This window comes from Gouania willdenowi, chromosome 21 (genome assembly GCF_900634775.1).
Source record: "Gouania willdenowi chromosome 21, fGouWil2.1, whole genome shotgun sequence".
NCBI lineage: Eukaryota > Metazoa > Chordata > Actinopteri > Blenniiformes > Gobiesocidae > Gouania > Gouania willdenowi.
The window spans coordinates 34,653,791-34,725,879 of NC_041064.1; the positions used below are offsets into that span (position 1 = coordinate 34,653,791).

Consider the following 72,089-nt stretch of genomic DNA (forward strand, 5'->3'; position numbering starts at 1 on the left):
ATTGTCATATACTGTATGTAAAGCTACATACACAAAATGTGTTCTGTATTTAACCCCTCCCCGAGGAGCAGTGGGCAGCCACACAGTAGCACCTCGAGAGCAGTTCCATTTTTAGTAGCCGTTATGCCGCCTCGTATCGCCTCTGACGTGTTTCTGACCCAATGTGACGCAGCAGTTTGACAAAACAAATGATTATCACCTTAAACGCACTAGTCCTGTAGTTAGAAGAGGAGAGGAGGAGCAGAAAGGGACTTAGCAGCTTAACACTCCGGTGAGTGTTTGAAACAGCTGACTGACTCCGCTGCTGCCGCACAAACACACACTGAGGCAGTGTTTGACTCAATAACTGCTTAAATATCCATGTGTTTTATTGTAATGTGCAGTTTTTTGGCTGAAAACAAAAACAAGAGTGTGTGGATAGCAAAAGAAAATCACGATGGTAATAAAGCTGTGGCGTGAAGTCAGCGTCTACAGACACGCCCACTCATGCATATACATGAAGGCCCCAAAACAGCCTGTTTTTAGAAGCGTCATTAAAATGACTTTTCAGAGGCTAAAACTCTGGAAAACAGGGAAAATAAACCTTAAATATATGTTGTTGGGGTTCTTAAAACAAATGGAGATGTGTGAAAAATATACTGAACATTTAAAAAACGTGTTGTTTGTCTAATAAAAAAAAAGGTGCAGAAACCGTTAGAGAGAAAAATTCCTTTAATCAGTGAGAAATGAAACATGAACAGCTCATGAAACAAATGTGTCTGAAATCTCTTTTTTACGCTACATCCAGCACTTTGAAATCCTTTCAGAATAAAATCAAACGCAGAGCCTCAAAGGTTCGTCTTTTTTCTGCGATGTGAGGAAAACAATGTGACGCTTTAAAGTTCAACATTTGGACGAAAGGATAGATTTTTATCCTTTTCTACTTTTATTTTTTATCGCCTAAACATTTACGGCAGCAGGTGAAGCAAAAACAAGTAAAGAAAGGAATGTTTGCACAGTTTAAATTAAAGTGAAAGCGTCAAACTAACTTTTTAAAAAAAAAAAAAAACGACGTGGTGATTCAGCATTTTTATAAGGTGAGAACAACTCGTCATTTTTGGTTTGTGGATCCTTTGAAACAAAAAACAAAGAAACTGAGAAAGCAAACCCTCCCCCTCACCTTTAACTCTTCAACCTAAACCACAATAAAAAAAATTGACTTTGTGATGAAAAACACACTAAATGTTTCTTTAGAAAAAACAAACCGTTGGAACGACTGAGTTGCTGAAAACAAAGTTGAACGGAACCAAAAGGAACAAATATTTGTGATGGATGAGTTTCAGATGAGTGATAAAAACCAGTGACATTAATATAAAGCAGTGAAGCTGCTTCATAAATAAACTTCACATGGTGGGATGTCACAGCTCCACGTATTTTTAGCTCCAGCGTCTTCAGATGGAAGCTGATTGTTTTCCTGCGTTGGGAATGAAAGGCTGCACATGTCCAGGAATCATCAGCTTCTCCAGTTCACAGTTTGGAAATCCAAAGTTCAAAACCAGTTCAGACGGGTTCTGGTGAGGCCGCTTTGACGGTTTTTGGTCTTTGGACAGAGTTTAAACTCCAGCTCAGTCCGTTCAGAGTTCACAGAGTCACGGGAACGTTCCGTCACAGACCGGAAGCTTCAGCAGGAGAGAAACGTCCGTTCACCTGAGGGAGAAAAATCACAGGAAACAGAAAAAGCCTTTAAACAATGATAAACAGTTTAATATGTTTGTTCCTGTACCAAAAAATAATAACATGAAAAACACAGAGAAAAGTAGGTGAAAATGTTCAATCTTTTTAAATTTAATGATAATTTAATGAATTCTAAATCAATTAATTAAATGATTTTAAATGGAATTTCAAACTCCAGATGCTACATTAGTTTTATTTCAATCATATTTATTATCTTAATGCAAAAGCCATAAACTGAACACAACAGTTGCAAACTATGTATAATTATATCATCCCTATCCATCCATCCATCTTCATACCGGCTTATTCCCGTTTAACAGGGTCGCGGGGGTCTGCCGGTGCCAACCTCCGGCTCTCATGGGGCGCTGGGCGGGGGTACACCCTGGACAGGGCGCCAGTTATATCATCCCTATTTAAACTAAATTCTAAAATACATTACAATTCATATGATGTGTTGTTGTACGACAGCGTATTAGGGCCACATTAAAATAAAAAAAATAATCTGGGCACTACGAGATTAAAGTCATAATATTTTGTGAATAAAGTCGTAATATTTTGTGAATAAAGTCATAATATTTCGTAAATAAAGTTGTAATATTTTGAGAATAAAGTTGTATTTTTAGGAGAATAAAGTCATATTTTAATAAAGTTGTAATTCTATGAGAATAACATTTTTATAAAATATGGCTTTATTCTCATAAAATTAAGAGTTTATTCTCAAAATAGTCTTATTTTTTCTCGTAGTGTCAGATTTCTTTTTATTTTAAGGTTTCCGTCGTATTGTTGCAATAGTAATCCCGTATACAGTATATATATATATATATAACAATTATTTACATTATACTACCTTATTACCACAATGCGTTATACAATATCTTTTAATTATTATTTTTTTTAATAATAACAGCTTGAATAACGGCTTTCAATTATTTACAAAAAATGTATAGAATTACAGAATATCATAAATATGATAATTAAATCATTGGTGCTTCATCATAACGGAAAATCTTTGACTTTTAGACTGTGTGTATGTATGTGTGTGTGTGTGTGTGTGTGTGTGTGTGTGTGTGTGTGTGTGTGTTTCATGTCACATTTCCACTCGTTTCCACTCGATCTAATCTCTCAGCTGTGAGTTTCTCACGCTGCTTATTTAAACTTGAGCTGATTGGATCTTTTTCCACTGAAATTATTCCTTTCAGCAGTGATACCACGTGTGTGTGTGTGCGTGTGTGTCAGTGATCGCATGGAACTCACACACAATAAATCCTTATGTACCAACACTTTGACGCCTCATTACGTAATGACCTAATATTCAACAGAATATATTCACTGATGTTTGTATGAATTCAAGGCACAAAGGCATTAATTACATTGTTTAACTAGTAATTAATGGTTGGATCTATGAAGGTCATTGATATTTAGTTCAGACTGCTTGGTTGTATTCTCCTGTTAGGTCTTCAACATAATCAATGATTCAAATCAGCAAAAGTCGTGAATATATTGAAGAATAAATTAAGATAAGTTCAGGAAAATCAGTAAACGTGGATCCACCGTGTGCAGCGGTCCATGTTGTGCCTGGCTCTAACCCATAGTCAGGATCACTGAAGTATGTTGGCTGTTTCACAGGAAACACAATCTGCTTAATCGGCTGCCATCAAAAAAATGCAAGATGTGTGTTTACACCGTGTTTGTGGTAGTGAGACACACACCAGACAAACACGTTCATGTTTGATTGAACAAAGTGAAAACATCATCACATCATTCACAACTTTTTCTAACGGTCCAGATAAGAGAAACATTTTCCTCGTCTGGAAGTCTTTGAGTTCCATGTAATGTATTATATTACACATGGGAAATGTGCTGAATTCCTCCAAGAATGTGGCACCAAACCAGGTCTTAAACAATCCCACAGTGCCTGAAACCTTTGTGAACCCAAAGCACCAAACCCAAGTACCTGAACTCAATCTGAACACAGATGGGTTCAACAGCCAAAAGGAAGTGTGGCCAGTATGACAAAGATGAGAGCAAAGTCTTGACCAAATGACCAGCTTTGGTGCAGAAAGACTTGAAAACATGTTCTACATGATAAACCGTACGCAGCAAAGACCAGAAAACTCTACAAGGACCTAAAGTCCCTGGCCTGTCGGTTCAAACCAGCTGACAGGGAAAAGAAATACTGCCCTAAAGCACCCAAGGGCACCACACAGTATGTTCCAGAAAAGATCAGCAACCTCAGTCTGGATTACTACAGCAACTTCAGTGGACATGGATGTAGACATGGTGGCCAAGTCACCAGAGGCCGAGGTCCCCAGGCTACTACCAATCCGGACAATTATGGATGACCTGACAATAACCACCAGATTAGTACGATGATACTGATGGCTGTTGAAAGGCCTGGAGAAGCTTATCTAACGGGAACAATGAGTTTTAGGGTGTGTTCACACCGATGAATCCTTGAGCTGTTAAAACACAGAGAGGCTAGTTTGTTCGGAAAGTTTGAACAAACAAACATATTCTAGATCGATTGTTTCTGCCGGTCTCAAGGCGTTTCCAATCAAAGTCTAGAACAATTAAATGCGCTGTGAACACAAAAACAGGAAGTATCAGAGATGATGTAGAGCGCACTGTAATGTGAATGGTCAAGAAGAAGTGGCGATGGCGCAAAACAGTTCACTAAAACCACCAAAAAGGATGGCAACTTGTTGTTCCACTGCTGAATGCTGTGAAAGAACAAAGGGAGAAGGCAGAAGTTTGTGTACACTCTTTGCACTTGCTTTGACCCATAGATAACAGCCTCCTCTTGTGGTCATCTGGAAGTCTTTGAGTTCCATGTATTACACATGGAGAATGTGCTGAATTCCTCCAAGATTCTGGCACTAAACTGGGCCTTAAACAATCCCAAACCTCCGTGACCACACAGAACCAAACCAAGGACCTGACATTATCTAAACACAGACGGGTTCAACAGCCAGACAGAAGTGTGGCCAGTATGACAAAGACGAGAGCAAAGTCTTGACCAAATGATCCAAAGGAGACGCCAGTAGACGACTAAAGTGTATAACGACAACAACAATCATGGTCATTGGTGCAGAAGGACTTGAAAACATGCTCTACATGAACAACTGTATGCAGCAAAGACCAGACAACTCTGCAAGTACCTAAAGTCTCTGGCCCGTCGGTTCAAACCAACTGACGGGGAAAAGAAAGGCCGCCCTAAAGCACCAGTATGTTCTAGAGAAGATGAAGAACCTTAATCTGGACTACTATGACTTCAGACTGAGAATCACATCTAGGACAGTCACCTCAGACTGGAAAATGGAAAAAATAATGTACTGTTGGTGAGTTTGTTTGCCCTGGTAGGGGACGTGGGGGGAGTGGCCAAGTCACCAAAGGACGAGTCCCCCCGGCTACCACCAATCGGAACAATTATGGATGACCTGATGGTAACCACCAGATCAGTCCCAGGATGCTGATGGTTGATGAAAGGCCTGGAGAAGCTCATCTAATGGACACAGATGAGTTTAAGGGTGTGTTCACACCAACGGATCCTAGAGCTGTAAAATGCTGAGGGATTTCCAATCCATTTCAATTCAATCCAACTTTATTTATAAAGCACTTTAAAAACCCAGGAAGAGGGGGACAAAGGGCTGTACAAAAGTGCATACACCATAAGACAAAACAATACAAAATATAAAATAACAGTGTACATAAAATCAATGCAATTAAAAACCATACGCCAAAGTAAAAAGATGTGTTTTTGAAAAAGATTTAAAAAGTGATGAAGCCTCTCTGATATAAAGTGGCAGTGCATTCCATAGCTTCTGCTACGCCTCTGACCTTTTTTCTGCTGTCTGGCACACTTAGCAGTCACTGGTCAGCTAATTTAAGTGCCAGACCAGGGACATAGGGGTGAAGAAGGTCTGCCAGGTACTTAGGTGTGAGGCCATTCAATGATTTAAAAACAAATAAAAGGAGTTTAAAATCAAAGAAAAGTACAGTGCTCAGGACAGGGAAATGTGCTCAAATTCCCTTGTGCCAGGGATGAGATGATACTAATCCCCACATACAGCGAGTTACGGTAGTCCAGTCGAGAGGTGATAAAAGCGTGGATCACTGTCTAAAAATGTTGCTGAGTAAGCATGGGTTTGATTTTGGCCAGTTGCCGTAAATAAAAAAAGCTTGATTTGACAACAGCTAAACTTTAGAATATAATACAATCAGAACCTTTAATCATAAATGTGACTCTTCTCAAAATAACCACTTTTGATATCTTTGTCACACAATATCTCAATGTCACCATCAGTGAACTTTTTTTAAATCTGTAAAATATTCACTGGATGCTTCTCTGGTGACGTGTGCAATGGTTGTTGTTGTTGTTGTTATTATTATTATTTTTGTATGAAGCCAACATTACTGTAGCCCTGCACATCATTGTTCTTCCTTAAGTCTCTAAATAAGTGAAACAATGAAAAACATCGTCTAGAAAATACAATTACAGAATATTAAATAATCATTTAATATACATTTCAATAAATAAGTGCATCCCATGTTCCCATGTTGACTCTGAGCTTTATTCTGTCTGTTGTCTGTGGAAGTGATGGGTCTAGACCAGATGATGGAAACTCATGGTTTTAATGTCCAGGGAGGGGCGTGTCCACTCTGCATGGACTTAAAGAAGAAGAAATAAAAGAAGAGTTAGATATTGTCATTACATTTGATGTTCATCAAAAGAAAAACTGAAAGTGATTGAGATAAATATACTCTATCTCTCTCTCTCTCTCTCTCTCACACACACAAAGTTTAAACAAACACAAATAATCTGTCCTAAACTGTTTCACGCATTAAAAGCATCTATTTAATCTTATATTAATGTACACAAAGACTAGCTCCACAAAAGCATTTATTGATCCAGAAATTAAACTGATCTTACCTTTATAGGCTCAGTTTCCTTCTTTGTTTTCAAATCCCTTTGAACCTCCATTCATGGTGGTTTTTATTGTCAGAGAGAGTCTTCATTTTCAATAAATCCACCGTTATTTGGTCTGTTTTTAATCTCTCTCTTTCTTTCTCACTCACTTGGTTCTCTCTCTGTTCCTCGTGTCGATTTCAAAAAAACAAAATCTTTAATGTTTCTATCACGTGTGAGTAAAATCAAATTTACCGACACTGGCTGTAAAGTGCAACTTCTTATCTTCCATAAACTGATGGTATTTCTCTGATAGAGCAAATATGAGCAGAGTTACGGTCATTTCAATTACCGTGTTGTGTTCAGGGGCCCTGGGAAACCCAGTCCGTTCACATAATCCAGCAGTGAAAAGAGCACGTGTCTGGGTAAATCTGGACGTATAGTTACCCTACGCAACAGATGATATGAAATTAACAGTCGCTTAATGGTGACGTAACGCCATATGTGTGTCGTAAATGAACGTGATGACGTGTTTCTCTGTGGGAACCGAGTTGAGCTGGTGATCACGTCCGTTCTCCCGTGCCAGAAGAGGGACAGGGAGGGGGCGGTTCCTGCTGTGAGTTTGGAACGGCCCGAGCTGGCAGTATGAGTACACTCTTAGTTCTCAATGAGAAACAATACAAGAAAATCTGAAAATAGAGACTTTAACATATCGATACATGTGAGGATGGAGAGGTTTCTGACATTTTTACATGTTATGTTCAGAGAATGAATCCATGCATGTGTGGCTGGGTGATTTCTGGCGCTCTCACCCGCGTGTCGTACTCCAGAACAAACGGAGGAATGTCAATCTCCTCAGGTTTAATGCAGGAGAAAAGCTGCTGCAGGTTGTCCAGGTAACGCACCTTCTCCTTCACTCCAGACACGCTGAAGGTGGTGAAGAACCATGTGGAAACCTACGAAAAACAAAGAGTCATCAGTTCTGATTTTATTTTTAAGATAATCAATCATATCACTTTTCTAATACAACATCAAAGCTGAAATCATCCTAATGATGCTTTAACAAGCACTTTCAACGTCTGGATCGTTGAACCAAACAAAAAAGTGTTTGAAATAGACAGACACTCAAGATGTTTGTTTCTTCATCAAACACAAAGTATTTACACAGTTTGAAGCATGTAAACACAAACTAAACTTAAACCAGTTTGTGGATGATTTCCACGAAAAAAACTTTGGCTCTGCTGTGTGTGTGTGTGTGTGTGTGTGTGTGTGTGTGTGTGTGTGTGTGTCAGTCATGTTAGATTAGCACAGCGTGCATAGAGAAATGGCAGGTGAAGCCAAAAGATGTGCTGAAAAGAAAACACACAAACGTAAAGCTGTGAAGAAAAGCAGGTTATTCAGTTTGAAGGAAATGCAGCAGATCAGGGTTTGGGCATCAAAGGATGTTGTAATGACTTGTTTTAACTAATGTTGCATCAATTATTTTTTTTTTTTTTACATATGGCTCATTCCATGTCATTTCACAAATGACCCACGCACTCCTGACATTTTACCAATTATTCAAAAGGCACACTGTACTGTACATTTTTTTAGTTTCATCGGATAAACCCTTTTTAAGATATGGCCTATTTAGTGAGGAGGGTATGCATTGATTTTCATGGGTTCTTATTTTTTCTTCCATTTTCAGCTTGTAATATCTCATGAACCACATAAGAAACTGAAATATGATATAGTAACACAGCTCCACCTACTCTCTCAGAATAAACAAAAACATCTGCTATACATTCTATCTGGTGGACATTTAAGACCAAAGGATGTCCTGAAAATGTGTTGAAATTCTAGTATAAACAAACACAATTGTTTGTCCATTGTTGACAGACATATGAAGAATAGATCTGTTCCTGTCAAAGTGAAATGACTACATTAGACAGGAACAGAACCCGTTCTCATCTTTCTGGCTGTTGAACGAGAATGATGAGAATTGTCAGTCTGTGCAGCGGCTGTTTCATATGTCTGCCTTTTTTCTTTTACTTTTAAACGTCATTGGTTTTTCTAATGAAAGATGTTTTGATATTGAACAATATGTCCAACTCAAAAGGAAATGCCTCTTCTTTCACAGCTTTTGTTTGACAGTCTGTGCAGTAGCTGTTTCATATTCCTTTCAAATGACATCAGTTGTATGTCATCTTTTGTCATCTTTTAAATTGATTATGTTTTATTTCCTGGGAAACTTTGAGTTACACATAAAGCAGACATTACTGTCTGATATTATAGAGAAAGCAAAACACAGACTGACCAATTTGGTTCATATTTCTGCAACAAACAAACTAATAAGCAACTTTTATCACAGAAATGTGATTGTTTGATACGAGAGCTACATTATCAACATTTGCGTCAGAATTTAGAAAAAAGACCAGAGTATTAACACAGGATTTTGTGACGTTTCCTGTCATTGTTTTCTGTTTATTTCTTGTATTTTAAGAGTAATTTTGAGTTATTGTTGCTGTTTTGTTTATTTTGCTGTCATTTTGTTTATTTTGCTGTCATTTTTGGTGTTTTTGTTGTTGTTTTTGTGTTTCTGGAGTTATTTTTTTTCTGTTGTTCTCATTATGTGTGTGTTTTATTTTGTGTATTCTTATTGTGGTTTCTGGAGGAATCGTATGTCTTTAGTTGCCATTTTGTGTGTTTTTAAAGTTAATTTCTATATTTTTGCTGTTGTCTTGTGCATTTTCCTCTAATTTTGGTGTTTTTGGATTCTTGTGTATTTGCTTTGGACAGAATTAGACCACCAAACCAGCGGCCCAAGTCTGGTGTAAAGAATCAAATAAGGTTAAAAAAAAAAAGGCACATTTATCTTACCTTAGAGCGAAAGGTTGGATGTACAAAGTAAAAGGCCTTTAAGTTCTTTTTGAACCTGTAATGCACAGAAGAGAAATGCTCAGGAGGAAAAATAATAATAATAATAATAATAAACTGTTTTTATATCACACTTATTTTAACTAAGCTATCATAAGTTTGACAAAACAATAAAAAGGTACAAGTAATAGAGATGGCTGACATATGAAGAATTTAAAAGTAAATACAAGCAAAGGACCGTGAAAAATGTAATTTATGCTCAGATTTCATTTCAATTAAATAAAACCAAAAGATTTCTAGGACTGTGTTTTACTCTGGAGGGGGGAAATCCAAGATGACATCAGTGTTGTCGTGATAAACTCTTTAGGAAACTTTTTTGACACATCCAGTGAAAGTACAGAAGCTCTGTGGGTTTCAGTGGCCTTTAAAACTGAGAATCATCAGCATCAAACTGATAAGACACACCATGATTCAGTATTAAAAAAGTAGAAAGAGAAAATGATGTGGGCCAAACAAAGAGCCCTGTGGCACGCTGTTTAAAGCTATGAGCAGAACCCCACCCAACTCTCCAGGCGTTTAAAAGCAGATCCTGGTTGATCGTGTTAAATGCTGTGCTTTAATCCAAAATAACTATCATTTCACTTTTACCTTTGTCAGCATGAAGCAGCAGATCAGTATTAAGAAAGATCTCAAACATATTTAAACTCATTACAAAGGTTATTAATATTCTTAAGTTAAGGCCAGCTTAGATTTACAGTAAATATGTATTCATTCAGTGACCGTGGGTCATGGTTTGGTTTCATCAGCAGAGGTTGGTGCAGAGGAAAGAGGTCAAAAATAACTAAATAAAGAGAATAGTTTCTTTTTTAATCCAGTCAGGGTGACACCTGTGGAACGGGAATCAAAACCATTCTCCGTTTGATATTGGTACTTGAATTAAAGTTATTTACCCTCAACATGTTTTGGTGTTTTTCACCAAAAAAAATTACAATTTTTAGAGATAAAGAAACAAAGTAAATGAGTACAAATTAGAACCAAATCCTCAATGAAAGAACATTTGACTTGCAGCTGTTTAACTGGAATAAATGACGTTTCTGATGCAAAAATAAATAAACTTCTCCACATCTTTTCTGGTGTTTGTGGCAGTCTGTGCAGCAGCTGTTTATTCTTCCTTACATACAGTATCAGTGTTAATAATGTTGTTTTGATGGCATCTCTTCATGTGATGGATGAGGAATCTTTAACACGTTTTCCCTCTTCTGGGAATCTTTGCGTTCCTGGTATTGCTGATGGTAAATGTGCGTTCCTCTGTGACTCACATGGCTCAATAGTTAAAATTAGACATGACACGGTTTACAATGCTGCCTCTCAGCTTTAAGGGCACAAGTTCAAATCCAGGCCTCAGCAAATTAAATATCACTATTAGAGCTAGGAAAGACTAATCACACACTTCTCTTTTTCATCATTAATTCTGTCTGATTTATTTTTTATTCTGGCAGAGCGGCAAAGAAAGAAGGTATTTGATGTGTTATATTTGTTTTCATAAGAGCTGAACAACATCCTCCTGGAAGTTTGGCTTGAACTATTTCATCATCAGAAGTCAACGTGAATCTGCAGCATTTTACCGTATGTTAAAGATGCCCATGTTACGCTAAATTAACTTTTCTGTGCTTTAAACATGATAAAGTGTTATTATGGCTTCATACACATGCACAAAGTGTTTTTTTCATTGATTCCCTAAATCATTAGTTAGAAGGTGACTTGCTCCTTTCTTATTGCAGGGTGAGCCCAAACACCTTTGATGACGTGTTCCCACTTTGATGACAAATTTAACGCGGCACTGAGCTGGAGAAGCCACGCCTCCAGGAAGCTCTCTGCCGTGATTGACATGTAAAGAGACACACCCACAAAGGTGAGCATTTCAGCGTCCTTCACGCAGTGCTACGTCTGCATTTTAACAGTCTATGTATGTACCGGTGAACGCCCCACCCTCACGCTCTGTCTCTTGTTTATAAAGCAGCATGAGCTCAACTCCAGAGTGGGTGGACTGCAAACATCCCTCTGTATTAAATCTGCACCCTCGCTGCGCACTCGGCTCTCCTTCACCCTCCATGGCCAAAATAACACGCACAAAAAAAAAAAAAAAAAACACGCAGTGATTACTCAGCTGCTGCTGCGCGATTAATTAAAACTGTGACAGACGCAGACTTTTGTCCATGTTGGTCACAGAGATTCAACTATTTTCATACTATGTCCAATGTAATGTCACTGTTTGATCCACTACAGAGTGAAACAAGCTGTCATATGCAGATGAGGATGGAACACAAACTGTTCCCACACATATTTTAATGAGGCTCAGCTCAGGTCACTTTAAACTATTTCTATTTAAATGTGCTTGTGTGGCATTTTGCATCAGCACATTTTATCCTTCTGGTCAGACTTTATAGAGTTAAAAAATATCGAGATTTATATAATATATATAATTTTGAGAAGTAATATCAAAATAAAGCCTAAATCATATTCATATACACAATAGGAGATTAAACAGCAGCAACAGTAATATCAAAGGTAAAAGTACAAGTAATAGTGACTAAAGTACTAAGACTAAAAGCCAGAATTAGGTTCATGCATCAACACAAACTGGCTCCTATAACTGTAGTAATAATAATCTCAATGCAAAAGTATTAGAAACTTATTACTTTATTTTGAAGCTTAAAGCACCAAAATAACAATTTTAAGAGTCGATAGTTTCCAAATGTTTATGTTGCAGACATGGGCAACTCGTGGCCTGGGGGTGCAGCCCCCAAAGTAAACGCATTAATGGCTCCAAAAACACACAAAATGACAGAAAAATACACAAAAGATAACAAAAATACACAAAACAACTCCAAAATTAATTTAAATGAGAGCAAGCTTTACAAAATGACTCCTAAACTCCTAAAACACAAATAAATTGATAAAAAATATACAATGTGGCCCTCAGATCAGTCCATCACGTGTGTCACTATGATATAATTACAATAATCACCTAATTTTAAGTGCATTAATAGGCATTAGTACATATTTTTTCAGTAATCTAATGACTAACCCTTACGTGCAACACATTTAAACACTTAATGGTCATTATTTGTCTGCATTAATGGAGATACATCATTAAATGGTTGGATTCCCTCTGAGGAAACAAGCAAATTTTACAATTAAAACTAAAAACTAGAGCTTCAAACATTAACATTTATTAAAACACAAATATTAATTGGCAGGCAGAAGGCGAACCATTGAATGATTTACTGAGGGCGGGTCAATAGTTTGTAGAACTATTGTGAGAATAATAATTAGCTTTACACCGAGAACAAAGCATTCTGGGTTTATTCAGCAAAGTGAACTTTAATACGAGAAGTGAAAGAGGAAGGACCACTGATTCATACTTTTCATACATCAACGAGAGAAGTATTTCACTTTCCTGACTTCATCTTTCACCGTGTCATTTAAACGTCATCAGAATAAAACCAGAAACAACAAACAGAGGAGACTCAGTGACCAATCACAGAGGAGAGGAAATGACCAATCACAGAAGAGAGAGGCTGCTTTCACATCACCATAGTCCTGGACTTGGTCTGATCATCTGATCATCTTCATTAATTAGGCTTGTTTTCATTTAAAATCTCTAAACTCACAGGAAAACTTCTGCAATATCCAGCAAATGAAATGTTTTAACACAGAGATAAACGACTTTTATCACAGCAGGGCCACAAAAATGTCATCATCTGATCCGAGGGCCACGTTATCAACATTCCTGTCAGCATTTACATTCATGATCAAACTGAGCATTAACAAAGCATTTTATGATCGAGAGGTTGGGGGTTCGATCCCAGTCTATACCGGTCTACAGTATGTGTCCTTGGGCAAGACACTGAACCCCAAGTTCCTCCCAGTGGTTGACTAGCGCCTTGCATGGCAGTTCTGTCCCATTGGTGTGTGAATGTGAGAGTGAATGAGCAGATATGTAAAGCACTTTGTGACCTCTGTCTGTGAAAGGTGTTATAGAAAAAAACGTTACTTACTTACTTATTATAATGTTTCCTGTCATTTTCCCCTGTTTTTGTTGGAATTCTGTGTGTTTTTAGAGTCATTTTGTGCATTTTTCTGTAATTTTGTGGACCAATCTGAGCATTAACAAGGAAACAACAACGTGTTCTCTTGCTTTCATTTTGTGTATTATTATTTCATAGTTTTTTGGATTCATTTAGTGTATTTTTGCTGTAGTTTTGTGTGTTTTTGGAGTCATTCTGTGTTTTTGTGTGCGTTATGAGTCATTTTGGGTATTTTTGTCATCATTTTGTATGTTTTTATTTTATTTTTGTATGCTTTCATTTTTATTTTGTGATTTCATAATCATTTTGTATAATTTACTGTAATTTTGTATGTCTCTGGAGTCCTTTTGTGTGGTTTTTTTGTTGTTGAGTCAGTTTGTGTATTATTGAGGTTTTGTGCTTTTCTTTGTTATTTTGGTGTTTTTGTTGTCATTTTGTGAATCGATCTGAGCATTACCAGGAAACAACAATGAGTGTGTGTGTTCCGTTTTCATTTTGTGCATTATTCAGTTATATAGTATGTTTTTTGGATACATTTGGTGTTTTCTTCTGTCATTTTGGTGTTTTTGTTGTAATTTTGTGTGTTTTTAGAGTCATTTTGTGTATTTTTCTGTCATTTTGTGAATCAATCTGAGCATTAACAAGAAAACAACAACGTGTTCTCTTGTTTTCATTTTGTGTATTATTATTTCATAGTTTTTTTGGATGCATTTAGTATATTTTGGCTGTCATTTTATGTGTTTTTGGAGTCATTCTGTGTGTTTTTGTGTGTGTTATGAGTAATTTTGTGTATTTTTTTTTTATCTTTGTAGTTGTCTTGTGAGTTTGAGTAATTTTGTTTCAACTTTGGATATTTGTTTTTGCTGTTTTTGTATGTTTTTATTGTTGTTTTGTGTATTTTTGTTGTTCTTTTGTATATTTTACAGCAATTTTTTACGTCTCTGGAGGCTTTTTGTGTGTGTTTTTTTGTTGGTGTCCTTTTGTAGTGTAAAGACTGTAGTCGGACATGATTACGCCTGATCTGCTCGACATGGTGAAAGAAACGAGCGATGTTCGAGATGCTCGTTATCTCTTCCTCCACTGTTTTTACATGTTTGGAAGATCACATTACGACAAACAGGCAAGCGTTAATGTTGAGCATTAAAAGGAAAGTAAAAGTAAGTTTGAATGAAGTATAAAAATGTCATTATAGAGTGTGAAATTGATCTTTTTTGAAAATGTTTTGATGCTTTTCAAAATAGGACTGTGCATTGTCATGATCTGACAATATGATTCACATGTCTCGATGAGATATATCTTGATACTAAACAATACGAAATACGTAGCAATATAAATTATTACAAATTTCACCTTTAAAAGTACAAAATGGTATGAATTACAATTTATTTAATTTTTTTTTTATTTAAAAATGCGAGAATAAGTAAATGTTAGCTAACTGTAATTTAAGTACTAATATAAAAAAAAAAGTGATATGTTTAGCAAACTGTCAAATCACATTTTTCAAAAGTTTAACACTAGCATGACCAGAGTGGTGTCATTTGACACCTATACCTTTAATGTCCAAGCTGGTGTCAGATGGCGGGTGTGAACAACTCAGCTTGTGACCATTGTTATGTTACTGAGGCCACTACTCCCCCCTCAGCTAGGGTGGGGGGGGGTGGCTAGGTAGGTTTCAGGACACAAAGACCTTTTGTAATCTCCTTTGTGTTTCCCATACAGCAGCTACATAGAGGTTGCAACTTATATTTCAACTTTTGCAACAGAAAGTAGTAGGTAGTAATAGTGAGACGGCAACAGTTTGTTTGCATTCTTGGTGAAATTTATTTAATAGAGATTTTGTGAACAATTCTGGCACTGCCACACCTCCTTTATGCATTTGCCACATGCAAACTTGTCACAATACATACAACGCTTGGTGGCACGGATTTTCCTGCAGCAACACTTCACCTGGCACAATGCCCTTTTCCCCACATCACGTGTGGGTGGTTGTTGCTGAAGGTTTTGCTCATTCACCTCCTTGGCTGCCATATGAGACCGGGCAAGCTCATTTGCAAGCTCCAGCAAGAAGTCCACCCTTCTCTCCTTGACCCCAGTGCATGCCTGATAAAGCACATGTGCGTTCAGCGCTGCAATGTCAATCATGTTGTAAAACACAGCGACTGGCCAACGCCGTGTTCCTGAACGCACAGTGTACTTTCGAACCATCTGGTCCATGACATCCACACCGCATTTCATGCTGTTGTAGTCGGTGACTGTGTTCGGCTTTTTTTTCCGAGTAGCCTCAGTCTCCACCACGCTGTGCACGCTACTGAGGAGGCAGACAGTCTTCTTTCGTTTGGGCACATAAACAGTCAGTGTGGCACCAGAGGTTGAAAACACTTGTGTGCTGAATTCCTCACGGGCCAAATTCTTTTTAGCTGAATCTGGAAGCTACCGGCGAATCTTATTGACTGTGCCAAGGAGGGTGGTCTTCCGGCTGTGCAGTCGACGTGCTAGTGACAATGAAGTGAAAAAATTGTCGGTTGTAACAGTTCTTCCTTTGTCCATAAACGGTTCCATAAGCTTCATCACCACATTTTCAGACAATCTCTCCCCAGGTGGACGACTGGGGTCTTTGCCAAGATATGGGATGATTTTGCACACATACTTGGATTTAAGGTCACATGCCAAACAGAACTTGATACCAAACTTGTCCGGCTTCGTTGCAATGTATTGCAAGAAACAGCAGCGAGTCTTAGTTGGAAAAAGTTGCTCATCTATGGTGATGTGCCTGCCTGGGTTGTACGAAGTGATGCAGTTGGCAACAAAAGACCCCCAAACGTCAGAGATTGCAGCAAACCGGTCAGTCGCAACTCGTTCACCGCGTGTGTCCTTGTCGTCGAAGCGTAGATGCTGCATGATGTCCTTGAAACGGTTTCGAGCCATAATCCTGTTGATCAGGGGCGGTCCCAGTTTTGCTGACCATGCGTCATGCAGCGATGGAAGGCGGACAATCCCCCACAGAAGCAGGATGGCAATGAACGCCATTAGTTTAGGTATGGCCATGAACCAGTTCTCATGTTGTGTCTGGAGTGCATGCTGGACAGTCCACTCCTGAATGGTCCGAAGCATTTCCAGAGTTATGAAGCAGAAGAAACTCTGTAAGCGACTCGTCACCTTTCTTCTGGCCAAAGCAGTTGGCTCTCCATCTGTGACGTGACCTTCAATTGGGCTGTGATGGAGAGGCCTTCCGACCTGTTCTTCACGCCACACTGTGCCGTCTTTTGCCGTCTCTGTCAGCCACTCGTGTGTCTCCAGGCGACCTCTCTTTTCTGAAGGTGGCGAATCCTCCTCATGTATAGGGTGATCATATTTTTGAGATGTGATTAATGAAACATTAAAAACACAACTGCCATAATCAGCAAACAAAAAAAAGGATGTTTAGAAAATCTTACCGGAAGAAATTTCAGAGTCAGAACTCAGCTGAAGGGATATTTCTTCTCCATCGGAGTCACAGGGTTTGGCGTCATTTAGGATCATCTCCAAAGCCTGCTGAGAGCTGTAAACTTTTGACATCCTTGCTTCTCAGTCGCCAGAGTCAGTGAAATATCTGCCCTGAGTTGGCTATTTTTTCACCTTGAGGTGATAAGCCTTTTCAAACTTTCACTATGGTTCAGTACTTCCGCATTGGGTCAAAGGTCAGGAGGGATAATGTCAGCATAACTGATGGTGTAAACAGAGATTGAGATTGTTTTTCCCTGTTGAAGCATTGATTCTTTGTGCATCTTGTGCACTTTCTTCAAATTTGTAAAATAATAGCTTAATAAAATAATTCATGGACCTGGTTAGTGAATGGTGGACCTCGTGAATTTACCTTTTTAAAGTGAGAACTCAAACAGTCCTTTTCACACTCGGAAATCTTGCTTTACCATAAATAGCAACAATACATTTGATTTATAAGCACAAAAACAATAAAGGTAAATAGTGAAAATACAGGAGTAGGAAACAGGAGCTTGGTTGCTTTATTACTGTTTTTCTTTTTCTAATTTTATTTATTGTGGTTTATTAATTGATCACAACACACATGGCTCATATTAATTTGGCCATTCTTATCCAATAATTCCATATAATGTTATTTGGATTAACAAACATCTACCTGGGAGAAACTGGTTTCTCAACACTGGCCATCATTTACACCAACCCCCAAAGTTTGTCACTGCCCAGCTGCACATTCCGATCGAATGGCTTTATTTACATAAGAGAGGTGGCCCACTGAGTTGCAAATGAGTGTCATTTGGCGGCCTCTGGGCAGGGCAACAGGAGTAAGAAAACCTTGGGCATGCTAGTGTTAACTTTTGCTCCTACAACAGATTCTGATTCTGATGATTTTTTTTTTTTAAAGTAAGCACATCTATCAAAGTACTCAGAATGTTTTATGAAAATGAAGTGAAATCAACTTCCAACCCAGGAGGACGTTTAACAAGGTCTGATTGGTTCACTGACACCTAGTGCCTGGTCGTTTATGTTAGCAACATTAAATGGGTTTTCTGTCAATTGATTTGGACATTTTTTTTTAATCGGTATGATTATCGTCCAGTGAAATATTGTGATACATCACGTTAACAATTTTTTCATACACCCTTACTTCAAAATATAAAAGACCAAGAGAAAAACGACATGTCTTAGTCCTGTAAAACACACATGGCAACGCTAAGTTTAGTGGTTAGGATGTAGGTGTGTGTGTGTGTGTGTGTGTGTGTGTGTGTGTGTGTGTGTGTGTCTGTGTGTGTGTGCGTGTGTGCGCTTCATGGACTCACTTGTTGTCCACGATGTTGTAGAGCGTTTTGAGGAAATCTGAGTCCAGATGGTTGTGTTCTGCAGTCAGAGTGTGGAAGTAAACCATCACATATTCCTTCACCGTGATGTGATCCATCACATGGATGAAGTACAGCAGCGCCTACAAGCACACATTATTGTATTATCGATCTACAATTACCACATGTAACCCTAACCCTAGTAGACCTTAAAGGAAGTCACACAGACCACCAGGACAGTATTAATGATCTAAAATAGGGGTGGGCGATATGGGAAAAATATATCACGATTTTTTCTTTGTGAAATCATGATCATGATTTTATCAGGATTTTTTCATTCAAATCATTTAGACTATTTTAAAGTTATTTACCAATAAAACAAACCAAATCACCTACTTAAAATCGTCGCCCGAAACGGAAAAAAGGAATAAAAGATAATTTAGGACAAGGTAATTATATATTTTTTTAATTGTCAGTAAGCAATTCATCAAACTGGTTCCAAGTACAATTAACATCAAACAAAAAGGTTGACATGTACTTATAGTCACACACAGTCTTTTAACTTTGTTTAACTAAAGTAGTGTAGCATTAGCATCACTTGCTACATAACAAGGCTGCATATCTGTCCAGTGATTTCTATTTGTTATTGAGGAAACACACTCATATTAATAAAATCCTACTTTAAGCAGTGTTTGAACGCCTTATTTCACACAGTTTAGACAATCATATCCTTTACTGCCGTGGTTACATTAGGCCTAGGTGATATGGACTAATATTCATATCTTTATATTTTTCCTCAAAATGGCGATAGGTGATATAAACTCCATTTATTATTTTTTTCAATTATTTCATAAGAAAACAATAATGGGTCAAAGTGGAGAAAATGCCACAAAAACCCTTTTATTAATCACTAGCAGCACAACAACAACATTTTGTATCACTTTTGACTTTTTTCTTCATTAAGGCTTAAATGTGATTAAATTGTGTACGTAGTGTTGCTTTTTCAGGGCAGCTCTGAAATCCGTGTATCATTCGTTTTTCATTATGTAACAAAAACATGAAAAATGAATTTGTTTCCAAAACCAAAATGAAAAAATGGAAAACGCCTTGTTTTTGAAATTCAAGCTCTTTTGCTTCGTTACAGAAAACGAACACCTTTATTAGTTTTCTCCATTACCGATTGGCCAACGTGCGTGACCCAGAAGTGAAGCGTTACACATTCTGAGATATCTTTAGCTCTGCAACACTTAGGAGTCTCTAAATCCTCCTAAATGTCCGTGAGGGGGTTCTGTGCCCAACACCAGCTAAAGCAAAAAGGACACGTTTCGGATGCACAGCTGGAAGCAGCGATCTTGTCATGCCGAACTGTCATTAGCATAGCCGTTAGCGTCGGATGAGAGTACACTTCCGGGTCACGTATTTTGGCAAATCGGTGATGGAGAAAATGAATAAAGGTGTTCGTTTTCCGTCTTTCGTTTTCTGTACCGAAGCAAAAAAGCTTCAATTAGAAAAACGTTTTCTGTTTTTTCATTTTGGTTTTGGAAACAAATATCAAATAATGAGTGTTTTTTTTTGGTTTTTCATGTTTTACTTACATAATGAAAAACGAATGAACAGATGATACACGGATTCTCTGAGTTGCTGAAAGTAGTTTTTAAAGTAAATCACATTCATTACACTGTCTCTAATCGATCTTAAAGGATCAAGCCAAGGTCCAACCCACTAGCTTTGATTGACAGGCCGAAGTCATTCTGCTGAAAAACGACATTATGAAATAAAAAAAACCATTGTGGAAATAGATATTTAAGAATAACAAAACATATTTCATAATAATATTACCTTATTGAACAATTTAATGGCCATATTGTATATTTGTCTGTTATTTATCAAAATGGTATTTATTTCAAAATGTTGTTTTTATTTATTTAACAATGACTCTTTTGGGCTTCCATAGTCCTGAGGCAAAATTATTATTTAAAAAATGTATTTACTCGAGCTATTTAACATTAAAATGTATATTTGGTATAAAAAAAAAAGGTCGAACTAAAGCAGCCTTATAATGATATGTGAACAAACATATTTCTGGAGGGTTTATTTGTCTGATAACCTGCAGCGTGCACTTCAAACAGCATCTGATTAACAGTCCAACAGCACATTTGTTTAGAACAAGTGCTAACAATGTGCTGAGTTGGCGATTCTGGCACTCGTGCAAACACAAAAGGTGTCAGATCCAACCGTCAAATAACGTGAATAATGACAAATCTAATGTTTTCCCTTAGTTTTGCTGCACGTAAATGAAAATAAATTCTGAAAATGTTCACAATTATTCGATATTATTAAGAACAAAGGGAAATTTCTAAATACAAAGTATATTAAAACTTCCAGATCCCAAACATTTAATCATAAAACACAATACACATCATGTGTTTCCTGTCATTGTAAGTGAACAACAGTAACAGCCCTGCTTTAAAGCATTTATTTAGAAATATTGACCTTTTCCTGGTCGATGAGGGTCACTGGAATGTTTCGTCCGACCAACACCATCACCGTCCTGCCACACATGTCCACACCTGCAAACACCTCAGCTCATTGAAAAAAGCACAAACTGCCTTTAATTTAAAACTAAGTATATTTTATTGCAAAGCATGCTTTATTCTGAAAATTAAACCAATAATGAAAAACACACACATCCATATTTGTTGTGAAATATAATAAACACTGTAATAGACCATAATACATAGTGTGTGCTTAAAAACAAGTGAATCAATTGTAAAATCAATTCTTTATATGGATTTAACATAAATATTACTGTGTAGAGAAGTTTTAAAGAGAAATAAATTCACCTTTAAAAGGTCAGCATTTAGAATAATGACCAATATTATGTCTTTTTGTTGTCATTTTTTGTTTTTTATGTTGTTTTTGCTTATTTTGGTAGGCGTCTGTGTAATTTTCTGGAGATTTGTATGTTTCTTCTTGTCGATTTGTACATTTTTATGTTGTTTTTGTTGTTGTTTTGTGTATTTTTCTTGTCCTTTTGTGTGTGTTTTTTCTGCAATTTTACAGTTTTACAGTTATTTTGTGTAATTTTGTATGCAACCTTCGGTTGGTTCTGAGCTGAGACTCACATGATCAACATTCATGTCAGCATTTACAATAATGACCAATCTGAGCATTAACACAAGATTAAAAGATTAAAGGCTTTTGTCTGTATTTCTGAGTCAATTAATGTAATTTTCTCTTGTTTTATGGCTTTTTGTTGTCGTATTTTGTGTTTTTCAGTTATTTTTGGTAGTTGTTTCTTGTCGTTTTGTATTTTTGTAGTTGTTTCTTGTCGTTTTGTATTTTTGTAGTTGTTTCTTGTCGTTTTGTATTTTTGTAGTTGTTTTGTGTATTTTTCTTGTGCTTTTGCGTGGTGTTCTCTAATTTTGTAAGTTTTAAAGTAATTTTTAATGTTTTTGGGGTATAATTTTAGGGTTATGTATAGGGTACATGGTACCATATTACCCTATATTTGCAGTTGATTTGTGAATTTTTGTCATTTTGTGCGTTTACTTTGGGGGCTGCTCAAAATTAGACCAAAAGTGGCCAATGTTATTCATGTCGCACTCACCGGTTTGATACAAAGCCTTCAGAGAAGCGATGTCAGACAAATCCTCAGCTCTGGCTCGACACAACCAGCGACCGTAGCTACAGAAACCAGCACAGAATGAGTTCTTATACTTAAGATCACTCGGAGCAAAGAGGAAGAACACATATTAAAGCTTTGAGGTCCTCAACAAAGACGTATGTCATACTAAAGTAGCTTTTATTCATTTCCTATTGTCCTCACAGAGGACAATAGGATCCTACTTTCTCTGGTGTTGCTTCTGCGTGGCGGCCTCAGTCATGTGACCCTGGAGGATGAGTTTCCTCTGTTTGTCCACGTCGGCCTCCATCCGTGCGAAGGCGTGATTCCCCACCTGACTGAGGTCTGACTCCAGACTGCCGTCACACTCGTCTGATTTCACACAAACAAAACATAAGCATGACTGTATGTTCACTTTATTAAGTATATAAAATATAATAAACAAATAAGTTAAAACATGTAAGATAAACCAATAAAAAATAACCACATAAATAAGATATAGAAATAGATATAGAAAAATAAAAACATACAAGAAGAAAACGTAAAAACAGTTCTTACCTTCTAATCTAAACCAGAGCAGATTATCTAGTGATTGTGTGGAAAGTGTTTAAAGTGTTGCCTGCTGCCATCTAGCGGGAGCTGTGAGTATTGCATGGGGTTGTAGGACCCTAATGGACAACTTTATTCACTGCGGGGGCCACATTATCAACATCCGTGTTAGCATTTAGAATAATGACACATCTGAGCATTAACACAGGAAAGAACAAAGGCTTTGTGTGTATTTGTTGTATATTTTGTCAATTTGTATGTTGATTGGAGCTCAGGAGTTATTTTTGTGTATTTTTGCTGTAGTTTTGTTGTTTTTGTAGCCTTTTTAATTGTTTTTTGTTATCATTTTATTTTTCTTTCTGTCATTTTATGTATTTCTGCTTTTTGGACTAATTCTGTGTATCTTTTCTATCATTTTGTGTATTTTGCCATCATTTTGCTTGTTTTTGGAGTCATTTTGTATTTTTTGTTGACCTTTTGTGTATCTTTCTCTCATTTGATGTGTTTTTGGATTCACTGTGTATTTTCAGACTAATTTTGTGTATTTTTTTTGTTTTTGGGGTATTTTTGTCATCATGTTGTGTATCTTTCTTTCACTGTATGCATTTTTGTTGTGTATCTTTTGTTTTGTGTTTTTATTGATATTTTATAATTCTTTATCTCATTTTATGTGCTTTGTGAGTCATTTTGTGTATTGTTGCTGTCTTTTTGTGTATCTTTCTGTCATTTTGTGTATTTCTGTTGTTCTATTACATATTTGAGTGAGTGAGTGAGTGAGTGAGTGAGTGAGTGAGTGAGTGAGTGAGTGAGTGGGTGGGTGGGTGAGTGAGTGAGTGAGTGAGTGAGTGAGTGGGTGGGTGGGTGAGTGAGTGAGTGAGTGAGTGAGTGGGTGGGTGGGTGAGTGAGTGAGTGAGTGGGTGAGGGGGTGGGTGGGTGAGTATCTCCAGCTTTACGAACACAGGACGTCTGTGACCCCGTTTTTATAGTAAATCACACGTTGATGTAAAGGTTCCATACCCTCCAGGCTTCCTGGTTTCTCTGCGATGCGAATCTGTCTCTCAGGGACGACGGGTTCTCCCTCTGCGTTCCCGATGTCAGCGGGAATGAGAGGAAGGCAGAGACGCTCCTCTTCCTCAGAGCGAGGGTAGTACAGAGGCAGAAGTCTCCTATAGACCGACTGAAACAAACACAGAACAAGATCAATCTATTAAAGCCAATTCCCTGAACCACGTTTGATACTGCGGATCAAATACCATCCCCAGTTTGTTGGTTTTACTCCGTGTCTGAATCATAAATGTTGTCACGTTCCCAAGTTATGATAAATCCTTCAGCTCTCGATGTCGGAGGGACTCGATTATTATTATTATTATATTTTATTTCTTAAGCATGGCTAAACAGCAACAACTACAACAGTAATAATATTGATATTTAAGCAAGAGAGAAAACAAATAAAATAATAATAATGAATAAATAACATTAATAGCACAAATGATAATATTAATAAGTGCAGCAATGACCATAGTAATGATTAGAGTAAGAAAATACAAATAAAATAAACATTCCCTCAGGTAATTAAATAATAATAATATTTTCTGTCAATAACAACTTTTTGGATTACTGTAATTGTTTCCATTTCCTGTCACAGACTTCTGTCTTATTCTGAGTTAATTTGAAAGTCATTCTTTCCATTAAAAAGTCTAATTATTACCATAATTATGATTTTTATTATGTTTTTTAAATGCAAAGTAAAATATTTAGTGAACAATGTTGCCTAAAATAGTTAAATGAGAAGCAGTGCAGCGATACCGATGCATGAATGAAAGAATCAACCAAATATATTTTTTTTTCTGACAGTTTGGAGTTAAAAGTTAAAAAAGCAGATTTTTTTGTTCTTACAAAAACAAAGAACAACATCGCAGGTTATCTTATGTAATGTTGTTTAGCCTGTGCTGCTTATTGATGCACACAGAAGCAAACAAACCTCCTCAAATTCTGACACTGCAAACACGACGTGCTCAATGCTGTTCCCATGGTTCTCCAGGAATCTCCTCACAGTCCCTGCAGGCAGACACATACACACACACACACACGCACACGCGCACGCACACACAAACACACACACACGCACACGCGCACACACACACACACACACAAACACACACACACGCGCGCACACACACACGCACGCGCACACATAGACACACCACGCACGCACACACGCAAACGCCCGCACACACATGCAAACGCACGCACACACATGCACGCACGCACACACGCAAACGCACGCACACACACATGCAAACGCACGCACACACGCACGCACACACGCACGCATGCACACACACACACGCACAGACAAGCACACACACGCAAGCACGCACACACACGATCAATAAATGTACACACAAAAAGGATGAAATGATTACTAAAAAAACTGTATATAAAACAATGTTTGTTAAAGCTGTTTCTCTATAGCAGGGGTCACCAACGCGGTGCCCGGGGGCACCATGTCGCCCGTAAGGACCAGATGAGTCGCCCGCTGGCCTGTTCTAAAAATAGCTCAAATAGCAGCACTTACCAGTGAGCTTTTATATATATAGATTTATTTATTTAGCTATTCTTGTTTAAATCACACTTACATGTAACTTAGAAATGACAATACATATATATAAACACTTAAAATGTAAAGTGTTTTTTGTGTTTAATACCTACTTGCCAACCCTCCCGATTTTCTCCTGATTTCTGCCCGACATTGTCCGGGCGGACAATCCTTCACTGAGCGTCGTTTCCAGCCGGGCATTAATAACGATTACACCGCATAAGAAGAGGAAGAAGACTCTTCTTCCTCTTCTTATGCGGTGTAATTATATTATTGTAATAATAATATTGTTGTAATAATAATAATAACGATTACACCGCATAAGAAGAGGTGTAATCGTTATTATTGTCCGGCCGGAAACGACGCTCAGTGAAGGATGGTCCGCCCGGACAATGTCAGTGAGGAAATAGGGAGAAAATCAAATCCAACCATGTGTAGGGAAGTGTTTCTGTTATGGTTATAGCCGTTGTTGTATAGGCTATGTTTAATTTTCCTTTTGTTGATTATTTTTATTTCAAGCATACATTGCATAGATTGATGGATAATTTATGCAATGTATGCCTTTTTTGTTTAATTTTATGTTATTTATTTTATTTATTCTACTACTACCACCATTTACCATTTGCACGGGTACTGTGGAATTTGTTCTTTACTTTATATGTGTTTTTCAAATAAAAGAACACTGTGAAATTGAATTATTTCACACCCCCGCTCTTTTGAAAATCTCCCTAATTATTATTTAAGTGTGTATCAAACTGGTAGCCCTTCACATTAATCAGTACCCAAGAAGTAGCTCTTGGTTTCAAAAAGGTTGGTGACCCCTGCTCTATAGTTTCTTTATATTTTGAGTCTTTTTCTGCATTAATATATTTTCCTTTTTCATTGTGTGTGTGTGTGTGTGTGTGTGTGTGTGTGTGTGTGTGTGTGTGTCTCACTGAATGCGATGTGTGTGGCACCCTCCAGTGGGTATCCTCTCTTTGCTGTGCTGACCACACACAGGGCGACGGATGACATCGACTGTTCACTGCAGAGACAGAAATACAGAAATTAACACATTTACAGAGAGAAATAACACTCACAAATACATTGTGAAAACTGATATAAGTTTAGTAAATATTAAATATTTAAACATATAGATCAAATAATGATCTGTGAGTGTGAGCAGTGAGCATCAGAATGTATAACAGAGGTATAATCTGTTCGGGTTAAGATATATTTAGCTCGTGTTTTGCTGATTCTTCTCATTTTCATATCTAAGGTTCCAGATTTTCAATTTTAAAAAACAGAAAGAAAAGACAGAATTCACTTCCTGAAAAGGAAACAGGAAACAGGAAGTGAATTCTATTTTTAAATAAATACATTTATTTTTAAATAAATAAATATATACATATTTTAATAGTTTTTTCCAATAAAATCAAGTGAACATCGCCTCACATGCATGTTTTGGAAACATATTACATATTTACACAGTTTGTTTTCATAACCAGGTTATCAGTGAGATCGAAACGTCAATTCTCTGCGATAATAATAATAATAATAACTTTATTTTTATATAATGCTTTTCAAAAAACTCAAAGACACTTTACAATGAAAGTACAGATAAAAAGTAAAGAGTGAATGTAAGTTTTATTATTAAAAGTAGTTTTAGTGGTTTTGTGCTGTAGTTTAAAATCCTACATCGATTGCACTTCTCTAAACAAAGACTGTCCAGGATGTTTCCGGGAGTGGATGCTTCTTGTGAACGTTGTGGCTATACCTCTGCTTCATTGTCACACACATTTTGGAACTGTCCGTACATCAGCTTCTACTGGTACAAAATAATTCAAACAGTCATTTTCAATGTTAAACTTCCAGCCGATCCAATAATGTCATTATTTGGTGTTGTACCTACAGATATACATTTGAACAGTTCGCAAAGTAATGTATTATGTTTTGTGATGTTGCTAGCCAGATGTCTAATTTTACTAAACTGGAAAAATAAAATCCCTCCTACTCATCAAAACCTTCTCAGAAATGTAATGCAATATTTACAATTGGAAATATTTTTAATATTCTTTAAGCAAAAGAAAACAAATGTTTTACTCAATCTGGCAACCCTTTATTAATTATTATAATGATATGTAAATTTGGACAGACCTCCTAATACTTAATTTGACCTCGTTATTTATTTTGTACTTAAGGCCTCAAGTGTGTGCAGGATTTTTATCTTTGTTTTTCTTATCTTTTTCTTTTCTTCTCAGTTTACATTCAATGTATACATGTACATGATTTGTATAAACTGTTGGAAAAACGTAATAAAAACAATTTGGAAAAAAAGATAGTAGCTCTAACAACAGGTACAATGAAAAAAAAAAAAAGTAGTTTTAGCAATTAAAAGCAAGTCTGAATACATTAGTTTTGAGGTGTAATCTGAAAGAGTCCAGAGTAGAACAGTTTTGAATAATCATAATTTGACATAAAAAGACACAATATGACAGACTTCACCTTCTGAAATGAAAATATCTATACGACACCTACCAACTAAACCCTCGTCAACACAATATCAAGTATTTACTATGATTTTTTTCCCATAATGTGGCTGGTTTATTATTAGCTTTAGCAAGTGTAGCAAACAGCTAAACATCAAATCTCGCACAAAATCTGGCGTGACCTTGTGTTTGTTTTGGTGCATTTCCACTATGTACAAATATGAAATAAATTACAATAGTTCTTAATATTAACCGTATTAAGCATGTTTGGCATGATTTCAGGAAGTTTAATAGCTGTGATTAGGGAAAGACGATGAAACAGAAATAAAAAAGTAAATGTGTAAACTTAATAAACTCTGGTTTTGTCTTACGCTGCTAACTGCATGATGTTCCTGTAGCAGCTGTAGAGGGAGCTCTCTGCTGCCGTCCTGTATTTGGATTTGTACTTTGGTCCCACAGTGTGGATGATGAACCTCGCTGCCAGGTTGAAGCCTTTGGTTAGTTTGGCCTCCCCCGTCCGACATCCTGCACTCACACACATGGAAAATAAAGATGATTTATCATTAAAAAAAAAAAAAGAGTTTTACTTATGAACAAACTTAAAAAATTGTATGTATGTCTGTTGAATATTTAACACAAAATTAAAAAAAAAACAATAAAAGTACTATTATTACAATTCATCAACAATGTGTTTTGGACAGAGAAAATGGAAAAAGAAATAAGTTCAAAAATGGAAAACATTTTCCTGAAAAAAACAAAACAAAAACAAAAAACTTTTAAAAAGATATAAACCGCATAATCATGATTTTTTAATTTTATTAATTAAAAACTTGCAATGCATCCAAGTGCAATTAAAAATCTGCATCACAACTTTTTGCAACATTTAGCAACAATCCACATTTAAAAAACATGTGACTTTTTTTAATGTTACTTTTGACCAAATTTAAAGCAATATTTGGGAAATATTGTGAGATTTTGTTCTCATAAAAATATAAGGTCAATGTTAAATTGAAATGTTAAATCTAAATGCTAAATGTTAATTCTCAATGTTAAATGTTAAATCTAAATCTAAAGGGTGAATTTGCACAATAGCTAAATATTTAGTTTCACCCGTAACATTTAAATTTAATATTTAATATTTACATTTAACATTTAGACTTTTAGATTTAATATTTAACATTTCGATTTAACATTGACCATATAATTTTATGAGAAAAAAAAATACCACAAATTTCAAAATATTGCTGTAAATCTGGTCAAAAGTAACATTAAAAAAATTCACATACAATTTTTAAACATGGTTTGTTGCTAAATGTTGAGAAAAGCAACTTTACAATCGTCGCCCCATAATCACTAGCTAAAATGATCACCAGTTGGATCGATACATTGGCATATAAACAACTCTGACGATACGTCTATAAATTAAATATCTGTAGTCTGAATCTATTTTTTGTTTTATTTTAAACAAAATAAAACCTTGGGGTGGTGGGCCCACCTGGAATAAAAAATAGGGTCACCTAAAATGTCTAAATTGATAATAACAAAAAATAAATACTGATTAAAAGTACATTTTTAATCATTATTATTTTTCAAATTAAAACACCACACAGTCTTAAACAACTCTTCACTTTTACAACAAAAACATGATCAAAAACAATTATAGAAGAAGAAAAAAAGGGTCTCTTGGGTCACCAAAAGTTATCAAAATGGGGTCACGACCCAAAAAAGGTTGGGAACCACATATTTAAACTAAACTGATTTGATAACTGCAACACGCCACACACTGGATAAAACGTTTGGGCCAATAAACGTGCTAATAAACATGATGTGTTTACTGTATCCTTGGCTCCACCTTTGAGTTTGAGCAGCTCGTCTCTGAGCTCGGGTCCCGCCAGCTGGTGGATGCCGTCAGATATTGGGTTCTTATCGTTCAGAGACTCGTTGCTGGTGTTTACGATGGCCGTGCAGTTCAGATGGGCAACGCTTCCAGTGCTGGAGGGGAAGAAAAACCACAACGATGAGTCATCATAAACATGCCAAAGACGTGCACCATTTAGCCTTTGACGAGTCAGCATTTATTCAAATTTTAAATGAATGTTTTAAATAAAAAGGCTCAAAGTTCTGCTGGTGGGTTGCTGCCATATTTCAGTTTTATGTTGTTTTAAATTAATTTTGTGAATATATACAAGCAAAAGTAACACTGAGGTGCTATTTATTTATGGTAATTGTATTTATTTGTATCTGATTTCCAATCGCGGCTGCTACCTCTGCCTCTTCCTTGTTTTTAAAAATAAATTGGTTTGCAAAGATGCAGAAAATTTCCAGTAAATTTCCATGGGAAATTAAATTTGTGAATTTTGGGATTATGATTAAAAAATATAAACTTTTCATGGGAAGTATTTATGGAATTAACCATAAATTGAGAATAATTTAAAATAACTGATGCTGATATTTTAGCTGATTCTTAAAGTTATATTTAACACCCCTGTTAAGGGCCAAACTTCAATTATGTAAAATTTCCAATGGAAAGTTTCCAACTTTGAAAATTCCCAGATATAAATTAATCAATTTTTTTTAAAATAAATTAAAAGTTAATTAATTAATTCAAAAATACATAGAATAAACAAATTAAAGAATGAATGCTTTAATTAATTAATTAATTAAATTAAAATAAACACATAATTAAATTACATTTATTAATTTTATTACTATTATATTAGTTTGAATGGATGCTAATATTTATGTTTGGATATGATAAAGTTATTTAAAATTACTCCCAATTTTTGGTTTATTTTAATAAATAATTTCCATCAAAACTTTTTATTTTTTTAAATTCATTTGAATATTAAATATTCATTTTAATTTCTAATGGAAATTTTCCACCCCTTTACAAGCTTTGTTTTAAACAACTTCATATGTTATTGGGCTGTGAATATTATTGTGTTTTTTCTCCTGTGTTTTTTTGTGAAGAGAGAAAATAATCCATCATTGTTTTTAAGGAACAGCTTTTAATCACTCATAATGTTGATATAAATGTGCATTTATCAGTTCTATATTCCAAATCTGTTTTTTTTTTTTTTCACGCCAGTGCAGAGCTTAACATTCCAGCGGTCACTCACACATAAAGAAAGATCATTAGCCTTTAATAACTTTTCTAATAGACTCCATAGTATGAAGGACTAACACTGAATGTTGTGTGTGGTCTGAGAGAACAATGACAAAACACATTGGGTCACAAGACAACTTGAGCCATCACGAGCAGAAGGATTTTAGTTTTTTTAACGTTTAACACAAGGTTTAAAAAAAAAAAAAAAAAACAGCTCAACCTCAGGAAGCTTCACATCAACTGTTAGAAACTACTTATATATGCATTTTTATACACATTTAAAATATAAATAACCACGGCACTAAGCACAACTTTAGGTGACTGCATTGTCTCTAACAGACTGCAGTGTGCAAAGCTGTTTGAGGGCTGGGCGATTTGGACCAAACTCATATCTCGATATTTGTCCTCAAAATGGTGATAAACAATATTAATCTTGATCATTTTAAATCAAATGTCTGACTAGAAAGACAATTCTGGGTTAAATTTGCTGATGTAAAATGACACACAGGCACATTTATTAACAACAGCTGCACAATATGTTCCACTTTGGTCTTTTTCTCCTCTAAGGGACAGCACGTGTGAGTGAGTTCTGTAGTGTGGCTTGTTTAGGGGAAGGTCCTGGTTAAGACCAGTGTTGGGCGGTAACGTGTTACTTTTTACTTGTAACGCGTTATCGCCCCAACGTTACTTTTGACAGTAACTAGTACTGTAACGCAATATTTTTTAAAGAAATAACACAGTTACCGTTACAATATGGTGCGTTTGTCCGTTACTTTGCTAGCTGCAGTGTACTTCATGTTTACAGTGGCGCTACATATTTTTGCGGGATGCCGTGCCAACCACGGTAAAAGAGAAGAAGAAGCATTGTCAGCGTGTTTCTGTTTACATCACGTGCACCAATCATGGCGAGTCAACGTGAGAGCAGGACGTGCTTCTCAGAGTGGAAATACGCGTATACTCATTTGTCTCCAAATAATGCATCAGTGACGTTGGTGGACGTGACTGTTATCCAGGGACAGGTCAGCAAAGCTATTGCATGGTATGTTGTTGTAAATAAGAAGCCTGTCGCTACTGCTGAGTCACCGCTAACAGCAGCTCGTTAGCATTGTGTAGCTGAGAAAAATGCTGTAAGTTTGTTTTTCCACATTTATTTTTATAAGCATTTTCAACAGCAGAATGTGCACCTGGAATATGCACAGCTTACTTTACATTACTATGCTAAGGCTGAAAAATTACTGTTTTAATTTTTGAGCAGCTGTTTTGTGCTTTATATGCACATCATTTATGGTTGTTTTATAGCAGTTTTTGTAAAGCAGAGTTGGTCAAAATGTATTACTAATGTTAATTATGTTGCTTTTATTTATTTATTTTAGAAGGTTTTTTGTGTTTATGTTGAACATTATTGCTAGTTTTTGTACTTAAGCTGTAAGGGAACATTCTAAGGCTAAACACAACTGTTTTATGATGCTGAAGCCACTATAATTTTTGATCTTTGATTTTGAATAATATTCAGGTTGTTTTGTGTTTTATTTATTTCACAATTCCTTGTAACATTTTCAGTTTCTGCTGGTCTCAGGTAAATGAACTGGTATTGAAAGAACACAGTGTTTCAGTCAGATTGGTGTTTGTAAAGATTAATACTGAGCAGAGTTTAATTCTGTTTATGTAAATGATTATAAACTGTAGGGTTGGATACAATAATATTTCATTTATCAGAGGCTTTTATCCAAAGCAATGTTAATACAGGGGGACAGTTGATCAACGGTGGATTATTATATTATTACAGCACTAATATGAAGCTGTACAGACACAAATGACCCCCAAATACATTCTTTTAATCTAAGTAACTCAAAAGTTACTTTTTCCAGTAACGCATTACTTTTTGGTGTAAGTAATCAAAATAGTAACTGAGTTACTTTGTGAATGAAGTAACTAGTAATGGTAACTAGTTACTTTGTTTCAGTAACAAGCACAACACTGGTTAGGACATACACAAATCAATGTAACAGTGCTGTTCATGCTGTTCTGAGAAGTAGTGAAAGCAGCGACTCAAGAAAACTCGCTATATCTTGAATCTCGCTCAGCCCGAGTTTGACGCGCTTCACCAACCTGCACAGTATGGAGGTGGTAAGCTGTGCACATGTTCGTGCATGCTCCTTTTGTGGACCTACAACTTTGCTAAATGATGAGTTTCACCTGTGAAGTTGTGACAGTGTGGGCTCAGGTTTGTCCCTGTTTGCACGTACGCCGAGGAGGTTTTTTCCTAGTTTTTACTGTCCACCCCAATAGGGAAGTTAGTTTAAAACCTGCTTTTCCCCCCTCACCTCTCCTCCTGTTGTTTTCCCATTTTTCATCTAAATACGGGGCTCCTCCCATGTCCATGGTGACCTTCAGTTTCTCCCGTTTGTGTCCTCCCATGTTATATGTGATTGTCTTTCCATGTTTCTTTGGACGGGCTGATACTTAAAGTTTTGTACAGCACTTTGTGGTTTTTTTTTATCAGTAAAAAGCACTTTAAAATATAAAATGTACTTACTTAATGTAGCAGAAACACTCTGATGCTGCCATTCGTCTCAGACGCTTCTTTTCACACCACATTTTACACCACAGTGACGACTGCTCTAAATGACTTTGTTTTCACTTATTTACGCCATTACTTTGACCACCTAATAAAAATCATTTTTTCTGGCCTTCATCACTCACTAACATCCCTTCTCGTTCTGAAATTCCTTTTCTTTGTAGATTCTGCCATGACTGATGGTAGAATCCCATTGGTCAGCAGCTCATTTAGATGTAAAAACCATTAATGAGCTTCTTTGACCATTAAAGAATGTGGGCGTGTCGAGGGCGGAACATGAAGTGAATGTGTCGTGCGCCAACATCTATCTAGGCTGTGATTTATAAAAGGAAAAGTGCTGCAGGTGAATTACTCACCTTATTATGAATCAGAATTATTTTAAGATGTAGCACATTTTCAGATTTTTTATATATGTTCACTTTTACTGTAGATTCTACTCAATGTTTTATAAATGAGGTCCCAGGTGTGCATTTAATAAACTCTGCTGAACTCAGTAAATTTTGGCCATTGAGGTCATGTGACGTTAAGCTGTGGAGCAGGAATGCACGTTTTCCTAATGAAGAACATTTTTGAGTGAGGCTCCGTGTGGTCATGTGATCACTCACAGAGAGATGTGAACTCTGAACTTAACAAATGATAACTAATATGTTTCTTTCAGTCACTGAAGAAGAAGTAAATCAACCTTTTCTGTACTTTAAAGGGGACATATTATGAAAAGTCCCCTTTTCCAGTGTTTTTGAACACACATGAGGTAACTTGAGTGTCCACCGTCAAAACAAAATGTGACATAAACTCATCCAGTTGTTTGTTTGTGGTCTGTGTAAGTCTTACAACACAGAGAAAAGTGTTCCGTTTCAAATTTTCTTAGTTTGTGACGTCACAAGCTAAATCAGGAAAAAAAAACCCTCCCCTCCGCTGGTAACTCCACCCCCAACCTGATGAAAACTTTCCGAAAGTCCGCCATTTTTTTTCACTAGTGAAAGCGTCTGCTGTTAGCATCTCCGTGCATGCACGGATGTGCGCCTGTGTCGGAGCTAGTTTAGTTTATTCAGCATGTGCAGCCGTGGGGAGAAGGAGAGTCTGATTAAAGAGCGGACAGCGGAGGGAGGCACTCCTCATACTTTCTATTTAATAGCGGACATTTCTGCCTGTTTCAGCAAGTTGGTAGACACAGGTGCTGTGTGCGTGTGCGTGTGTGACCAAATCCCAGCACAGATATGTCATTTAGAACAGGGGTTCTCGACTAGTCTCACCCTGGGACCCACATTTTGCCACGGTCATTAAATCACGACATTAAATCAACCTACCAAACTTAGTTTTTAAAAAATAGCTGTTGAAAACATGTATAATCTTCAGTGTTCCCGCAAATCCTTAAAAAATAAGGCCTTTATTGTCAATAAAATGTCTTAAATCAATGTTTCACAAGTCGTACATTTTAACACAAGTACGAATTTATGATTGTAATTAGTCTCACATTTCAAAATAAATGGTAACATTCTGGTTTTTTTTTTTTTTTTTAAATAAGATTTTCCTAATGGCTTTTCTTAATTTTTTTTTTTGTATTTTTGTTGTTTCATAGATTTCTGGCTATTTTTGTCGTCATCTTATGTGATTTTTGAGTGATTTTGATTATTTTAGTCTGGGTTTTTGTTTGTGTATTTTACTGCCATTTTTGTGTGTTTACTTTGGGGAGCTGCCAGATGCACGTCTGCGCTAGACACTGGAAAAAAGTTACCCAAACCCTATGTAATTGATGTGGTGCTTTTCCCCCTCATTGTGTTTACTGTGAAGTTGGTCTTAAATGTAAAGTCAAATTGCATTAAAAAGTCTTATTTAATTTGACTGAAGCTGTAGGAGCCCTGATCTTTTTTTAAAACATAAATCTATATATTTTCCTGTGCAACATGCATTTCACAGCCTGCCTGTCAACAGAAATGTTTATTTCAAAATAAAAGACAAGTCCAACATGAGAGACATTAAGTATTTATTTATTTTTGACCAGCTGTCTGCGACCCACTCAGTACAGGTCTGGGACCCACTTTTGGGTTCCAACCCACCAGTTGAGAATTGCTGCTTTAGACCACAAGGAACTGTTTTAAAAGGTTTAAAATGGGTATAATATGTCCCCTTTAACAGAAAAACAAAAGAACGACTTTCAACACTAACTGTTACTCAGTTACTTCCTCCTCTGAAGGATCAGCAACTTATTGCACTTTAGTTAGACATATTGCACAGTTTGAACAGAGCTGAACTAGTTTACCAAGTAAGGAATTAAGTAACAAAGTGAGTAACATTGTAAGTACTAAAGTAACTAAGTACCCAGGTAACTCAGCAAAAAAGTACCTATGGAATAAGTAACTGCATAACAAATGAAGTACAGAAGTGAATAAGTAACTGAGTAACAGTAAAAGTATGAAACAAAAGTAAGTACCGAAGTAACAAAGTATGTAACAAAGTATCTAAGTAACAAAGTAAGTACTTAAAGTATGTAACGAAGTACGTAACGAATTAAGTACAAAGTAGGGATGTAACGATTAATCGTAAGGCAGTTAAAAATCGATTCATAGGTATCACGGTTGATATCGATTTTCTGAAAATTGAATCGCAGTACTTTTTTTAACCAGCAGAGGTGTACAAGTGTAGGCGGCGGGCGGAGTCTGCTAATACTTTCTTTCTGGCTGCCTTCTACTCTTAAATATGTTAATAAATGATTCATTACCCCTTTAGCACCGAAAGAATATCTGTAATATTACTTGAATATCTGTAAAAGTCACGTTTTTCTATTAGCTCTGTCTGCTAGCATAGCTTCTCTTCTTCACTGCAATATATATGCATGCTAACCGACCACTGTGTTACCAGCGCCCTCTGCTGGTCCAAACAAATATGACGTAAATCAGTGTAATCACGGTTTTTTTTTTTTTAAGTCCAATTGTTAAGGCACAAAATACATTTTCAGTTGCACTTTTAAAAAGAAAAATAACTATTATGTAGTTTTGCATTGTTTATTTTAGAACCAGAATTTAAATTAATAGGCTTCATTTTCATTTGTATTATTCCTTTATTTATTTCATTCAAGATTTATTTTTAGTTAAATTGCATTGTTTTGAATAGTTTATCAAGGAATTCTTTTGACAATGAAAATTAAAAGGAAAATAGTACCGTACTTTCTAGTTTTTTTCCCCAAAAAAAAAATTTGTCTACAGTCCCATTTTGTAAAATAAATCGTGAGAGAATCGTATCGTGAACCCAGTATCGTGAATCGAATCGTATCGGGAGTTGAGTGAATCGTTACATCCCTAGTACAAAGTAAGTAAAGTAAACGTGCGTACCAAAATAAGTGCCTACATAACAAAGTACATACTGTATGTAACAAAGTAAGTATAAGTAACAAAATAAGTAATGAAATATGTATATATAATAACTAATAATAATGACAGTAGTTAAATAGATAACTTAGTTTTCACTCTGTTTGCCAAATCCAGTTCTTGTTCTATATACATAATGAATCCATCTTTAATCTTTGTATTTAATCCTGATTCTTATTCTTATGTTAATATAATCATTGTATTGGTCTTGATATTTACTTTTTACTTTTACTTTTTAATCATGTATTTATCCTTTGTTATAAATTCTACTTGGAGTCACTGTAAAAAAAAATAATTTTCCCCTGGGATTTGGATTTTGGATCATATGATAAATTAAATCTCTTGTGATCTAAAAACAAACTTATTTTGTTGAAAAGCTCAGTAAATGTAGAACAAGATAACATTCAAAGCACAGCAGTTAATGAAAACATATCTTGTCTATGTTTACAGACTGTACTTTACCAGTGTGTGCAGTGTCTGTTTCATATTCTTCATGGGGGGGACAGCATAGCCATGTCTGCTGATGAATAGTTGACTTAACTGGCGTACTGTAGTTTTGTATGAATTAAAGTTTGACAGTGACTAGAGATATATTTGCAAAATGTTTTAGTGTCAATATTAAGTTTTTTTCTACAACAAGCAGTGGCTGATTTATTTTTGTCCACATGTGGCTAAGTTTTGGGTCAGTGTACAGTCAAGGTTAATGTCTATGGATATTGTTTTGCGAATCACACCACAGAATATTTTGTTACGTGTATTTGAAAATAAATGTACACACTTTTTGAATATGATTATCCTGCTGGGTCTATTTTTAAAGCTAAAACTATATCAAATGTACAGTATGTATAAAAGACTCATTTATCATCAGTATATGTCAGAAGCAATTATAGCAACAAATAACAACAGAATAACTGAGCATGAAAAAAAAGTGACTGCTTGCTTACTTGAGTTAGAAATACAGCATACTGTAGTTATTAGGTGTACTTTCTTAAAGGTGTGCCATTTGTTATGTTATAAATGTTTTGGTAATTGTGTTGTATTTTGTTTATTTATTTTTGATTAGTATTATTGATTTTTTTTTTTTTTCCCAGTCTGTTATGTTATAAATTTTTGTTTGCTTTATGCTCCTTTTTTCATTATTTATATTTATATTTTGCTTTCCTGTCACAACACTATGAATGTGTGGATGATTGTGGAATGAATGTATGGATGAGTAGTTGAAGTGAGATGGGTTGCTGGAAGCTTGTGTTTTTTTTAAAAACACAAGCAATGGCTGAAATAACAGGTCATTTCTTTTATATAATTTTAAAAGAAAAGATGTAACAAAAATAATTTCAATAACAGTAAAACAAAACAACAGGTTGCATGTACAGTATTCTGCTGTACTTAAATAAACTTAACAGTAGCATAACCAATTTAGCATTTGTATTGCCTCACCCCATGGAATTAAATTCAGTGGGGCCAGCTCTGATAGTGGGGTCTCCTAACCCTCTTCCACTGGGAGAACCACAGCTGAACATCTGGCCTGGCATCATAGTGCATCAGATGTGGCCCCTCGATGCTGATTCGGATGAGCGGCGCGTGTAAGCTCGGCGCACTCTTCCACGCCCCCCGTCTCAGGTCAAATAAGCATGCACGCTTCGTCACTCCACTCAGTGCGCTCTACCCCGCACCCCCCGGCCCACGTCCACTAGGCGCGCCCCCCATGCGCTCTGTTGCTACGCGTGCCCGGACGCTTCAGTGCATAACTTCCCGTTTCCTCCTTTTGGATTTTCAAAATAAGGTCACCCTATGCACTCTATGATCCTTCGGTTGATGTTAAAGGTCCAGTATTATGTTATTTTTCACCCATCTCCATTTGTTCTATGAACAACATAGTATTTGAGGTTTATTTTCACAAACTGACCTTTTTTCTGGAGTTTTAGCCTCTGAAAAGTGACTTTCATGATGCTTCTAAAAACAGGCTGTTTCAGGGCCTTCATGTATATGAATGAGAGGGCGTGTCTGTAGACGCAGACTTCATGCCTCGCTCTAGGACAGGGTGAGCAGTGATCACCATAGTTATTTTCTTTTGCTATCCACAAACTCTTGTTATTGTTTTCAGCCAAAAAACTACACATCACAGTAAAACGTGGATATTTATGCCGCTATTGGGATTGTAAATCCGACAAATGTTGCTTCAGTGTATGTGTGTGTGTGTGTGGCAGCAGCAGTGGAGTCAGTCATCTGTTTCAAACATTCACCGGGGTGTTAAAGTCCGTGTATTGTGAGTTTTTCACACCACAGAAACATGTGTCATTAACCACTCAGCCAAATTTGTATATAAAATGAAGTCTCAAAATTACTGAAAAACAAGCACTTCTCTCTGCTCTGAAACGCTGGGGGCTTGTCATTTTGAGGTGCTGGAACCACGCCCATGCGCAGGAAGGGCGCCGCCTCCGTGTACTGTGTCTATGGGAGAGAGCAGTGTGAAAGCGGCTCCAGCGTCGATAGTCCTTCAAAAATGCTCGGATCGCGCCAAACAAGACATCAGCGCAAAGGTCTGCTCAGCCCGAGTCCGAATATGTGCATCTCTCCTGGGTAGAGTCAGAACTCCGCTCGCTAGAGGCGAAACCCACAATCGTGGTGTAAAAAAAGTGCACATTTTATGGAAAATGTGGAACCAGCAGACGCGTTTTATAGTCTGAATATGTGGTTTGTTTTTGGCTAGGGGCCAAATTGCACCTGCTGAAGGCCAGCGGAAGTTTTGGTGTGCTTCAGCAGCAGGGTCGGGTTTATGGTAATGATGGCTCCGTTACGTAACACGGCTATGATTTCTGACCCGCCCATTAAATCCTGATCACAGAAACTTGAAACAAAGTTTGTGAAGCCTAGCTCTATAATTACATTCTAAATGGTTGAATGGCTTTTTACATGTTTTAAGTATACATTTATGACCTTTTTAATGTGTTTAGAAGAAAATGTCAGAATTTGCTTTACACAGACTTTAAGCTGCTGAGTCGCTTTCTTGTCCTCCTCACCTCTCCTAATGACAAGAATAGTCTATTTAAGGTGATAATCTTTTGTTTTGTCCAACCGCTGCGTCGCATTGGGTCACCAACACGTCAAATCCTGTCAAAGGCGATATGACGGCTACTAAAAATGGAACTGCTCCCTGGGCGCTACACTGTAGCTGCCCACTGCTCCTCAGGGAGGGGTTAAATGCAGTGAACACATTTTGTGTATGTAGCTTTACATATATGACAATAAAGTATAATATATATTCTAAACCGCATTGTTTGTTTTAACTGTGAGGTAGTTTGAGAGGGAGGAGCTCACATTCTTATAAGGTAGGAGGAGCCAGGATTGTCAGGAGGAGGAGTCGCGAGAAAAATCCAACTGGCCCATTTGGAGCTGACTTTTTACAAAATGTGGAATAACAAGTGAGAGGAAAAGGAACTTTTTCAACTTTGGATCTCTGACTGAGGCTAAATGAATGTATATCACTGTAGCATTATAAAGTGACATTTTCATAATACTGTCCCTTTAACTGTGACTTACTAGAGGAGGATCTTGTGGTTGATGTCGGCTCTGAAGGGAAACGGTGAAGGAAAGCCGTCGTGGCTGCTGTTGCTGCCGCTCTGTTCCAACTTCTCCAGGTTATCCTCCACGAGCTGCTGCTGCCACGTGGCCAGAGTTTGGATATCAACGATGTGAGAGCGAGCACCCAAAGGATCCATCACCTCGGGCGTTCACAGCCTGCACCGAATCACTGCGGACAATTAGAACGTCACAAATAAGGACTGTTTAGTGAAACGCATTTTGTCATTTAAAAAATCACTTAACACGCTGACTGCCATTGACGTACATATACGTCATTTCAAATGCATCTGTTCGCTGCCATTGACGTATATGTACGTCAATTTTGTTATTCAACAGGGGTTGCTAGGAGACAGTGTGGCGGAGGTCTCCCATGAATATCAGACTTGTACTATGATGTAGTGACCAATTGGTGCCATGTACGTGGCAGCAGTGCATGTTTGGATGAGAGATTGGGCAGAGGTCAGAGGAAAAGAGTTGAAGGAGAGAAGGTGGGGCTACGAGAGAAGACGGTGAAGCTGAGCATGTGTGGAACTAAGTCGACTATCGAGGATGTCACAATCGTGAGAGAAGACAATCAACAACCCGGGACAAACGGTGAGACTCAGCATGTGGGGGAGGAGGAGGAAGTTGCGTGTGTGGAGACTGAGGAAGGGGAGACTTGGAGGAAGTCCAACATACAGTAAGGGAACCATTCAACTCTGACCCAGATAGTAAAATAATATTAATTTTGCCATCAAAAGCCTGGACTCAGTGTTGTTTTTGTTGTTTTATAGAAGAAAACCAATGTTCAGATGTTTCTCATGTCTTGTAGGTAAACAACCTTTTCAGAAAACTAAAATATGTATTTTTAAAGAAAAAAATACAGAATAATTTCAGTATTTAAATTTAAGTATCATCAGGTTCTCAAACTTTTTTTTGGCTCAAGTACCCCCTTTCTCTTATTTCTGATGCCAAGTACCCCCCTACAACATTAGAACATTCTAATCAACATTGTGTCATTTTGTGTATTTTGTTGTTGTCTGTCTGTTCTTTTTATTATTCAGTATATTTTTCTCTTATTTTGTGTGTTTTGGTGTCATTGTTGTGTGTTGTTGGTATTATTTAAATTATTTTGTGTGTGTTTTTGGTGTCGTTTGGTTACGTGAATTTTAATGTTTTATATTTTAAAAATTGTTCCCTTCTCTCCTTTTTTTAAATTTAACTTTTGTCAATCAGAAAAGCACATTTCTGTGAAGCACTTTGATCTACAATTGAATTCATCAGAAAGGTGCAATATGAATAAAGTTTGATTGATTGATTGACTGATTGATGGATGGATATGATAATTCATATTCTTGTATTTACCTTTGTTTTTGTCCCAGTAAACACCTTGGACTCGCTAAAAATTTAAGCACAAACTACATTTGGGTCACGGCCCACATGTTAAGAACCACTCTAGACAAAACTTGTCAATTATAGTTCTGTTTGTTAGTTGGTTAATACCATTACCATTATGATGATGATGATGATTATTATTATTAGTATTATTATTAATAATAATAATAATAATAATAATAATAATTATGATTATTTTATTTTTTTTCCATTCAGTTGTTTGTTAGTTTGTTTATATCTGTGCAAAAGAAGGGCATTTTGTTTAAAAAAAAAAATCCTTCAAAATAAAAGCATGGTTATTTTTCCATGATTTTGCAACAGCACACACCTACATCTAGTCATTAATCAGTCTTTGCATCTGTTGGTTTGTTCATTTGTTTGTAAGTCTGTCATTTTCTCATCCATTATTCTAAATTTGTGTGACAGGAACCATTTGGAATAAACGCAGTGTTTTCCATAATTCATTAATAAAGCTGTTGACTTTTAAAATCTCCAACCTGAGAATCAAACTGATATATATATATATATTATGTGTTTTTAATCACTCAAATTTAAATTCAAACCATCGATAAGTCAGTAAAGCACAACTCAGGTCTTTTTTGCCCTTTTTGTTAAAAATAATGATTTTCATTTAAATGTCTGAAACGTTTTAGCAATAAAATTGTCAAAACAAACATTTCTTTAGCTTTAGATAAAATGTAACTGACTGTGTCAATTAGATATTGAATATAGTTATAAATTAATTGAAGACCCTGAATTTAATCAAATTGTGGCAGACTTTGAGATATTGACAAATATCGTACCAAAATAATCAATATCAATATCATATATCATCAATATCAAAGTATTCTCATAAAACTGGTGATTTACACCAATAATCGTTCCATGCATGGATTTTTCTGTATAATGTATGTTTTTTGGAGTCGTTTTGTGTATTTTCGCTACTTTTATTTTTTGTGTGTATATTTGTTGTCATATTGTGTGTTTTTCTGTAATTTTGTACGTTTTCTGGAGTATTTTTGTGCATTTTGCTGTTGATTCACGTATTTTTCTGTCATTTTGTTTGTTTACTTTGGGGGCCATACATACTTAGACCAAGGGTCGCATGTGGCTCCCGGGCGATAAATTAATTCATTCATATACTTAAAATCTGTTAATTTAATGGCGTAAATATATGTATTTAATCATAACCAGGTTTGGTTTGAAGCAGGGTAAACTGTCACTATGACTATGAAACAAGCTTTAAATAGTTCTCGTTTATTGTAAAAAAAAAAAAAAAAAAAATTAATCATTTTATTTTATTGAACACAGACTAAATATCTACTATATATTATCATTATTATTGTATTTATTATATTGTATTTCTTCTTCTTTTTTACCCACCTGGACACTTTGAGATGGAGCAAAATAGATGATGTTCACCACCAGAAATGACCAAAAAAAAGGCCAATAAATCCAAACACGAGTCTTCACAGAATCAAGAAAATGTGTCGTTTACAGATGTCTGCATCCCGACGGACCGAAAAACCTCTAAAAGTGACTGAAAACAGGTCTAAAAGTAACATTTGCTCCGGTTTACAGGTATAGCAAATGTGCTATTCTCCAACCAGCTGACGTGTGAAGCTACAGACCGTGAACGCAACACCCTTCCTTCTGCAGTTTTCAAAATAAAACACCAATATTGTTCGCTTTCTAAAAACAAAATCTACTTTTTGTTGGTAAACCAGTCTGTATCTCTAATGTCTGTTAATCTTCATTAAATCAAAGTGTAAAAACACATTATTTAATAGAAGGAAACACATTTTTTTTTTTAAGATTAGGAACACAGAATAAGTCTGTGTTTATTGGACGTGTTTGATGAATGTAAAGAGTGAATGTTTATTGATTGGTTGGATTTGCACTGTTAGTGTGAAAATAAATGTAACACTGAAGATTATTACTATCTGAAAAAAAAAAAAAAATTAAAAAGTGGCGAATAAAACCCACAAAATGACAACAAAAACAAACAAGATGACTGAAAAATACACAAAATGACAACAGAAAGACAGCCAAAATAAATACAATTATTCCAAAAACACACAAAGATGACTACAAAAATACATTAAAATCAACAAAACAACAATTTTTAAAAACAAAATATACTACGTGAGAACAGAAAGACACAAAACAACAATTAATCTTTCAAAAAAACAACAAACATACTCAATATTACTTAAAAACACACAAAAAACATACACAAACTGAGAAATAATGTACAAAATAACAAAAAGTACTCTCATGACTGCAAAAATACACAAAACAACAAAAAATAAATAAAAACTTTGTTCTTTCTTGTATTAAGGCTCAGATGAGTCCTTAATCTACAACTGAAAAGTAATACATCTCTATCTCGCAAAATCTGAGCTTAAAAAGAAAATATGTTAAGTTTAGTCCTGAAGCGTCAAGAGATGCTTTTATTTTCTTAAGGTTGAGGTTTGCAAAGCTGTTTCCGGGTGACATTTTGTAGTTTGACAGTTTTGATCAGCTGACTGTCAGAGAAAAACGCTTCCGCTTTCTAGAGACCGTCAATAAATCTCCACATTTCTGGAAAACGTAAAGTTTTTTTAATGTGTTCTTAATCAATGCAAACGAAAAAACAGACAGAAACGTTTATTGCTCTGACATGAATATCATCGCTATTTCACCATCTATGCAAACGTGGTTTCATTTTAATGCAGTTGATTATGAGTCGGGTTGCCAGGTTGGATATTAACCTCCCTTCCCATAGACAAATTATTGTAGTCACATCCAGAAAGACACTCACAGTTTGTTGTGAAGCTACAGTAAACCTGATTATACTTTCAATAATCAGAGTAATCATAGTGGATTTACTAAAATACACCTTCATGGGCCCTCAAAAAGGATCAAAATGTCAAGATCCAGTGAGATTTGACAAAAATTTGAAAAACTTACAGTGTATATATAATGTAATCAATAGTAATTAAAGAGTAATGTTGTTTTTTATTCTATCAACGTTTTGTAATTAATAGGAGCTGTCTTGTAACTGTACCAACTGTATTTGCTTCTTATACCTTAAAATGTTGCTCAATGTCTGGACGGTAAAACGCTATTGTATCTGGCAACCCGATCTGCGTCTGATTAGTCGAGTCTGGAGACGCAGCGCAGAGCAGGAAACACGCGTTAGCTGGGAGCTACATTTTAAAGGTAAAACAGCACAAACACGGTGTTATAATAATCTACAGAAACACAAACATTGGTGTTGATTTGTTCTCAAACCAAACCGTGTTAAAGAAAACTCTGAAAAACTACGTAAGACACGCAGTCACTGCGGCAACGTGGTTTGTTGTGCTCCATTTGCAGTAACGCGTCCTCTGCGCGGGCGGGGATAATTGTCTGTTTGCTGAAGTTCAACTTCAGATCTCTTAACTCCGTACGCTGGGCGCTTAGGTTTCATAAATCAAACGTATACTGAACTACACATGTTTAGCTAAGTAGAAAAACATTTAATGTGATTTATTGGATGATTTGACGGACAAAACACGCACATCTGCAGCTTTTTGTATCAATATTGGAATAAATAATGTTAAAATACACCTTAAGTGTGTAAGGTACAGTTTATTTAACCCAAATAGCTTATAATATTGTAATTGTTTTAGTTTGCACAGTGTGTCTTCATTTTTCAGATTACATTATTACGGTCCTCCTAAGTATGCCGTCCAACTGCATTTGTTTTAGTTAAAAAATAGGTTTAAATGCACAAAAAGATACCAAATATGTAGTAACTTATGTTTACGCTCGCTTTGATTATTATTATTTTAAATGTTTCTAAATTTCTTTTGTAATTTTTTCTGTTCAAAGTGTCAAGATATCATGGTGCGACTGTCTGGCCTTGACTGATATTTAAAAAGAACCTTTGAAATGACTCTAAATCTATTCAAATTTCTGCTTTATTTTAGTTATATTATAGTATTTCTATTATAATATTCATACAAAACTTGGGCAGTGATGCCCAAAATTATGCTCTATTCTCTGCTTTACTTTTTTAAATCTCTTAGTCTTATATTTTCCGCATTTTTATTTAAATATTTTTGCACTTATTCTGTTTCCGGTCACATGCTGTTTATTTTGCTGCTGTCATGAATAAAAACATAATTTTCATTAGGATTAGTAAGATATTGATCTATGCTGGAATAAAGATGTTGTAGTATTAAATATATGATACTTTCGTGTTTTTTTAGATACATTTTTCTGTTTTTCTATCTGTGTGTAAACACTAAACAGACATTGTGTGACATGGTCATATGTTTCTGATAAAGTGATGGATTAAAGTTCTTGTTCTGTGTTTTTATGCTCCAGACGTGATTCAGCGTCTCCTCCCACTGGCATCATGGGGCTGACTAAGCAGTATCTGCGCTACGTTTCCAGCGCCGTGTTTGGAGTCATCGGCAGCCAGAAAGCAAACATTGCATATGTGACGCTCCGAGGGGGCGAGAGGGGGCGCTATGTGGCCGTGGCCGCGTGCGAACATGTTTTCATCTGGGATGTCCGTAAAGGAGAAAAGGTGGGATTATGGGGTAGTGGGCGTGGCCTCACTCTGTCGCCCTCAGGCTTCTTCACGGGTCACTCGTGTGTTTTTTTTTGTTTAGGTTCTGATCCTGCAGGGACTGAAACATGAGGTGACTTTCATCTGCGCTTCACCTGACGGTGTCCATGTCGCCGTTGGTTACGAAGACGGAGCGGTGAGGATATTCAGCCTCATAAGTAGAGAGAGCAACGTCTCCTTCAACGGACACAAGTCTGCGGTCAGCGTGATGAACTTTGACAATTTGGGAGCCAGGCTGGTCACCGGCTCTAAGGTGAACCTCTACAACTCTACGGGACCCGCCAACGGGGGCAGCTGATTAACACCCATGCATAACGGCATCAAAGAGTGGAACAAAACATAGTATTACACGTCGTAATATAAACATAAAATAAATAATGTGTTTATTTCAAGCCAAAATGCACCATCTATTGGTAAAAAAATAAGACGAATAATGATTGGAATCATTTTGACTGACATTTTACAGTTACACACTTGTTCCCATGCTTGTGGCAAAGTGGGCTTCTGCCTGAACTCTTTTTAGAAAAATGTATATCTTTAGCCTATTGTTTATTTTTTTTATCACCAAACTTTCTGCAGTTGATGTCCATACATTACTTTAATATTTTCTTGCTTTATAGCCTTCCCTACTGAGAATTGGCTTTATATTTCATGTAAATCTCTAGTTTTTTTTTTGGAGTGCACTACAGATTTCTGTATTTAAAACATGTTTTATTGTAACTCAGTATCATATATTTCCAAAATTTCACATTAGCTGTAACCACTGAGGATCCTACTTCAATCTGAAACACCAACCTGACGTGTGTGTGTGTTTTCCTGTTTCCCCAGGACACAGACGTGATCGTGTGGGACATGATTAATGAGTGTGGCCTCTACAGACTCAGAGGACACAAAGACGCGGTCACTCAGGCTTTGTTCCTGAGTGACAGAAACCTGCTCATCACATGGTGAATATTCTCACACTCTTCATCACATCGTGTCACGCATGAATAAACTCGCCTGTGGTTGGAAGAGCAGACGGTGGTAGGGCTTTGACTTGCTGTTTCTGTGTAGTTTGCATGTTTTCTCGTGCAGCTGCAGTATTTTTCAGCCTCTCGCAGAATCATCAGTTCATTTACAAAGTGATACTTTCAAACTTTCAAGTCATTTCTCTTTCTCTTATGTCAGAAATGGGCAACTTTAATCACAATGAGCGAGGCCCCAAAAATGTCATTGTATCTGATCTGAGGGTCACATGATCATTATTTATGTCCGCATTATTATATGAATAATGATCAATGTGAGCTTTAACGCAGGAAAAAACATTCAAATATACATTTAGTTTCTTTTGTGTGTTTTTTGGAGTCATATTGTGTATTTCTGTTGTTGTTTTGTGGACTTTTCTGTTACTTCTGTTTACATTTGTTGTCATTTTCTGTGTTTTTGGGGTTGTTTGGTGAACTTTTGTTTGGTTTTCTGTAAAATTGGTATTGTTTGTTTTCAGATATACTTTTGTTCTTGTTTTGTGTACTTTTCAGTTGGTTTTGTTTATATTTCCACTCATTTTCTGTGTTTTTGGGGTAGTTTTGTGTACTTGAACTTTTTTTTTCTGTAATATTATTGTTTATTGTATGATTTTCTAAATAATTTTGCATACTTTTGCTGTTGTTTTGTGTGTTCTTGGAGTCATTTTGTGCATTTGATTTGGAGGCTGCATGAAATGAAACCATTGTCTGTCCTCTGCTGTAGCCACTTCGGCTCATAATTATAACTGTAATAATAATCGTCAATTTAACACGACACACAGTGGATTAAAGCCTGCTGTAGTGTGTGTGTGTGTGTGTGTGTGTGTGTGTGTGTGTGTGTGTGTGTGTGTGTGTGTGTGTGTGTGTGTGTGTGTGTGTGTGTGTGTGTGTGTGTGTGTGTGTGTGTGTGTGTGTGTGTGTGTGTGTGTGTGATGCCTTTCTACTACACGATCTATTATAGCTGTGTGTGTTTTTATTGTACTTACTAGAATTGCTCCCTGAGGTGGAGGAAAGTATATTGATTTTTTTTATTAACATTGTTATTATTGTCGAACAGATGTGCAGGATTGTCCTTTTTATAACTGTGTGTGTGTGTGTGTGTGTGTGTGTGTGTGTGTGTGTGTGTGTGTGTGTGTGTGTGTGTGTGTGTGTGTGTGTGTGTGTGTGTGTGTGTGTGTGTGTGTGTGTGTGTGTGTGTGTGTGTGTGTGTGTGTGTGTGTGTGTGTGTTTTTTCCTCCTCTAGCTCTAAGGACAGTTTTGTGAAGTGGTGGGACCTGGACACACAGCATTGTTTCAAGACTCTGGTCGGCCATCGCAGTGAGGTGAGAGGATTCAGTCACAGAAAAGAACCACGTTTATGTTTAGTTTTCCTGTTAAGCTGACTTTAGTGTCATCTTAACAGGAATATTAAACTTCCTGAAATATTACTAAACATGCTGAACGGGGTTAATAGAGTGGACTTCTGTTATTAGACACTATTGTAATGCACCTTGTTTTTATTATTAATATTATTATTCTTACAAAAAAGTGATCGCATTTTTGAGGGCATAAACACGTTCAAAAACTCATTAAAATTTGAATGCATATTAGGATTGGTAAAAAAAATGATATTTTGGGGGAACTGGACATGAGAATGGCAAAATGACTCAACGGGGGGGCTATGAAATTCTGTAGAATTCTGACATCACAGTAGAGGGAGGACTGATGACATCATCACTGTAGAGGGAGGACTGATGACATCACTGTAGAGGTAGGACTGATGGCATCATCACTGTAGAGGTATTCCTCTTTGCAGCCTGTTCACTTGGATGATGTGCTTGTTTGTAGAGCTAAGTAGATGCTAATTAATTATAGTAGCTTTCTGAACCATGAGTTATGGTTTAACCCAATCATCATTGATAGTCGTAGCGCCACCCATTGGTAAAAGGAAATCAAAGACATTATATTTGCACAGAAAATTGCAGGAAAGTTTGTGATATAATCCTTGAAAATGGTCAGCTACGTCTCAAAACTTTAACATTTCTGCCACACCTCAACATGCACCACGTCCCGACATGCGTGTGGTTGCGAGGGTTTTATATTTTATATTTTTTAGATGACTTACAGAGGCTGCGATGGTTACGCTAAAATCATGATTCAGATTACATCTCGATAAATTTGACATATTTGTTCATGTGCTACATTTGTTAGAAACTCAGCCACCAGTTTTCCTGGGAAAAATGGTTTGTAAATGCATGATGTCGTCCTAAAACATGCGTGTGAGGGATTTCTGTGACTTATTGGGTCCTGATTTAAAATAAAAAGAAGAAAAAATGGTTCCATTGCTTTTCCATTTCAGAACACACAAATTTCCTGTTTTCTGTTCATTTTCCTAAATAAATAAATTTATAAATAAAATAAATCTTTGTCTGTTTTTCGTCATCACACAAAATCCGAGGCCCTACACACATTTATACACTAATATAAAACAATGATTATAAACGTGTAAGCATATGAGTCTAAAATTGATGACAGTGTTCGACTCTATTAACCCTATTCAGAATGTTGATGTCCCCATTTAAACGGGGAAGGACGGTGAAACGGAACCAAAACTTAAATAGGTAAACTCTGAAACGGAATTGAGGAAGTTTTTAAATTAAAATTCACAATCCCTTTGTTTGAGTGTTAGCATTTTTAAACATGTCCCCTGAGTATTGTTTGATCCTGTAGGTAACATCCTAACTCTGTGTTTGTGTGTGTGTGTTTGTGTGTGTGTGTTTGTGTGTGTGTGTGTGTGTGTGTGTGTGTGTGTGTGTCTGTGTCTGTGTCTGTGTCTGTGTCTGTGTCTGTGTCTGTGTGTCTGTGTGTCAGGTGTGGGGTCTGGTGCTGCTGAACCAGGAGCGTCGGCTGCTGACGGGCTCGGCCGACAGTGAGCTCAGAGCCTGGGACGTCGACTTCCTGCAGGAGGTGAGGACGATGTCGTCCTTTAATGTTTCAGATCAGACTCTGTTTGTTTGTTTCTACATCTTTTGGCTCCTTGTTGTGTTTTACAGACTCTGATTGTTGTCGTCTGGGTGGATCAAACGTGTGTGACATTTGAAATAATCTGATTTAATGAAAGGAAACTGTAAATGTTTCTTAAATTTAAAGGATAATTGTTGTCAATCCCATGCTGCCATTCTCTCTAATGTATCCTGTTTAACCAAGAAGCTCCTATATTTCTTTGTTGACAGCGTTCCTTTAAATTTAAAGCTTCACTTTGACGAGATTTAAAAAATTAAAGATTTTAGAATTATTCTCGACTGTTTAGGAGAAAGCAGCGGGCGAGCCAAAGGTGAAGAAGGGAAAAACTCTGCTGGACGACGAGGATGACGAGGCGGAAAATGTGGAAGACGACGACGAAGAGGTACTGAAGCACTAACACAAACACACGCGTGTGGTTTCCTCCTCAACTCTGATTTCTACTCCTTATTTTTCCTCTTCAGAGGATTCTGAGGTGTAAGAAAGTGGGCTCCATCCTCCGAGAGGCCAGAGATCGAGTCGTGTCGCTGACGACGGACGCAAAGGCCAGAATCCTCGTCTGCCATGTGAGTTTAGAGCTTCAGCTGAAACGCTGAGAAACATGTGGAATACACGACATAAAGCAGAGATGTGAGCTTCACATTGAGCTCTTCCTGTCAGGGCAATGATTCAGTGATGGAGGTCTTCACCGTGCTGTCAGATGACGAGCTGCAGAAGAAACGGAGCAAAAAACTGAAGAAGGCCAAAAAGAAGATGAATAAGTAAAAACCAAAGAGCCTGAATGTTGGATTTGTTGATGATTTCTGCTGCTACACATCGTCACTCACTGTTGTTTGACTGTTTTTCATTATGAACTGATAATCTAAGTGCTGCCTAAATGGATCTCCCACAGTTTTTATAAATGTGGCCTAAAATCTTTGAAATGTACTTATTAGTAGATTTATGTCTAACAAAACCTATTATTATGCATCATATTACGTTTATAACTTTTAAAAATAGGACTACTTTACAGTTTTAGAGCCTGTGTTCACAGGGTGCAACAGTTCCAAATCGGCGGTTTGGTAGTAGACAATGAAGCAGAGAAGAAGAGCTCTCCTATGGGACCTTTAGTTCCCCTTAAACAGTGCAATGAAGTTAGCGAGTAATCATGGACCAACGAAGACACACAAACCCTGAGGATGGAAGTCCTTTTGGGTGGAAGACCTTCAACAATCAGTGATTTACTCGCTAACTTTAGCCACTAAAGCACGTGTCAAACTCAAGGCCCGGGGGCAAAATCCGGCCCACTAAAAAAAGAGAAAACATGACATTTTTGTCCCACAAAAAAATCTGTGGCCCACTTAAGTTCAAACTGGTCCATATTTGGCCTCTGAATCAAAAATAATTTGACACCCCTGCAAGAGCATCAGCTATGCATTGTTTAAGGGAGAGTAAAGGGCCCTTAGGAGAGCTCTTTTTCTCCGCTTCATTGTCTACTACGAAACCACAGAATTTGAACTGTTGCCTTCTGCAGTCACAGATTTTATTCGAGTCACAACCGTTTTTATCCTTTTACAGGAAACAAGAGGTTTACATCGACACCCTTAACTTTTCTTGATTATTTAGAGCAACCAAAATAAGTCGTTTTGACTGAAAATGCTGATAAATGATCTAAACATCAGACTGAATGCTTCACTCCAATAGAAAATAATAGGATGTTTACAGGCAGTGGGGTCGTGTGACATCAATCACATGATTTCAAGATGGCGAAACTCTAAAACTGTAAAGCACTCCCCATTTTTAAAAGGCAATTAAATGAATATGTCCATAATAATGAGTTTTGTTTGGTATAGTTCTACTAATACGGATATTTTTAAGATTTTAGGCCACATTTGTAAACACAGTGGAGGATCCTTTAAAGTTGTTGACGACTCATCTGAGATTCTTAACAGTTGAGAATAAATTTCCATGCTGATGATTGTGTTAATGTTCTAGAACAGAGGAAACAGCAGAACCTGAGGTGGAGATGACGCTAAAAGACGAGATCGTCAGACTCACCAACATCAAGGCGTCGGGTAAAATCAGGTAATGACTTAGAAGGAAGTTTAAATCTGAGAATAAGAGAGAAACAAAGTTCCGTCTCCATCCTCTGACCTGCGTTAGGTCCGTGGACTGCCTGTCGTGTGCTGGGGCGGAGCTGAAAGTGGCGCTGCTGCTGCAGAACAACACGGTGGAGACGTACAGCCTGAAGAGCTCAGAGCAGAAGCCCACAGCCAATAAGACGGCTCGTCTCACCCTGGGTGGCCATCGCACCGACGTCCGCACGCTTTCCTTCAGCTCAGACAACATGGCTGTCCTCTCTGCCTCAGGGGACACCGTCAAAGTCTGGAACAGGTGAGGAGGGGGCGGGGCCACAATAAGACACACACTCAAAGTTATCAATTACTTCTGTGTCTCTGACTGTGAGTGTACACGTGTAGTGTTGTGGTGTGGTGTGGTGTGTGTGTGCACGTGTAGTGTTGTGGTGTGGTGTGGTGTGTGTGTGCACGTGCGTGCGTGTGCACGTGTAGTGTCGTGTGGTTTGTGTGCACACATGTAGTGTTGTGTGTCTGACCATGTGTGTGCGTATGTGTTGTATGTCTCTGACCGTGTGTGCACGTGTAGTGTTGTGTGTGTGCGTATGTGTTGTGTGTGTAGTGTTGTGTTTCTCTAATCGTGTGTGTGCGTATGTGTTGTGTGTGGTATTGTGTTTCTCTAATCATGTGTATGTGTTGTGTGTGTAGTATTGTGTTTCTCTAATCGTGTGTGTGCGTATGTGTTGTGTGTGTGTGTAGTATTGTGTTTCTCTAATCGTGTGTGTGTGTTGTGTTCTCAGGTCTACGCTGCAGGTTGTTCGTACCATGGCGTGTGAATACGCTTTGTGCTCACTGTTCGTTCCTGGAGACAGACAGATTGTCTTGGGAACAAAGGTACACACATACACATACACATTCACATGCACTGATAATTAGATACTGATCATGTTTTCTGTTTTTTTACTTCCAAGTAAAGGTTTTATAAAATTAATTTTTAATTAGAAGCGGAGTACACACAGATAAAAACAATCGGGCGGGTTTTGTCCTGATTTAACTCCTTCCTGACCAAGGACGTCAAACTCCAGATTATCTTTTGTCGTATCAGATGATCTTATCCTCTGATCCTGTGGTCTGATGTTTGTTCATAGGGAATTTGTGCTGTCAATCTTCTCAGAAAAGGGGCGGGACCAACAAACATCAATATTAAACTTGATCAATATCTACGATCAAAACTCCTCGTGTCTGAGAGGAAATACGACTCATGACCTGTGATTAGTGATGTGGAACTAAATGTAGCCAATCAGGAAGCATCTGACTAAGGAACACGTAAATAATGCTCTGTTCAAGGAACCTCAGAACTCTGTATTTCAGCGTCAGCACGTGGCAATATCTCAAACATGGCTGACCGCGAGAATATTAGATTATTTTTTCCCTACTTTATCCGAGTAGGAGCTCCAACTTCAGGCGGCGTTTAAGGTCACTTTTTCCAGTAGGTCCGAAAATCCTAGATCACGTTGTAAGCACTTGTTTGATTACGTGAGATTTCTGTCTTGGAGGAACATTGATGGTGTGTGTATTGTAGGTGTTGGAACTGTCTCCACCTCCGGTCACAGATTTTTTCGGGTCACAGATTTTGGCACAACAGCGGTCGTCCCCCGCTGACAGAGCCTCCGTCCTGCGCTGCTAATACACAGACATGTGACCACTACAGCTAACGTTAGCATGTATATTAGCCGTAGTATCTGCCTACCAGCTGCAGTTTGAGCACAAATCAGGAAGGAGCGAGAATCGCTTGATGGTGTGCTGCCTTGCCGTGCAGAAGTACTAGGACCCTCGTTTGCTGTGTTGCGCTGCCATCTTGGGCAAAAGTGACAAGTCGACGTCACGTAGACAGAGTCGCGAGACAACACTATCGTCCTAGTGTGTTGAGATTATCAGCTCTCACACACAATCAAAATTGTTCAATGGCAGATTTTTAACCTTTAACCTTTAACAGAGAAAACATCTCTTCAGATTTAGAAAAACCATATTCTATCTTTTCTGTAATCTTTCTTGATATGTGTAATTAATTTTCTTTGCTTGTTTGATAATTTCTGCTGATAAAATTCTGTAGTTGTTGTTTTAATGTTGTTTTAGTTAAAGTTTGTGACGTAGAAAACACTCTTGCTGCAAACTGAATCAGTTACTAACCGTACGTTAAGGTTTAATTTATTAAGACAACTTTTTGTCAGGAAATGATCAAAGTAAAAACAAATGTCTGAATAAATGAAACCCTTAACATATTATTAAAAAGAAATGAAAAAGAGCCTGCTGAAAAGGAACTAACCGTGTTGACCTGTGGACTTGCATGTTCTCCCTCTCAGAGTGGAAAGCTGCAGATTTTTGAGCTGGCCTCAGGAAGTCTTTTAGAGACGGTGGAGGCTCACAGCGGCGCCGTGTGGTCTCTGTGTCTGTCCCCTGACCAGGTAACCAACGCTGCAACCTCCCCCCTCCCACCACCACCACCACCACTCTGTTTCACAATTTAAAAACCAGATCAAGTGTTCAGCGTGCAATTCCTGCAAAGATCAAACACAGTTTTCAGTTTGGTTTCTGTATGTCTTCATAGAGAGGACTCATTACCGGCAGCGCTGACAAGACGGTGAAGTTCTGGGAGTTTGAGCTGGCTAAAGACCAGGGAAGTGCTCAGAAGTGAGTCAGCACTTTTTGAAAGGCTTCAAACTATTTTAACTGAACAAGAAAATTGAACAAATTAAAATTAACAGAGCTGGAAATCATAAACATGATGACATGACTGAATATGCATTAAAATAATAGAAAATGTATAGCACAGATAAAATGTGTTGAAAAAAATACTTAATGTTCAAGAATTAAAAAGGTTAGATTAGATTTACAGAAACATCAGCATTTAAAGAATAATGTCACTTTTTTTACCCTCTTATGATGTTCATGGATATATGTGGGAAAAAAATGTAATCTAATGTGAGAAAAATAAAAGACAGAATATTGGAAAGTAAAAATGGTAAGAACATGAAGTAGTTAAGATTGAATAATAAATTAATGAATAAAAAACAAATGTATAAATAAATAATGTTGAATATAAATCAATTTTTAAAAAGCAGAGACTTGTTTTATTGTTTCAGGTGTTGGGGTGTTATTAGGATTAATTTGATTATTTGTTTGTGTGTGTGTGTGTGTGTGTGTGTGTGTACTCTGCAGGAGGCTGACGATGAAACACACACGCACGCTGCAGCTAGAGGAGGACGTTTTGTGTGTGCGGTTTTCTCCTGATCACAGACTTCTGGCTGCTTCGCTCTTAGACTGCACCGTTAAGGTCTTCTACACAGACACGCTGAAGGTACACACACACACACACACACAGATTATGAGTGTTTTTATTATTCTTCAAACAAAATGAAGCGGAAGTTGCACTGATCTATGACACTGACTTCACCCGCATCTTTTGGGAAAATATTAGGGATGCACCGAAATGAAAATTCTTGGCCGAAAACTGAAACAGAACGAAATTATTGTGCAAATGATTATTCCCATTTTATTTATGGCTCTGAATGTGTACTAACCTCACTAAAATGAAAACATTGCAATTGTATAAATAAATTTTAATGCTTCAAAGAATAAATCAATTAAAAATATGAAAATATACATTTTTCGGCAGAATACAGCTGCTCCGTGAGTCTGCGAACAAGTTGGAGCGTTTGTTCCCGTCTTTACAACATCCTGTTTGGGTTGCTTTGTTTATGTGAGAAAAGGGTTTCAACCAAAAAATGAAAAATGCTCTTTTGGGCCTTTTTCAGTAACTGAAATTTTGATGCATCACTAGAAAATATCACACATTTGTCTTTGTGAAGAAATTATTGCACAACATCTGATATATGATGGACTTCACCTTCTGAAATGTAAACATCTATACAACACAGAATAAAGCCACATGTTTGGGGAAAATATCACAACTTTGAAGCATATATTTAACCAGTGGGCTTACGTTACCTTTAGCAAGTGTAGCAAACAACTGGACATAAAAATCTGACTTAATCTCAGCGTGTGCTTGTTTCGCTGCATTTCTGCTGTTTATACATATGAAAGTAATGACAATAGTTAACTCTATTAACTGTATCCAGCATGTTTGGCATGATTTCAGGAAGTTTAATAGCCTGTGAGGACTCAGATTAGAGAAAGACAATGAAACAAAACAAAATGTGGAAATGTTTGACTCTGAAACAAAAGTGGAGACATTTAAAAACGGAGAACCGGAGGCTTTACATTGTTGTGGTTATTAAAAGTGTTGTTATCACTGCTAATGTTATTGTTGTTATTGTTCTATACGATTTCATCTGATGAGTCTTTCTGCTGTTGCAGTTCTTTTTGTCTCTGTACGGACACAAGCTGCCTGTTCTCTGTCTGGATATTTCACACGTGAGTAACGCTTGTCATTTACATCACACACACACACACGCACACACATGCACACACACACACACACACACATGCACACACACACACTTCTCTTTGTTTTTTTAAACAAACGATAAATCTAGATTCTTCAGCTCAAGACCTAAACCTTATCATAGAAATTCACTCACATCAAAATGAAACCTTACTATGTTTTAATTGGAATTTCTTTATGAAATCTTCATTTATCTTTTCTAAAACATTAGAAAGTGACAGAATGTTGACATTGACACATTTTGTTTGAGATTCTTAAAGGAATACGTCAGTTTTGTCCAAACACGGCATCTCGACCATTAAATTAAGACGTGACCTCTTTCTGCAATGAAGAGAAAATATTGATCCTCTCCACGTGTTGCTCATTAGACACCATTAACTCATTCACTGCCGGCCATTTTAGAGCATTTTGACTGATTTTTAAAGACCCACATTCTGAAATCTGACTAAAGATTCTGAAAGATTAAAGTTTCTACTTTCAGCGGAAAAAAATAAAAATAATTTGTAGCTTGTTTCGTTCTTCCGTAATCAGCAGTTGATTAGAGCAGTAATTCTCAACTGGTCGGTCGGGACCCAAAAGTGGGTCGCGAACCTGTAATGGGTGGGTCGCGGACAGCTGGTCAAAATTAAATAAATGCTTAATGTCTATCATGTGTTTTATTTTGTAAGAAACTTTTCTTTTGATAGGCATGCTGTGAAATGCATGTTACACAGGAAAATATGTAGATTTATGTTGGAAAAAATATTAAATGTGTTTTCAACAGCTATTTTAAAAAAACTAAATTTGGTTGGTTGAATTCTAAAAAAAAAAAAAAAGAAAAAGTGGGTCGCGATTTAATGTCCTTGGCAAAAATGTGGGTCCCAGGGTGGGACCAGTTGAGAACCACTGGATTAGAGCAAGTTCAACACAAATCTTCAGTTTTAGAACAAAATCACACAGACGTAACTTCCTCTTCCTCCCGACACGCATAGATGACCCGTTTGGTTTGTTTAGTTGATGGTTTTATCTCATGATCACAACATTATAGATAATCCACTCAGGTCCACACATGTTCTATGTTAGTATGTGGTGCTGTGAGCTGCTGGATACTTCACAATATCACTTCATAACACCATAATCTCCCTCGTCCCTGCTTCTCCCTCCTTAGCTAATGGTAGCATCAGTGGCTAATCTATCATCTAAAGGTGCGCTGCTGCCACCTTCAGGGCACCAGGTGCTCACTACATCAGCAAAGAAACCTTGTATTCACAGTAGAACTTCGTCACAGTGTATCCTAGCAACTTTCGTAAAAAGACTCACTCACCGCCATTGACGTAATATTACGTCAATGGCAGTGAGTGAGTTATTATACGTTGTGTTGACCCTGATAAAGTGTCTTTGTTCTCCAGGACAGCACCATCATCGCCACCGGCTCAGCCGACAGGAACGTTAAGATCTGGGGTTTGGACTTTGGGGATTGTCACCGCTCCATGTTCGCCCACGATGACAGGTAAACAAAATACCTGCTTTACTTTCACTTAAAACTTCTAACACTAAACAGTGTGACTGTACCCCCAAAGAGACACAGAGAGTTTGTTTATATTGTCAGTTTGACCTGCACGTCTAAAACCTTTATTTACAGTATGTGTAAAAGCTTAAAAGTGATTTGTTCACATGAACACAGTGTGTTTTGGTCAGCATGTATGTGTATCTTACCTCCTCCATCGCCGCCTTATGATTACACAACCATGTTGTTTTAGATCTGCCATCCTGCTCATCTCCCACAGAATTTCACTTCTCTGAATCACTAAAAGAGACATGGGCAACTACCAGCCTAGGGGCCACATGCGGCCCTTTGGTCTTATTTTGTGCATCCCCCACAAAGTAAATGCCCAAAATGACTCCAAAAACACACAAAATGACAAAAAAAACACACAAAAGGGCACCAAAAATAACAGAAAATTTTAAGAAAATGATTCAAAATCCACAAAATTACTCATACTATGCAAAGCAACAACAAAAATACCCAAAATGACAGAAAGACAACAAAAACACATAAAACAACAACAAAATTATATCAATGTAGCTAGATATGCAGAAAAAATAGCAATACACAGAACAAATTATCAAAATGACTCAAAAAGACTCCAAAAACACCAGGAAAACAGAGCAAAATGATACAAAACAACAACCAAAATCCGCAAAACGACTCATATTATGCAAAGCAACAACAAAAACGCATAAAACAACAAGAAAACATATCAGAGGAGCTAAATATGCACAAGAAATCACAAAATGACTCCAAAAACACACAAAAGGACACCAAAAATAACAGAAAAATAGTATAAAATTATATAAATGACAACAAAAATAACTCATATTACCCAAAGAAACAACAAAAATAAACAAAATGACAGAGAAATATACAATATTACAAAATAAATACCAAATATTACTCCAGAAACACAAAGTTTCAACAAAAACAAATAAAACAACAATAAATTGATGTCAAGAAACAATAACAATACACAGAGTAACAGAAAACATTATAAAATGATTTTAAAAACACACAAAACAACAACAACTCTTTATTTCCTGTATTATGCTCAGATTTGTCGTGATTCTAAAAGCTGACATGAATGTTTATAATGTGACCCTCAGAATAGACACAATCACATTTGTTGGGTGTCTACTGTTATCTGCTGTAATAATGGATCAATAATAAATCATATTCTTTCTTCCACTGTCGCTCTCACAGTGTGATGTACCTGCAGTTCGTTCCAAAGACTCATTTGTTCTTCACGGCGGGAAAAGACAAGAAGATCAAGCAGTGGGACGCCGACAAGTTTGAGCTCATCCAGACACTAGAGGTGAGCCCATAGTTATTAGAATTTTATTCATTATTTGATTTGATTATTTCAAACCCAGATCCATAAAAAAATTAAAACCAGATATTCCTCTTATTTTTATCACTCTAAAAGCGTATCTCTTATTTTGGTATTTTATCAGTTTATATCTCATCAGAATAGTAGGAAACAGTGGCAAGTATGTATAAATTAAAAATGACCAGAAATTAAAAAAATGCTTAGTAAAATAGTCCATTGGTTAGTTAAGTGTTTACCTCAGTGTTTTTCAACCTTGGGGCCGTGAAATTTAAATGCGGTCACCTGAAATGTGTTAAGTACTGATTAAATATAGTTTTAATTATTATTCCTTTTCAAATTAAAACACAACACAATCTCAAACAACTTTATTCTATATTTTGACTTTCTGAGGAGGAAAAAAGCCAAATGTTACAAATTGACCAGATACAAATATGTATGAATCATCAGATGTATTTTATAAAGACAGAACAATAATGGTTATTATATCAATACATGGAGGTAAAAATAAATTTTTTAGAGCCTCTCATTTTTTGTAAAAAAATTTCCCATTTCCATTTATTAATTTCCCTGTTAGTTTATTTCTGTTTCAGTTTCATTTTCTTCCTCTAATCAGACGTTTTTACAGGCTATTAAACTTCCTTAATTAATGCAGTTAATTACGGAAGCTTATTGCAATTAATTAATGCAGTTAATTACGGAAGCTTATTGCAATCAATCAGTTTTTTCTGAATAATCAATTTTTTGGTTTGTTTTTAGGCAATTTTTTTCTGTTTTTCAGTCATTTTTTTTTTTTCAGTTTTTCACATTAATTTTTTCCTGTTTTTTGGAGTATTGTATTTTCTGAATTATCAAGCTCCTGCGAGAACATCCATTTATGGAGTTAAATATTGTCATTAATTTAAAATCTATACACTACAGCATGAGATCATCTGTTTTACAGTGAAAAACATTACATTTTAGAAGGTGAAATCTGTCATTTTACATTAGATTTTGTGGCATTTCTGATCACCCGTTTACGAAGACAAATTACGTGTAAATCAGATAGATAGTGGAGCCCAGAGTTCACAGTAAACATGGTGATGCTGCTTTTAGTTGTTATGCTGCAAAGAAGTGGAACAAACTGCCAGCGGAGCTGAAGTCAGCATCCAATGTGAACATTTTTAAATCAAAGTTAAAGGCACTTTTTTTCTCTACTGCATATGATTGAGAGAGAGATTTTTTGTCATGTTGTTGATGTAATGATGATTTTACTGATGATTTTAATTGATTTTACTGATGATTTTAAATGTTCTTATTGATTTAAATGTTCTTATTGATTTTAAACAATTGAATGTTTTATCATGTAAAGCACATTGAGTTGCCTTGAGTATGAAATGCGCTATATAAATAAATTTGCCTTGCCTTGCCTTGCCTTGCCTTGTAAATGTATAATATTTTCCCAAAACTCGCATGTGTGAAAAATAACAGTAATAATCCTATTTTCAATTTAGAAAGTATATTCTGTTTCCTGTAAAGCTAATTAATGCATTTTGCCCTATAAATAAAGATTGATTAATATCACATGTATTATTGTTGATAACATTAAAGGGGCATCATCGGGAGGTTTGGTGTTTGTCCGTCAGTCCAAACGGGGATCATTTAGTGACGGCGTCTCATGATAAATCACTGCGTCTGTGGGAGAGAACCAGAGAACCCATCATCCTGGAGGAGGAGCGAGAGATGGTTGGACTCAACACGCATCTATCAAATAATCACCATCCAGCAGCTTTTTATTCCCAATAAAATCATTTCTTTTTCCCACAGGAGCGAGAAGCAGAGTTTGAGGAGAGCATGGCCAAAGAGGAAATGCCTGTGGTGAGTCCAGCCTTATTTACAACAGACTTCCATCTGAAATAAAAGAAATAATTCATGAAATATTTTTTATCTACAAGCTCATAATGTCAGAATTCAGTTTGATCTGAAGTGGGTCACAGATTTTATTCAGAAAAACGAGTAATTTCCACATTATTGTGCTTTATTTTTAACTTTATGTATACATAAAATACAAAATATGTAAGAAACCAACTGGATCCAAGCAATAAGTGACCCTAACCAGTCCCAACAAGATGTTCATTTCAAAGTTCCAAGATTTTGTGACCAATTTATCTATTAAAGCAAGGAATGTCTGTGTGTCTTTGCCTCAAATATCTCTGGTGTTCACAGACTGAGATCATACTTGCTACATAGCTGCAGCTTGGTTCAAAGCTTTGCGACGTTTGATTTGTTTGGACTGAAATAGTCAATTTAATGACAAAATTGTCCTTTGCCGGAGCCTTTTGTCACGTGGTGCACTACAGCCAATCACTGCACACCGTAGTAATGTTGTAGTCACGTGTCACCTGAGCCAGCAAACACTGCGTGTTTGTGTGTGCACGCATTATTTTGGCTGTTTTTAAGCTTTTTTTAGTAGCTTGCACATAGTCCCAGTGAGTGGGCGAAGAGAGAGAGAGACAATCACGCACGCACACACGAAGCCACCATCACCGCGGGCAGAGAGACAGAGACATAGACACAGAGAGACAGAGACACACCTCAAAACACGCCCTCACCGCACATAAGGTATTTATAATAAAAAGATATACTAAATGAGGAAAGACTAAGCAATATTTACAAAAAGTACATAAATGACGACAGAAAAGCACAAAAATATACAAAACGACTCCAGAAACACAGGAATATACAACAAAAACTGACAAAATAACTGTATATATGCACAAAATGACTCCAAAAAACATATATTACAGAAAAATACACCAAACGACAACAGAAATGCACAAAACTACACCAAAAAAGATTCCAGAATCAAACTACAATGGCAACAAAAAACTATGATTATACAAAAAATGCACAAGAAGACAAAAGAAAGATACAAAATACAAATAATGACTCCAAAAAACATACATTACAGAAAAATACACCAAACGACAAAAATATAAAAATGAGTTTAAAAAAAGAAAAACTACATTTATCATGTGCATGTCCCATAGAATTAAACCAGGGAAATCACACATGCTATTTTACTTTGCACCCACAAATAATTTCAGGAAAATGTAAGAATTTTGAGTTTTTTCAGCAGTTTAACATCATTAAATATGATTGCAATCAGCATTGGGAGTGTTGAGTTTTATTTACACAATGATTCATGTTTTCTCTGTCATTTTTACTTTTTCCTGCGGGCCAAATTGGATGCTCCTTAGGGCCAGATTTGGGCCCCAGGCCATGAGTTTGACAGAAGTACCCTAAAGTATTATATTTACATTTAATGTTTTTATTCTACACATTTAGGCAGCAGTTGTTACATCATTTCTCCAATTTGAATTTGATTTGATTTCAAACTATCAACCAAAATAAAGCTAAATTTAATTAAAAATCAAGCTGAATTTAAAGATGGTAAAGCAAAATAAAACAAATTTCGTACGGAAAATGAAATCTACATTTGATAAAATGCCTAAAAAAAATAAATAGAAATATAAACTTATTTTTTTATTTCATATGTTAAGGTTTGATTTATTCAAACAAATTGACTTTGATTTCCTGACATGTTTCCACTGTCAACTGACAGTCTTCCTCAGAGGCATCTCCAGTAATATTTATTATGTTTTTTTTCACAGGTACCTGGAGAGACACGGGGAGAGGCGGCCCCGGCAGGAAAGAAAACTGTGGAGACCGTCAAAGCTGTGAGTTCACGTCTCCTCTGATGTCATGTGACCACTATTGTTAAAATAAATAGAAAACCAAGTTTATAAACTCTGGTGGTGAGATCGGAGTAAGTTTGAATTTGTTTAATTATTCTAAGAAATATAGACATCTGTGCGTACATACAGTACTGTCATTTTCAGTTTATTTTGGTCAAGGATCCTGTGATGTTTCTAAAACATAACGTATGGCGTGAACCTTGTACCACATTCAGTCTATACTCAAGTTTTTGGAAATTCTCTCATAAGATCATAAAGTCTTTAATCGTTTTCAGAAAATTATAGTTTACCCACTGTAATATCCAGTAGGGATGTAACGATTACTGGATACTGGGTTCATAATACAATTCTCTCATGATTTATTTTACAAAATACGACTGTAGACAAATGATGACTGAAAAATATTCCTTTATTTTTTTTGGGAAAAAAACTAGAAAATACTGTACTATTTTCCTTTTATATTTCATTGTCAAAAGAATCCATTGATAAACTATTCAAAACAATGCAATTAACTAAAAATAAATCTTGAACGAAGTACATAAAGGAATAATACAAATGAAGAAGAAGCCTATTCATTTTAATTCTGGTTCTATAGTAAACAATGCAAAACTGCATAATAGTTCTTTTTCTTTTTAAAAGTGCAACTGAAAATGTATTTTGTGCCTTAACAATTGGACTTTAAAAAAAACAGTCATTGCACTGTATTTACATCAGATATTTGTTTGGACCAGCAGAGGGTGCTGTTAACCCAGTGGTCGGTTGGCATGCAGATATTCTTGCAGTGAAGAAGAGATGCTATGCTAGCAGACAGAGCTAATAGAAAATTGTGACTTTTACAGATAATCACGTAATATTAGAGATATCTTTCGGTGCTAAAGGGGTAAGGAATCATTTATGAATATGTTTAGGAGTAGAAGGCGGCCAGAAAGAGAGTAGTAGCAGATTCCCCCCGCCACCTACGCTTCTGGATAAGAGAAAGATAAATAGATAGCGCCATCTGCGATTCAATTTTCAGAATATCGATATGAACCGTGATACCTATGAATCGTTACATCCAGGATGTAGGTTGCACTGGAGTACAGGTCCAGTTCCTAGAACTTTTACAATATACAATAAATACAGATAAGTCTCACCGTGCTATAAGTCTAAATGTTAATTCCAGGCATTATTTCCAGGTGTTAGTCTGTCTCCTGTTAACTTTGTCTGCGTTTAGATTGTTAGTCAAATAAAAGCATGGTTAGTTTCCAAACTCCAGAATCTTTTGGCCTTTTTATCTTTCCACAAATAATGTCTCGTCCTGTAAACTTCAGATATAGTCTCATTCCTAATAATACACACCTTTGGGTCCCAACCCACCAAATGAGAACCACTGGTTTAAAGCAGACATGAGCACCTGGTGGCCCAGACTGCAAAAACATACAGTGATGGGAAAAAAAACACAAGACGACTAGAAAAATACACAAAATGACGGAAAAGTTTACAAAAAACCTCACAAAATGACAACAAACACACAGTCGAGAAAACAAACAAAACAAAAAACAAAAACAAATGCACGAAATGAGAGAAAAATATACAAAACAACGATAAAAAGTATGCAAAGTGACTCTAATAACAAACAAACTATAACATTCCTCTGCAGGCTGAGAGGATCATGGAGGCTCTGGAGATCTTTAAGGAGGAGAACAGGAAGTTGGAGGAGCACAGATATGCTTGTGGACACGAAGGGAAACAGGTAAAGCTCCGTCTTCTTTCAGTCTGTATTAACACTACAGAGGGGTATTCCATAAAGGAGGGTTAACAAACTCTGAGTTTATCCATAAACTCTGGGTCAACATACCCAGTGATGGGAAACTCTGGATATCTGATTCCATTACAGCTGGTATGAAGTGGGTCAATCAACCCTGAGTATGTAAACCTTGGGTTACTGACGTGCACGCGCGCGATAAAAAGCTATCATCAATGGATCAGAGATTTACTTGAGCTGCCATGGCAACCACCTGAAAGAGAGTGATTTATTCACCCTAATGGGTGAAATAAGCCGGTGTTTGAGGAATATGAGCCTGTTCTAAAGGTGTGTTCAGTCTTCAGTGACAATAGTGGCTTAAATCACCCATAATTAGTCACACTTTTTGGTCGCTTCATCACTTTATAGCTTCAGTGACGTGACGAGTGGTGAATAATATGAATAAAATGTGTCTGAGGAGACGTGGCAACAGCATAGGATGTCTGCATAGAGAGTCCTCCTGTTACACTGGATATTAAGACCGTAAATGCCGCTTGATATCACATCATTTATATTGATTTTTAATGTAATATTGTCGCCAGATTCATCTCGACGTCCTAAAAAATGTCATAAAAACGATCCCTGAAGCGGGACGCGAACCCGTGACCCATTGCTTCCAAAACCAGCGTCACAATTCACTGTGCCATCATACCTTCAAAGATGTGTGATCTACAGATTTAACTGTATAACAATATAAAACAACAATCGAGCCTTAGAAGTGGATTCATTTAAATTATCATCTCCTCCTTTATATTATCCACAGGTTTGTATTCAGTGAACTTTACTACAGACGTCAGTAGATGTTTTAATGCAGATCAACCTCTCAGTGTCTGTCACTTAATGATCTGTATCCACAATGTTAGAAAGAAAACTACCGTTTGCACAAAAAAAAAAAAAAAAACATAAAGCAACACAACATTAGTAATGATGTGAACACGTCTGTGGTGTGTGATGTTACTAATGTGTTTCAGAGAAAAGTGTTAAGGTTCATTAAAGTGTTCAGAAACGGTGTTCAGGTGGGCGGAGCCAGGTAGAAACCCAGGTTTTTTTTTTTTGATAAAACCTGCCAGCGACCAGGTTTAGTTCAAGGACAATGTTACCATGGTAGCATAGAGAAGAACATACCTCGCGTTTAGGAACCTACTTTATGGAACACCCCTCAGCTCCCACACTGTCATCGTTGTTTGTTTGTTGTTGTTTACAGCTTCCTCTTCCCAAGCCCAACCCCATCCTCGTGGCCTTTGGGAACGTGTCGGTAAGTTCAGCCACTGACTTTCCCACAGTGTTTCATCACAGGGTAACGTTTGATCTGTTTATCTTTCAGCCGACTCGTTACGTTTTAGACGTCATAAAGAAAGTCCGCTCCAGGTGAGGCTTTTTTTAAACACTTTTTAAGCTTTTAATGCACGCACTAGTTATTTAAGGCTGGATATGAATTCATGCTGTAGATGAGAAAAATATGAATTAGGAACCAATGTTTCTGATGGTTGTAAATGTAAGAATCTAATTTGCATAATGTGACATCACAGGAGTACGGTGCACATTTTAGGACATCCTCAGGTCTCAGAGTGAGGTATCTGGAAAACTTCTGTCATTTATTAGACCAAACTGACTCATGACTCAGCAAAACCTTCGTCAGATGAAAAGCAGCACATATTGATGACATCATGTGTATTTCCAGTTTCTTCAAAAAAACGTCATGTCGTGTTTTACGGCCTGAGGTGGTTGAGTCTGACAACTTTTATTTTGCTGAGTCTGTTTAGTCTGATAAATGAGGTTTTCCTAATACCTCACTTTGAGACCTGAAGATGTCCTAAACTGTACACCGTACAGGAGAGATATGATGTCACATCTGAGGGAAACATTTCCAATAGGAAAAGCATTTTTCAACAATAGTTGATTTTGTTACATTTTGGATTGAAAAGATCTGAAATCTAATCACATTTGTTGCTAATACTTATAAATGACAAACACTCTTCTGCTGCACACAGGCACGTGTGTGTGTGTGTGTGTGTTTGTATGAGACTTAGTGTTGTTGTGTATTTCCTGGTCCTCAGTGAGCTGGAGGTTTCTCTCCTGGTTCTTCCGTTCCCGTACGTTCCAGAGCTGCTGAAGCTCTTCAACACTTACATCCAGCAGGGCCTGGAGGTGGAGCTCATCTGTCGCTGCCTCTTCTTCCTCCTCAAGTAAGAAAGTCCACGGTCTGTCATCTTCATCAGGGGTTCTCAACCCTAGGGTCGGGACCCCATTTAGGTTTGCAAGACACTGGGAAGGGGTCGCCAGATGCCTTGAAGAAACTAAATATTTTTTTGGAACAATTCAAGCCCATTTTTCTACAACTACACCAAACTTTCCATATTTTAACCTATTTTCATCACTTTTTCTTGCCAACTTTTTGCTCCTTTTAATGCATTTTTGCTACATTACTCCCATTTCTGCCACTTCTCCATCAAATTTAAATGCATTTTCTGCACATTTTATTCCACTTTCAAGACATTTTCAGCACTTAAAAATCCTTTCCACCACTTTTCCACTTAAAGGTGCAGTCCATAACTTTCAGATCCCCCCCCCTCGATGCTGCTGTCTTCCCCTCCCTCAGAGGAGCTAACAAGCTAACGTTAGCCCGACAATAATATCCCAGTAATATAACATGCACTGTTACAAGCATATTACTGCAGTGCTTCTCTCTCTCTCAATGTGCACACACCAATCTATCAGCAGCAGCGTAATAACAGTGTCACTCACAGCAGCCCACACGGAGGCTGCGGTGAGAGCAGCATGCACACGAACAAACAACACATGCACTACAGAGTTCTAGTGTAACAATTACAAATCAAACATAATGTAAATCAAGCAGCAGTAATTACCTTTCAAGCAGAAAAGTCACCAATTTGATCTTCTACTCCTCCAGACCATACACAAAAAGAAATACAAAATAAAGAGGCGCTCCAGGCACTACTTTGTTATGAGAATTGCTGTGTTTTGGAACACGGCCGAAAGGGGCGGGCGCTGTGAGCAACAGCTGTCAGACAGCCCATCAAACACAATCCTGGCTGTGATTGGTTCTTTTTGCTCGGTCGCGGTGCACTCTGGCAATCTGCCAAAGGCTGCAGGAACAAATTACTAGTTTGATGTAAAGCTGTCCTTACAGGGCGACAGCTTTAGCAAATATGACAAATAATCACTTTTATAAGAGTCACGGACTGCACCTTTAATGTCACATATGTTGACCCATTATTGTCACTTTTAACCTCTTTTCACCATATTTCACTTATTTTTCCCAATTTAACCACATTCATGATTTGTCATGCCCACATTTGCCAGTTTAAACCAATTTTTCCTACTTTTTGCTAAATTGCTGACAGATCATTTTTTTTATTTAAATGTTCAAAAACTACTATGACTTAAATGATCATTTATCCTTTTTTCCATTTAGCGCTATTATTTTAAGTAGGTAACGGTGTGTTTTACTGGTAAATAATCTAATCAAATGATTTTTTCTTAGTTTATATGTTCTTTTTTCATTTCTTCATTCGTACCTCATGGACTTGTTTTTTAATTTCTTTCCAGGATTCATTTTGGTCAGATCTCCAGTAACCAGATGCTGCTCTCTGTGATCAACGAGCTACGAACCAACACACTCCACAAAGTGCAGGAAATCAGAGTGAGTGAAACTGAGCACATAACATTTTAAATATGATTCATTCCTTACCACGCTGTTTCCTCTTCTTTAGGATCTGATGGGTTTTAACAAAGCAGCTCTTCAGTTCCTCCAGCGGGAGATCGAGAGCAAAGAGGACGTGATGTTCTTCGCTGAGGCCACAGGTCGACTGCAGGAGAAGAAGAGGAGGAGGAGGAAGAGGGAGAGAGCCATTCTCACTATTGCTTAGATACAGAGTCTGAAGTTGAGATGTGTGGAGATGTTTGTTTTCACTTTCAGGACATTCATATACTTTCCTGATGTGTTTTTGATGAATAAAGTTTGTCTTTGTTATCCTTGCAGTCCACTGGCTTTGATTCAAAACAAAAGAATACTAATATTTTCAGACATGGATCTGATAAGCATTCTCTGATTTTCATTCAGTCAGTGCACCAGTACAGCTCCCACTGCTTGTACTGGTACACAGTGACAGTAACTGTTGTTGTGATGTGTGTTTGCAGATGTTTCTATCATTTCTATAAGGGGCGTGTCACTTGTTGCAGCTTCGTAGCTCCACTAGCACTCAGACCTGAACGGATCCAATTCTGACTCAGTAATTTTTTTCTTTGAAAGTGGAGACAAAAAGCAGCTCCATTTTGTTCTCTTCCTGTCTGATATGTGATTACAGAATCTCTCGTACACTGATAATATTTGCCAAGGTCTCTTCTCAGAGACTCTGTCATTGTTATGCTTAGCGCTATCAGCAGCATACAAAAACTCTGAGAGCACAGAACAGCTGTAGATTCATAGGGACACACCATGGAAACCTCTGAATCCCAAACCAGTCTGCCTCAGAAGCCCTTTGACCAAATAAACCCTGTGTCTGCATCTGACCAGTAACCCTACAACTTAACTCCGTCTCATTCCATTCAAAACCACAACAGTTGGGGGCTCGTCTTGAGATCTAAATACATCAGATAATGAGGTAAGAGCAGAGTTTCCTTCATAACACTTCATATGGATGTGCCTTGCTGACTAGATAAAGAACTCATCACTCATCTTAATTTGTGGTGGTGAAATAGTGGGAAAATTTTGATTTCCCCCCCCCCCCCCCCCCCACGAAAGAGATGTGAAACAGTCAAGCATGATTGATCTACATTTTCTGATATGATCTGTTGTTGCTGGAACAGATAGCCTGTATTTTTTAAATTGTAATTTGGGATTTTTCCTTAAAATCCACCCAAAATGAGTGCTTCCAACATATGGGACTATGCTGACTAACCCCAACCAGTGGAAGCAGATGTTCTCCACATCTCAGCCTGGTTTCAACAGATTTCTTACCGTTAAAAGGGAGTTTTTCTCTCCACTGTAGCTGATGCTTGTTGATGTGGAATTGTTGGGTTTTTCTTAACAATTGTATATCTTGCGATGAGCGCTAAGAGATTAATATTGTTGTATTAAGTGCTTTATATATATAGATAAATCAAATTGACTGTGCCAGTCATTTTCCAATGTTTTCACTTTTTATTATTACTTTTTTTTTAAACAGTGTAAACTATAAACTAACAAAACAATCAAATTTAAGGTGATGAAAACCAAACTATTGAAGTCAACTTGACTCAGTACAGTATATCTAATGAAACAAGAAACAGCCAAAACACTGTTTGTATGCAAACCCTTATTATTCTATTCATTTAACAAAAAAACACAGGTCTATGTGTGTGAGAGAAAATACTATTATTGTTTATTTTCTTGGCAAATACTTCAGAGGTTGAATGTTCTTTAGATTCTGCACATTTGTTTATCAAACCATGATAAATTTAAAGATGGTGGATGAAAAGGTGATAAATATTTCCTGCAGCTGTAGAAGTAGGCCATTGCTTATAAAATATAGAAATATTGAGTAGAAATGGATATGGGTTAAATAAACTATGTTGGATGATGAACGTTCTACCTTTTTTTCATCAGAGGGAAAACTTTTTTTTTTTTTTAGCTCAGAAAGACAATAAACACAAAACTTAGGATCATCAAAACAATGTGAGCCTCACGGAGAATTTAGTAACTTTTAATAAACAATCAAAGAGTAAGTGGTTCAATGAATTATTTCACTCATCATTTATCACAATTATTAAAATGTATTGCAAGTGGAATATTTTCACATCTCACCTTTGAATTAATTCATTAATTAGATTTTTTTGCTTGTATTTGGATGTATTTTATTCACTAATTCTTTGTAAATAATGTTCCAAGCAAAAACCAAATCCTAAAAAATGAAATAAATGACAAAACAAGTTTAGTGAAACTGATATATGATGCTTGGTTGGACAAATGAAAAAGGCTTGAATTTACACAAACTACAATATTTTTATGATGACTTTGGTGTAAATTTAAAAAGGAAGATTTGACATGTAGCAGTTTCATTAAAATGGCCTAAAATATTGTTGCTATAGGAATATTTCCCCCAATAATTTAGAATACGTTTTTGTTGTTGCTGTTGTTGTTTTTTTTTTTTTTATTAACTATGTCACAATATTTGTTTGCAAATTGGCCCGATTAGGATTAATAAATTAAAACTACAAATTCTAAACCAGAAGTAGTTCTCCTTCCCTCTGCTGTCATTGGTTAAATCACCCGTAAACTCCTCCTCCTTGTTGCAAGGCAACTGTTCCCATGGTAACAGTCAATAAACGCTACTAACCTCGCTCTGTTTTCCTGGAGGAATAAATGGAAGTTTTAGTTTTTATTATTGGTTGAAGTCTTAAAATAAAAAGAAAAAAAACGTATTTGCGTGTTTTGCTTTTTATTTGACAGCCATTCGAGGACCATGGTGAGTTTAAACGCTCTCTACTTCATAGATACTCATTACATTTCTCATTTCACTGCTTTTTCTTCACAGAAGTCTACTTCAAACTCAACTTCTTCGAGGTCCAGGTCTCTTCCAAGCCGGTACCGTAAACTGGCCCCTCGCTCACAGGTGGATGAAAGTCTGTTTGGGAGCCAAAAGCCGGTAATTATAGGAGTGATTAGTTTCAGGAATGTCATTTAAAAAGTAGGAACAATTAGTGTAAACTGGCAAATAATGGTCATGACAAATTGTGAAATTGGTTAAATTGGCAAAAAAAAAAAAGAAGCTTGAAATATGGTGAAAATAGGATAAAAGTGACAATAATGGGTCAACATATGTGACATTAGCTGGAAAGGGTTTATAAGTGCTGAACATGTTTTGAAAGTGGAAAAAATGTGCAGAAAGTGTCAGAAATGAGAGTAATACAGCGAAAATGTATTAAAAGGAGCAAAAATATGGCAAGAAAAAGTGATGAAAATAGGTGAAAATATG

General features: G+C 36.7%; 3 protein-coding genes across 6 annotated transcripts in view; 2 read left to right on the top strand and 1 right to left on the bottom strand.

Annotated features, from left to right (window-relative positions):
* Window positions 1-693: 693 nt before the first annotated feature.
* Window positions 694-43,224, bottom strand: gdap2 (ganglioside induced differentiation associated protein 2). Of its 4 annotated transcripts, XM_028436774.1 has the most exons (14): window positions 42,989-43,224; window positions 40,190-40,400; window positions 29,453-29,592; window positions 27,972-28,125; window positions 26,068-26,156; window positions 24,515-24,591; window positions 23,551-23,710; window positions 22,209-22,356; window positions 21,970-22,046; window positions 20,853-20,929; window positions 18,363-18,502; window positions 9,479-9,533; window positions 7,432-7,575; window positions 694-1,686 (listed from the first exon to the last, which is right to left on the bottom strand). In XM_028436774.1, the coding sequence occupies exons 2-14, from the start codon at window positions 40,366-40,368 to the stop codon at window positions 1,645-1,647; spliced, it is 1,482 nt and encodes a 493-aa protein (XP_028292575.1). In that variant the 5' UTR covers window positions 40,369-40,400; window positions 42,989-43,224; the 3' UTR covers window positions 694-1,644. The 4 variants fall into 4 exon arrangements, 2 of the variants coding, with proteins under 2 accessions (XP_028292575.1, XP_028292576.1); XR_003672687.1 differs by lacking the exon at window positions 9,479-9,533; XR_003672688.1 differs by lacking the exons at window positions 694-1,686; window positions 7,432-7,575; window positions 9,479-9,533 and adding exons at window positions 16,255-16,893; window positions 17,001-17,268.
* Window positions 43,225-44,726: 1,502 nt separating this feature from the next.
* On the top strand, window positions 44,727-69,106 carry wdr3 (WD repeat domain 3). Its single transcript, XM_028436146.1, has 27 exons — window positions 44,727-44,809; window positions 45,962-46,166; window positions 46,252-46,461; window positions 47,037-47,155; window positions 48,456-48,534; window positions 50,063-50,158; window positions 50,502-50,597; window positions 50,677-50,778; window positions 50,873-50,973; window positions 52,187-52,276; window positions 52,355-52,585; window positions 53,067-53,160; window positions 54,630-54,731; window positions 54,875-54,957; window positions 55,486-55,624; window positions 56,644-56,700; window positions 58,120-58,220; window positions 59,469-59,580; window positions 61,183-61,317; window positions 61,399-61,449; window positions 63,246-63,311; window positions 64,969-65,061; window positions 66,317-66,367; window positions 66,437-66,480; window positions 67,170-67,298; window positions 68,683-68,776; window positions 68,847-69,106. The coding sequence occupies exons 2-27, from the start codon at window positions 45,993-45,995 to the stop codon at window positions 69,000-69,002; spliced, it is 2,805 nt and encodes a 934-aa protein (XP_028291947.1). The 5' UTR covers window positions 44,727-44,809; window positions 45,962-45,992; the 3' UTR covers window positions 69,003-69,106.
* Window positions 69,107-71,439: 2,333 nt separating this feature from the next.
* cfap45 (cilia and flagella associated protein 45) overlaps window positions 71,440-72,089 on the top strand; it is a 14,209-nt gene continuing 13,559 nt past the window's right edge. The window contains exons 1-2 of the mRNA XM_028436662.1: window positions 71,440-71,579; window positions 71,649-71,759. Coding sequence (XP_028292463.1) covers window positions 71,577-71,579; window positions 71,649-71,759 — 114 coding nt within the window. The 5' untranslated portion in view covers window positions 71,440-71,576. The remainder of the gene's footprint in view (window positions 71,580-71,648; window positions 71,760-72,089) is intronic.

Bases quoted from the DNA above. Each gene is read 5' to 3' on its own strand.
- gdap2 (XM_028436774.1), bottom strand. From the start codon at position 40,368: ATGGATCCTTTGGGTGCTCGCTCTCACATCGTTGATATCCAAACTCTG. The intron at 18,503-20,852 runs GTCAATATTTCT...GTGTGCTTGTAG, and splicing joins CCCTCATCGACCAGGAAAAG to GCGCTGCTGTACTTCATCCA. The intron at 7,576-9,478 runs GTAAGATAAATG...TGTTTTTCGTAG, and splicing joins ATCCAACCTTTCGCTCTAAG to GTTTCCACATGGTTCTTCAC.
- wdr3 (XM_028436146.1), top strand. From the start codon at position 45,993: ATGGGGCTGACTAAGCAGTATCTGCGCTACGTTTCCAGCGCCGTGTTT. The intron at 47,156-48,455 runs GTGAATATTCTC...TTCCTCCTCTAG, and splicing joins AGAAACCTGCTCATCACATG to CTCTAAGGACAGTTTTGTGA. The intron at 54,958-55,485 runs GTGAGTCAGCAC...TGTACTCTGCAG, and splicing joins GACCAGGGAAGTGCTCAGAA to GAGGCTGACGATGAAACACA.